Source organism: Argentina silus, assembly GCF_951799395.1.
Source record: "Argentina silus genome assembly, chromosome: 9".
Classification (NCBI taxonomy): domain Eukaryota; kingdom Metazoa; phylum Chordata; class Actinopteri; order Argentiniformes; family Argentinidae; genus Argentina; species Argentina silus.
The window spans coordinates 3,200,029-3,260,028 of record NC_139663.1 but is presented as its reverse complement, the minus strand read 5'-3'; the positions used below and the strand labels follow the sequence as shown (position 1 = coordinate 3,260,028).

The 60,000-nt window shown below is 47.2% G+C and overlaps 4 protein-coding genes across 5 annotated transcripts in view; 1 reads left to right on the top strand and 3 right to left on the bottom strand.

Annotated features, from left to right (window-relative positions):
- Positions 1-494: 494 nt before the first annotated feature.
- Positions 495-4,533, bottom strand: LOC310809664 (small ribosomal subunit protein uS8-like). The gene is made up of 5 exons (XM_083677041.1): positions 4,483-4,533; positions 3,469-3,606; positions 3,198-3,277; positions 2,913-2,998; positions 495-629 (listed from the first exon to the last, which is right to left on the bottom strand). The coding sequence occupies exons 2-5, from the start codon at positions 3,599-3,601 to the stop codon at positions 536-538; spliced, it is 393 nt and encodes a 130-aa protein (XP_083533167.1). The 5' UTR covers positions 3,602-3,606; positions 4,483-4,533; the 3' UTR covers positions 495-535.
- Positions 4,534-8,655: 4,122 nt separating this feature from the next.
- Positions 8,656-17,236, bottom strand: arl6ip1 (ARL6 interacting reticulophagy regulator 1). The gene is made up of 6 exons (XM_083677105.1): positions 17,092-17,236; positions 14,571-14,704; positions 13,810-13,929; positions 12,069-12,186; positions 11,357-11,441; positions 8,656-9,252 (listed from the first exon to the last, which is right to left on the bottom strand). The coding sequence occupies exons 1-6, from the start codon at positions 17,125-17,127 to the stop codon at positions 9,134-9,136; spliced, it is 612 nt and encodes a 203-aa protein (XP_083533231.1). The 5' UTR covers positions 17,128-17,236; the 3' UTR covers positions 8,656-9,133.
- A 750-nt stretch (positions 17,237-17,986) lies between these two features.
- smg1 (SMG1 nonsense mediated mRNA decay associated PI3K related kinase) lies at positions 17,987-48,602 on the bottom strand. Of its 2 annotated transcripts, none has more exons than XM_083677736.1 (64): positions 48,389-48,602; positions 46,765-46,922; positions 45,224-45,376; positions 44,838-44,974; positions 44,326-44,384; positions 43,933-44,146; positions 43,398-43,523; positions 42,956-43,028; positions 42,725-42,822; positions 42,128-42,301; positions 41,760-41,981; positions 41,416-41,517; positions 40,421-40,687; positions 39,843-39,973; positions 39,519-39,680; positions 39,226-39,344; positions 38,883-38,970; positions 38,686-38,787; positions 38,301-38,441; positions 37,966-38,216; positions 37,451-37,647; positions 36,900-37,061; positions 36,583-36,737; positions 36,112-36,257; positions 35,401-35,718; positions 35,174-35,318; positions 34,860-35,010; positions 34,606-34,726; positions 34,188-34,436; positions 33,726-33,877; positions 33,465-33,603; positions 32,946-33,090; positions 32,630-32,768; positions 32,196-32,417; positions 31,793-31,973; positions 31,414-31,575; positions 31,000-31,223; positions 30,638-30,792; positions 30,264-30,486; positions 29,799-30,045; positions 29,247-29,476; positions 28,727-28,978; positions 28,342-28,480; positions 28,087-28,196; positions 27,651-27,869; positions 27,210-27,403; positions 26,922-27,094; positions 26,083-26,362; positions 25,522-25,794; positions 25,182-25,416; positions 24,695-24,921; positions 24,379-24,535; positions 24,065-24,254; positions 23,571-23,863; positions 23,147-23,356; positions 22,863-23,000; positions 22,423-22,575; positions 21,950-22,129; positions 20,965-21,192; positions 20,460-20,671; positions 20,197-20,297; positions 19,845-20,021; positions 19,653-19,759; positions 17,987-19,455 (listed from the first exon to the last, which is right to left on the bottom strand). In XM_083677736.1, the coding sequence occupies exons 1-64, from the start codon at positions 48,463-48,465 to the stop codon at positions 19,378-19,380; spliced, it is 11,043 nt and encodes a 3,680-aa protein (XP_083533862.1). In that variant the 5' UTR covers positions 48,466-48,602; the 3' UTR covers positions 17,987-19,377. The 2 variants fall into 2 exon arrangements, with proteins under 2 accessions (XP_083533862.1, XP_083533863.1); XM_083677737.1 differs by having other exon boundaries at positions 48,469-48,602.
- Positions 48,603-56,365: 7,763 nt separating this feature from the next.
- The window catches only part of clec19a (C-type lectin domain containing 19A), a gene marked incomplete at both ends in the record, with an annotated part of 5,118 nt that continues 1,483 nt past the window's right edge, over positions 56,366-60,000 (top strand). Inside the window, 4 exons of the mRNA XM_083676428.1 lie at positions 56,366-56,453; positions 57,263-57,440; positions 57,938-58,031; positions 58,642-58,774. Of these exons, the coding sequence (XP_083532554.1) occupies positions 56,366-56,453; positions 57,263-57,440; positions 57,938-58,031; positions 58,642-58,774 (493 nt within the window). The remainder of the gene's footprint in view (positions 56,454-57,262; positions 57,441-57,937; positions 58,032-58,641; positions 58,775-60,000) is intronic.

Below are 60,000 nucleotides of genomic sequence, written 5' to 3'. Positions count from 1 at the left end.
GCAACACAACTGCCTCTCACTTTTCAGAATGAGGAAGCTATTACCGGAGATAGCCCTGAAATGACCACAGATAATACAAAACAGCAGTTCTGCAGTGTCATCACCACTCAATAGGTGTGAAGTGGCTCTATGATCACTGAGTGGTGATCGTAGCCTTGGGGTGAATGTGTACCAATACACTGTAGAATAGATCGACCCTCTGAATAGGCAATTTCCTGTACTTTAACCCCATACGCACAAACGCTATAGGTTGTCTTTGTTACATCAGGAGAAGCAGTAACATGTAGCTATAGCCCTGACTCTTGTAAATAGCTGACGCCTGCGGTGCAGACACCCCCCCCACACACACCCTCCAGGACTGAGGAAATCTGACATGCATGAAGACTGCCTGGTAAATCAATATATCTGTGCACAAATGTTTCAAATATTGTATACCCATCAGGCTTCTTTAAACACTAGTTCAAGGAGTCAATAAGGACATTTCAAAAATAGAATCCATTGGAAATAAAGTTTATTTGCTGGCACATGAACAAGGTCAGAAAAAGAACCCAAGGATTTTCCCTCCAGTGTGTTTCCTCCTGGCCTCTTCGTGGTCCATTATACCAGCTGAGGTGGTCATCACTATGTAGCTGCAGAGGTGAGGGAGAGACAAATTGTTAGGTTAGAGAAGATTTTGCTTTAAAGGGATGTTCCACTCTCTTCACATCTTATAGTGGTCTAGCACTAGTATCCAAAGTAGTACACCACCCCTGACGGTTTTATGTGCATTTTGCACATATATTCAGATATCTCAATCTCTGTCGGAATCCAAGTCCAAAACAACTATAACATGTATATAGAATGGAACATCCCTTTAAGATTATGCTTTAAGATTCTAGCCAGTCATCAATTAATCATCTCACCAGTCTATTCAATTTGTGTACTGAAAGGTAAACCACAGCCCACTTCAAAAACTTTACAAATGTGAACTAGGTTTGAGGTAGGATTGGTGAAGGCAGGGTAGAAAGCCCTTGACTGACTTATCCAATAACAGGCTATAGACCAGATATTATTACTGTACATTGGTGAGGGATGGATGCATTTAAAAGCATTTGAACAGGGTCCCACATTTCACAGATATTTAGAATAGTGATATCCTGCTGTCCTCTTCAGAGAGCGGCTAATATCACAAAGCATTAAGTGACTTGTTTAGCAGTAGTGGCAGCAGTTGTGTTGCCCGGAGCCGGAAGAAAATTCTGGTTCCATTTTGAAATGGAAACAGCATTCTGTCTGGCTCCAGGCAAGCAGTAGTGCTGAATGAGACTAATGGCCAGCAGATATACCAGACACTTTTTGGGCAATTGACAATGCTGCCTGCAATAATGGCTGAATAAGCTGTACAAGCAACAATACTTGAGGAATCGCAGCTTACAAATATTTTAACGCTTCCACATGTGTTTGTGAAGCATAATACCTCCATCAGATGCTGTATATAGAACCATTTGAGTTCTGCCTTTGAGAGACACAGCAGTAAAACAAAAAAAAGAAGAAAAAATAAAAAAAGCTGTGAACGGAGCATGCATGTCATGCAAACAGTTCTTTGGTCGTCCAACCATACAAGAACGAAGCCTTTTACAAGTCATCTTCATGCTCATTACCTTCACGGCCATGACTGCAGTAGCAGAAAACCTATGGCCTAACCCAAGTCCCAAACATTTAGGCTGCTAGGTCAATCAAAAATGATGGCGAAAGACAACAAAATGTAACTTTTATGCAGGATATATACACTCACTGAGCACTTTATTAGGAATACTATACTAATACTGGGTAGGGCCTCCCTTTGCTCTCAAAACAAAGTGTGCCAAGAAAACATTCCCCACACCATTACACCACCTCCACCATGAGAAGGTGTACAGGTGTTCCTAATAAAGTCCTCGGTGAGTGTATATATCATTATCCATATCTTTAGATCCTTCCATATTGTTATGATGAACTTTAGCTGGGGTGTAACTCACGTAAGACTTGGTTGAGATAGTGACCGGCTGCATGGGGCCCCTTGCTCCCAGACTTACTGGAGCCATGCCACGGAAGATATAGGAGTAGAGACCTCCCGGACGTTTATCTGACTCTATAAATTAAGAGGAAGCCCCCACTTCGTGGCTCTCTTGTGGAACTGTGCATTGACCATGTATCGTCCATTGTGAGCCCAGATCGATCTGAATTAAACTATCCTGATTCAACTTTTATTCGGCGTATCTACTTTGTTACATCACCGGTGACTGCATTCTTCAGCATCCGAAAATCATCATTACACATATCAAAACCAAGATTTGACTAAACAAAGCAAAGAAACACAACGACATCAAACACTAGCCATTCAATATAGCCAGATGGCAACAAGGGGCAGAAAGTTCTTGTTCTGCACGCACGCAACCCTGAATGGATTATGTACAGTACCATGCTCCCACCAGCACTCTCCACACCCTGAAGTCCACCATCACAACTAAGGCTCCAGAAATGCTCAGCCTCAATAAGACAGTCACTGCCAGAGTTACGTCAGGGTTCAAGAAAGCCAATGTCAACATTTGAGGCAATCAGAACAACCTATTAACCTTCTCTTCTAGGACGGCATTTAAAAAGAGGAGAGAGGCAAATCCTTCCAATAGTATGATTCCAACTGCAGAACCCCTGTGTATCTACAAGCACGTTCAAGTCCCAGAAATACAGTAAGTACCTGGGCTGGGCATGTGAGCTCTAGTTGAGGTTCATCCAACTCTCCAAGATAGCCTGAATCTTCCAAAACAAAGGACCATGGAACACTTTCCATCCGGACATCACCGGGGAGTTCTTGCCTACTGCGACTAGACCATGCATCCAAAGGAGAGGCAAACCCAGAAAACTGAAATACATGAATGAGCTGTGATGTCACTCACCCAAACTGTCTGGAGGGGAGGAGATTGTTCTGCCACTTCTCCAGGTCCTTCAGCTGGAGGTCGAACCGGGGGCTGATGACTCCACACTGTAACACACACGCTCACATTAGGGCCCAGGCACACTGAGATGAATCACACATGCCGAATGAATGTTCTGAAAAGGAGGCTTAATTACAGCAGATGATAATGAGTATAGAGTGCAAAGTGCACAAGTCTAGGTCCAGGGTACACTACTGATTGAATTCCCTATGGACAGGGGTGGAAATAAAGCCTGGATCCACTCACCTTATTGAGTCTGCCTGTGAGGTTGACCACTATTTTTCCAGCTCTGTGATCATCAATGATTTCAAATTCGCCAATGTAGCCTGGATAGAGGAGGAGACATAAGATGCCAATTTTTAAATAATATTTTATGAGGTTATGATTAGGCTATGCCTGGGCACAGGCCTAGTCAGGACAACATTACCTAACATCATTTCTCAAGGACAAATGCATGCATGCGTGTGCGTGCGTGTGAGGGTAATTAGCTGTGTGAAATGTTTCTCCCTGGACTCACCGTGCTTCATCATGACGGTGAGGAAGCGCACGATCACCTTGGAGCACGGCCTGATCAGAACCTGGCGCTTACCGCGCTTCTCTGCATTGTTGATGCTTTTCAGGGCGTCAGCTAGGACGTTCATACGCACCATGATGCCTATGGGGTGAACACAAACAGAGCAATATTACATTTAAAACCAATACTAGGGCTTTGAGCCTTTGTCTGCGTATGGTAAAACAGCAGCAACCTACATTACAAGGCAAGAGCACTACCACCTGTGCTAAAAAGGTCTACACCTCTTGCCAGATGCCACATTGTCCTCAGCTGAGTGTGTAAGTGACAACCTGTATCACACTATATGGAGAAATACAATGCATTTACAATCTTTGCTACACAACTCTCACAAACTGGTAATCGGGGGCATGACAGCAGGTAGTAAATAGTAGGAGCTGAGTAGGGCATCAGGGATTGATGGTGGCATCTAACATGAGCTGGCAGGTAAGAGTATCTTTCCTCAAAACCCATAGCTGGCTGAGTGGTACAGCACTTTAGGTCGTAGAGTTTTGTGTTTGCCAGTTTGTAGGAGTGGGGCTGGAAGGCTGTTATCCAGCAACTAGTACACAGACCCCGAACATGATTGGCAAGCTACAATAGGTAGCTATATCCAGGACATTTATCCTGTCGTTTACCCAAGAACTGCGGTTTCAACACTTGACAGTCACATCATCGTGATTGGTACAATAACCGACAGCAGAATCGGATATGCGGTGTGGACTTAGATATACGCCAATGTTTATGGCAGTAGTAGGACAGCTCACATTCAAGATACGGAGGCAACATAACTTGGACTGGACTGTTGTCAATTTGGGGCATAAAATCTTGGGGAAACAACAAGCTGTATCTGACAGGATTTCACCATTAAATGCCTGTATTATCAGCTCATCGCTCTCGAAGATTGCGCATCTCTGAGTTGGTCGGATGGTTTAGATATCAGAGGGATTTGATAGGAGTAACAACTTTCGCCAGCCTTACCAGTTCTGCAGTATGGCGTAAAGAAGAGGGAACGGAAGTCTACAATGCGACTTGGAGTAAGAAAATTCTCGCGCTATTGGAAGCGGAAATAGACGCAAATAATGGGGAATGTTCAAGTGCAACATGGTTTTGCGCAGCCCTCTGAGGAATTTCTCAACTACTGTCTGTTTGCTGTTGGTAGGGAACTACCACTCAGGTGGTAAAATGACGTAATGCTAAATGGTTCTGTCAGTCCTCTCTTGTAATTCTATATCTATGCTGGACTTGTTTGCCTGTATCCATAACAACAAGCGTTCAACAATGACTAGAACTGCAACTGTTGTGCTGTATGTACAATATTGGCTGTGGTTTGGGTAAGTAGTAAGGAGCCTACACTATGAATAGTAGGCTACTATAAAATATATAATCTTAATTCTCAGTATATGTCAATTCATTTTTTCCCCAAACAATTTCATATAGGATGATATTTTTCTAATTTCCATTTGAATGCAGGTTTTAATTTTTTTATCAGCCATGTGGAGTCCTGTGAAATAATATTAAACAGTTTTAATATCAGTGAATTTCCATTCCAGTCATTCATTTCATCAATGTTTTTGGTTGTGATGCCTTCATCACTGTGCCTTCAAATGGGGTAACCCTGGTTGTTTTACAGTGCCTTGGACACCAACAGTATGTCTAAGGACAAGCGGACAGCTACAGTGACTGTTGGCTTCGGCCAGGGTAGCAAGGTGGACAGTGTGTCCATGGCCAGCGGGAGAGAGATGTCGCACATTCGAGACACTCCGGCTGGGCAGCAGCACCCAGGCAAGGCCCAGGTTTTTGGCCCGAGGCGTGGGTGTGGGCGCCTGATGCACCAGAGCACCCTGACCCTGGGTGATCAGGCTTGTGAGAGCAGTTATACCACCACACATGCTCAGGTCAGGCTTCCACTGGCTATACACGCACACGCACACACACACACACACACACACACACACACACACACACACACACACACACACACACACACACACACACACACACACACACACACAAAGCGCTCCACAATTCAGAGATACCCTAAACTATCTAAAAGGGTAGATAATCAACTTACCTCTACATCTGCTTCCTCAATACTTTGAGATACAACATTAGTCACATTCTGGGATAATTCAGTGTGAGTGATGCCCATCCTCTTCCTAATCCTGGCACTTTTGCAGAGTTACTCCGGCAGGGAAGCCAATGGACAGCCACTCATTTTCTTCCCCAGAGATCCAAGATACCCCTCCCAGCATTCCGGACAGCTGGACCTGAGTAACACACCTACCGAACAATCACAAACACACAGCAGAGACGTCTACTGTCCCAAAGACATCATCCCAGTATGTGACACTGGCATTGTCACACTAACCTATAGGGCTGGTCATAGAAACTGTGTCACTAATTTATTTAGGGTATGTGCTGCTTGATACTGTGTGATGTGCTTTGGTTGGTCATAGATAAAGCCTCCTGATATGTAGCTTTTTTACTACCTCTAGGTCATAGTGGTACAAGATACTGCCAACATACTGTGCTGCCATAAAATATAAAGCCTGTTTGTAACACTCTACCAGAACAGTAGATGGCACTGTGGCCTCATATTTAGAGGTTGCAAAATATCAATGTGCATATTGATTCATGTCCCTTCAAAGTCCTCCATCCACCCCCAAACGTTGCTTAAATCAGCAGGGGATACTGAGTACCATCAGAGCTAAAATACAGAGTGCAGTATCGAGTGACCCCAATATGGGAACATTGCAGACTCAAGGGTTTTGTGTCCTTTCGACTCCATCCCTCCTCCTGTCTCGGTATTCCACTCCCTCCTCTCTCTCATCACCTGCTCATCACTTTCTTCCTATATTTCCTTCCAGTTTTTCAACCATCCAATCTCACATTCTATCTCTGTGTCCCAATGGTCCATCCTTTACCCTAAAAGTGTCCTTGTGCACTACCCCAACTGGACTTGAAAGCAGAGGATTGGTGTGAAAAGAGGCCACATTTACACCAGTCCAATGCTTTTAAATCCATGTGTGCACAAGTATTCACCTCAGTTGAAAGGGTGGAGAATTGGGACGCAGGTCTGTCTCCTTTCCTTTATACAGTATCTCTCTTACATGTCCTTACTCTCTGTACCAAAAACCGACCTTCCAGACTCCGTCCTTCCCCTCTAATTTCTATACCCCTTTTATTTTTCTAGTACAAGGTCCTGCAAAGTCTGGGCCAGAGGAACTGGACTAATAACCGTGAGGGTGTGGCCATGAGAGAGGTCACCAACCCTCCTGAGCCCACCCCTTACTGGACAACCTATAGGAGCGAGCACAACAGCCCTGACCCCGCCCACCCATCAAACAGCCCTACAGGCAGACCTACACTGTGGCATCAGCACGACATTCTCACTGGTAAACACACACATACACTTTTATGAAGACACTGTAACCTTTTATCTTCCTGATTTTTACAGTAAATGGTAAAAATGTCAACAGTATTCATCTTTCTGTACAATTTCCACATTCAATTGTGAACAATCAGATGTGTATGTATAATGTATGTTTGTAGGTTGTTAATGTTCATTGTGAATTACAAACAAAATCTCATTAGTTGAAGAGTTGGCAGTTCCCGAGAACCAAACAAACTTTATCCTTAGGTTATTGGAATGGAGCGTGCACACACATCATTACCCCTGCTGTGTGTCCTATTTCTCAGGTGAGCAAAGGAGTCCAGCAGGCCCGGGGAAGCCCAGGAGACAGTCTGGGGAGAGAGTGCTGTGGGCTGCACAACGCTGGGAGACTGACTGCTGTGCTCTCAGACTCAACTGAAACACACTCACACCACATCTGAACACACTCACTTACTCTCCAACTGAGGCCTGCAAGCCAACTTGACACACATTAACCCCAGCTACTCACTACATTAAGCACCACACAGATACAAACCCCCCTCTCAACTAAACACTTACGGCTAAGAAAACTCCCTCAGCCTCATTGATAAAACTGCCCCCTGAAGCTCAACGGAACATGCAGATCACACACTGGGGGGGGGACTTTCTCTATGAATAAATACTTGCTTCAGAAAGACTGGAAAGTCTTGAGTCTGCTATCATGTTTTATATAACCTCATCCCCAGGCTATTGCACACAGCGCATATATGCCTGGAATAACAACAACTCAAACCTGGTCTGAGTGGGAGTGAATATTTGAGTCACACGGCTGCGAGGTATAGCTCCGAGGGGTACGGAAAGAGTTGATTGATAGATGGTGCATAGCCATTGGCTTCTGTTTGATGCTCTTTCTATTGGCTTAATGAAGGCCAAGTTTAACATGTTGGTCAACCAGACCTTTTGACATTTGGGCACATGGGTCTAGGAACGAGACTGTTTTATAGAACAAATATCATGTGTCTAGCATCTCTAACCACTTGTTTTACTGACAGGATTGGCCCTGAAGGGAAAAGCTAGTGAGAGACAGTTTGAAGCTGCCTAGACAGATTTTTTCTTCTATAAACATTTAAAAACAGAAGGATAGAAAGCTAGGGTTGATGAGTATCAGGAGCTCCTTTTTTTATATTTCTGAACTCAGCAAGTTCTCCTTGCCCTAATTGCAGTCAACACTGAATTCTTGAGCAGACAATGTCATTCGAATTACAAATCCAACCTTGAATGTATGTGAAAGACTACTTTGAACAAGGAAAACAAAATGTCAACATTAATTTAAATCAGACTTTATTAATTCTTTGTAGAGAACTCAGAAAGAATAACAGGTGAAATGAAGGGAGATTTGAAATTAAAGGTCAGGAATAGAGCTTAGGCAAAGGATACAACACAACACAACACATAAAGATAGACTGACAGGGAGTCATATTTACAATAAGAGGCACCCCAGACCAGGAGTTAGAGAGAGAAGGGAGTAGGCGAGAGCTAAAGGACCATAGAGGGTCCAGCTAGCAGCGTTTACAGCAGTGGGTCTAAACCAGTTGCCCCTCACACTAGCACATACAACACCACCAAAAGACAGTCTGTTTTTACTCCAGTTTCTTCTACAGTTTCAGTGCAATATTAAAAAAACAACAGAAGCGGAAAGCTAAAAAAGGTAAACTGTTGTAACATGTCGTTTTCCCCAGCCTTTTTCAAAACATGGAGGCTACTGCCCATTACATGAACAATATCCTCAGAGAGAAACTGAGGACAGTGAGGGTATTTAAATTTCGGTTCAGTAGTTGTCGCTTTCTCTGGCAAAAAAAAAGAGAAGAGAGAATGGCTTAAAAAAAAAAGTATATTTTTTTTTAATACTGACTGGCATCTTAAACGTGTATACATGTGCTAGAGAAACAAAAAGGGCAAGACCTGTGTGTGGAAGTGTTTGTGAGCTTAAACATGGGTGAAATCAAATTTGAACAAATTACCCCCAATGTGGTGATCGCATGCGTAGGGGTTCAGAAAGCCCCCCCCAACCAGGTGAATGGGTTTGGTGAGAGGGTTTGAGAGTCATTCAATTCAGCGTGTGAAACTGGTCTTGCTCTGTGCCGAAACTGAGGAAGCAGGTGACTTTTGTTCTACGTATCGTTTCTTCTTTAAAATCAACTTTTCTTCCGTTCGTCGTCCATCTCGCAGATCCTCCTCTTCTCAACGTCCTTTCTTTTACTCGTTCTTCTTCTCCTTCTGTTTGAGCAGTTTGTTGATCTCCCTCTTGGCCATGCCGGCGTACTTGCTGATGATACCGTGCTGGTTCAGCCCGGGCAGGAGGAGCAGGAAGCTCACTGAGGAGAGACAGGAAACAAGAGTAGTCAGTTACAAAGATAACCATGCTTGAAAGGACAAAATAAGAGGCTGCTGGTTCCACTGAGATGAAGAACGATTAGATGCGTTAGGAACAAAGACTCTTAGGAAGGACATACACACTGGGAGCCAAATGGAACACCCAGAGACCATGTCAATGGTCTTACGTAGCTTCATCTCCTTGATCGGCACTGTGATACAGGCTTGGTGAAAGCCATCAGTGCAGATAGGAGACAGACAAGGAGAGGAAGCCACTATAGACTATTGAGATGCACCCCCAGCAGTGAATGGAACCTTGTGAAACAATTGGCAGTGTGTGGCCTACTTCCTGGCCTCTTCCTCGAGTCCCTCCCTGCCTGTCCTTAATTACATCACTCAAGGGCTATTGGGAAACTACACAAGTCAAAACTCCTCTTCTGCCCCATGTTCAAAAGAATTGACGCTGACAATTAAACAGGTCCAACTGGTGTGTAGTGTGATTCACCACCTGTCACAGTCCCTGGGAATAACGAATAAAGATTAAACTGATTGGCATGGGGTTCATAAGGCATCTTCAAGCTTATGCAAACAATGAATCTACTTCACCACTACGGGAACTGCAACACGCCTAAAGCATTCAGGCTATAGAATAACAAGATGTCATAATAAAGCTAAACTGCCACCTGGGATAAGAGATTAGTGGTATGGCACCTTTACAGTTGAAGGATAACAATGCACAAAGCATGAAAGGTCATCCGTCAATAAAACCAAACGTGCTCTGACCAACCAGCAATTAACCAAATTAAGTCACTACGTCACTAAGTCACTACGCAAAATAAATCATGTACAAACTGGGTGCCATTGTTGGTGAATGTCTTCTGGCGCACTAAATGAAACTACAGAGAACAAGACCTTGTTACTACAACCAAAGCAAAGAGGCTAATACGACATGCTGTTTCTGCAGAGACAGACAGTGGCCTCCTTTCATGGCCTATATACTGAGACCCCTGTTCATAGTGCTGTAGTCGCTATAGAGATGACGCTGTTTGTCTAAAAGGAAGCGGAAAACCCAACAGCAACTTCCTGTGAGATTCTGAGTGTGTTTGACGGCATCAGTTTTGAACGGCTGCTGATCAGTGCCTTTCAATAACTTTCGCGTTAAGGGGATCAAATGTGTCTTCACACAGTTTTTACGTTGTATGAAGCGTCAAGTGCCTTCATTGTGCGAGGCACTTCTCAGGTACACGCGTCTAGAAAACGTTAATGAAATCAGGAAAAGCCCTATATGCCACGCTGTGGAGACTGTGGTAGGATATAAATCATGGTATTTCAGAGATCTATTGCCTGCACATATGTTCAGTTCATGGTTGTGGTACGTGGTGATTATTCAAAGAGAATTCATAGGGTTATTGAAGATTTCACTAGCAGTCATGTTATGATGTGCTGTCAGAATTGCACTTCCTCGTCCAACTTGACACTGCACAGACACACTGCCCTCGTATATTCTCACCCCCGCCTTTTCTCACCTAGTCAGAATTCTGGTCAGGTTAAATGTCAAGTCAAACTAACACATTTGAATGGAAGACTTTACCAATGTGAGTCAGACTTCACTCATATTTGGAAAAGGTCCTAAACAGACTACAGGGTGAGATTCACTTGACTCTCCTTGCTGCCTACTGCTCATCCTTACTGTAGAAACTCAGGAGCTATGACAAAGCTCACATTCACCTCACACTTACTGGCAGGATAAAGCAAAAGTGGTTGTTAAATGTTCCTCCCCCTAAGTCCAGGCAAGTCAAAATCAACACAATTCTGGGAAAACGCATCTCACTTCTACAACAAACAACTGAACGTCAGCAGGGCAGCATGCACATAGCGTACAGTACATGTAGTAAAGGCAAGTAAGTTGTTTGCAGCTAGCAAGAGCGACCACTTTGGGGCTGTGCATACTGTACTACAGGGCCAACCCGTACCCTGCTGGCTCTGATATCATCCCTTCACCCTTCATTGTTCTTTCCAGCAACTACAGTGGATGTATAACCAGACAAAATCTAAACTGGGTTACATACAACATGTGCTGTTCTAAGTCATTATCTTTATACGCACCAATCAGGTAGGTGAGGAACAGGTTGTGGACCTGCTGTCCGACCCAGGCCACTGCCACCAGACTGCTGATCACCGACGCAAAGTACTATGGGAGAGAATGGACAGGGACAAAAGGCATGTTGCATGAGGACGAGGAGAGAGTCAGGAACATTATATACAGAGGGAAATCAATTTGAGTCATTACAGCTTGGCCTTCAATGCAGCCCAGTTTATGGCAGGCTAAATCGAGAAGCTGCGGCAGGGAGAATCAGCTGACAGAGGTCACATCTATATCTGCTGCTGAGAGAAAGGCCCCATTATAACATGAGACAGCGACACTAACGTACTGTACAACTTCAGAGTGTACAGGGCTCCGGGTGTCCGAGTTATGCAATAAATGGCCTTGAAGGGGGCAAAACTAAACCATTATTCTTTCCTTTAAAAGATGTCATGCTTCTTAATCTGTGGCTAGAGACCCCATATGTAATGTACTACATTTAATCAGAGGCTCTCCATTTGTCAGAGGCCCAGTTTGAATACCATTCAAAAGCATTCTCCCTTTCTTGTGGTAACCAACGATCTTGAGATCAGATTTATATATATATAAAAAATAAAAGGGGGCTTTGACTGATCCAACATGGTCAGATCAATGATTACTTCAAGTAACAAAGGTGCGTTTCCCAAGTACTCAAACAGGGACAGAAACCATTTTGGCCTGTGTATGCGTGCGTACCATCTTGGGCTTCTCCTCCTTGAGGGCGAAGAGGCGTTTCCACCAGCCTAGCATCCGGCGCTGGGTCTTCACAAGGTTGCCACAGATCTCATGAAAACGCTGCTGCTGCTCTGTGGTCCTGCAGAGACGGGGACGAGACATTCGTCAAGTTCAGGATGTACAATAATAGCAGGGTTCGGCTTTGAACTACAATTTCAATTAACTTCCTCAGAATTTAAACATAATAGGCCCCCCCCCCCACTTCAAAACATCAATGCACCCTTTCAAAGTTAATTACTAATCTGACATGACTACTGGTGAGAGGAATGCAGTGGAAACCACACATTAACCAACTTATGTTGAATCTCTGCCCTGCATAATGGGAAGAAAGGTATACGCAATGCCAGTGAGAGATTTCACAAGACAAGAGGTATTGCCTAAGCTTGCCTTTTTTTTTTTTTCTTCTTTTTTTTTTTTAAACAAGTGTGCAGTGTTGCATTTCAGAACCATTTGCTCATGAGACCACACAATGGACAAGTGTAGTCAGTCAAGCAGTGTACTAAACTACTAGCAATTGTCAATGTAGTAATGCATCCAGACCAGTCCAATAACATTCCATTACTTGTTAACAGTGAGATTCAAAACACACCCAAAATCTCAACTGACAAGCACACCAGTTGGACAAGGAAGGTGGGGGGGGAGTGTAGAGATGGGGAAGTGAAGTGAAGTGCCCTTCATTTTCTGCTTAGCCACCACTACTTATTTCAGGCCCCAGACCATGACAGGTCTCACTGAGAGAGTGTGAGACGAGGCCTTTGCCAGACACCAAAATAAAATCTCTTGGCTGTGTGTCTGGCCCAGCCTTGGGGGGGTGGTTACTGGCTGTTGCTCTAGTCTAGCTGTCTTGCAGGAGAATAACATGTCCGAGTTTCACATCAAATAAGTCTTGAACAGACCAAATATCCTCTACACGTTCCTGACTTAAAATAGAAACCTTTACGCCGAATTAACCCCATTCACAAAACTCAGGCCAGCATTTAACATTACAGGGGTAGAATCAACCATAGCCATTCCACAATTGTTTTTGAATATGCGAGCATTCTGTATAATTGCACCTCCTTGAACCATTGATAATCTATAAAGGTCTTGAACACGCCCCAGGTTTCCACCATGGTGTGCCTGTGTGCTCCAGTCCACGTGGAAGGTATAGTAGGGCAAAGGGGTAAGGCCTGCTGGTGCTGACAGACAACCTGCTGAGTCAGGCTAAAGGCTACTGACACCAGATACCGAGCAGCGGCAGCAGCAACTGCAGACTGTCACTCAATCCTGCCTTGGATGTCTGGTTCTCATTAAGAGCAAGAGGGCTTCCCACAAGTCACTTCCTGAGAGATGGGAAATGTCAACTGGCTTCACATTCAACAGGTAGAGGGGATAATATACAACTAAACACAGCTAATGAGCCCAAGTCAGTGTCTGAGAACAAAGTACATCTTGGTAGTTGGGTACAGCACAAACCCAGAGCTGTTGATGAAAATTGGCCCAGAGTGACTTTGCATTTTCAGAGCCACCATCATAAATTACCTGATATCAGCAACAAAAAAAGCAACCTTGCCACCAGGCCTGCCACAAAACTGGGTTTGCACAGATGTTGTCAGGGGTAACTGTTCTTACCCAGGACTTGGTAATGCTAACCTCAGATGACACCCCTCACCCAGCCACCCCCACCCATCCCAACACCCCATCTCTCTCTCAATCCCCTCACCACTTGTTGGCGCCGAACACTCGGGGGGCGAGAGTGGGAACCAGGTAGTCGGCCAAGCACAGGATCATGACGGTGCAGGACAGCCCTGTCAGCACAGATGGGTCCAAGTAGTAGATCATCCTGCCAGGATAAAGAGGGGGGAAAGAAAGTCAGGCATCATCTGAGAGTGACTCAGATTGCTCGCTGCTCTTCGAGTCAAAACCATTATTAAAAAATACCTTTATTGATAAGTGAATACAGGAAGGTGGGAGAAATTGACATCTGGTTTGCAAGCAGGGTCAATAATACACAGGCCAATTAATGCAGAGAGAAGATGAACAACATGCATCATAGCACAGATGATGTGGATGAATACACACCCTCTGTTCCCATTTTCTACCAAAACAGGGGTTACGGTTAGCAAGGAAAGCAACACTAGTGGCAAAAACGCCCTGTGAGTTTGTCATGAATAATTAATGCAACACCAATGGCCGGCATTTCCAATATCCTCCTCCCCTCCCTTTCCCCCCCCCATAGTGTGACAGCAGGCTGGCAACATTAAACCAGTGATAGGGACAGAGGGTAAGTCTGGTGGGAAGAGAAATGGTGACATTAGTATCCGCACAGGAGAGGGCTGTACAATGAGATCATGGGAGAGAGGAGCTTGTATAAGACAGAAAGGTGAGTATGTGGGTGTATATATACACATGCATTTGAATGTGTGCGCATGTATGCAAAAGAGAAAAAGACTAATGTATAGTCTACATGTATGTGAGACTCACGTGAAGATCAAGGTGGTAACACCAATCAGGGCACCAGGGAACCATGGCTTCTCCCAGCGCACCACCTGGTCCCCAGCCAGGATCACCTCTCCCCAGCCCTGCAGCTGCTCTTCCAACTGGGCAGTCTCCTGGGCCTGGAGAGAGAGAGAGAAGCCAGGGGTTAGAAAGGGGAACAAGGGGCCAGTCAGAAATGACAGGAAAGCCTGCAAAATTGATCAGACCCCAAAATCTCCCCAAAGAGCAATACAACACATTTTATTTGATTGCCGCCTTTCTGGACAGCCAAGGTCACCTTACAGTAGACTAAAAATACATTAAAAGTGCAATGAAAGTACAATTAAAATCAAGGAGATAACAAGACATGCAACATGTTCAAACATAACAGGACAAAATAGCAACAAGACATGGACAGCAAGAACACAGGGTATAAAAAAAAAGGCGGCAAACAGCAATAGGACAAGTACAGCATAAAAACAGGGAATAGTGAGTGGCAGTTCACAGTAGGGGAATAAGTCGCAGTTTTAGGCCATGGTGAACAGGTGCGTAATATCTTTTGTTGTCACGGTCCTCCCATCTAGCAATCACTGGAAAACGTAACATGGCTAAATGTTCCCACGTGCCTGTTCAGGCTGTATAATAGACATTTGGGGGGAGGTAGTCTACATTTCAAATGTGTACATGATAAAAAGTCATGTCTCCTTCTGGGCTGCCCTATAGAACACAAGTCCCTGGCTGGCGCACAGGGGCACACACGCCCTCACTGCAGTATGAGTTGAACAGGATGACTAAGTACTCTGTGTGAGAGCACACAGACATGTGGCACTCCCTCTGCTAGGGGTGGCGAGATCAGATAAAGCAAGACTGTGCCCGACAGAGATATCAGCCTGCATTAGTGTCAGGGAGGACATCCAAGGCAGGGAGAGACAACGACAGAAATACGATCCACCGGTTAGCTAATTCCTCCAGGCTAATGCCATAAGAACCACTGTGTCTGCCTTTGAACACCATCAGTTAACCTGGTCAGCATTTAACGTTCAAAAAAGGCTTGAGTACAGTTGTGTCATTGTCGATGGCTAGAGTCAGAGGAAGAATCCCGCATTGTACTGGCATGGGCCGTCCCCACGCAGCTAGTTCCTTCCAAGAGCAGCACAATCGGTCAACCAGGGCCTTAACTGTTTATTGAGGACTCCACGACTTTGTTATGCAGCAGCACGTTTCGTTCACAGTCTAACGGTGACTAACAGACTATAGGGTTATATGGCAAGGCAGCAATCAAGTCAACTAAAAATATTATTGACATGGCCTAGTTCCCTAGCAATAGCATACAGAGGCTAGCGTAATACCATCGCATTTCACCCGTGTTTGTCTTGCTATGCAACATCGTGGTTGACAGGGCCATATTCTTGGCTAATCAAATTAATGGACACTACGTATTAAAGAATTTAACACCGAATGACGCGACGTCATGTGTCCTAACGTTATAACTACATTCAGCACACTTTAGTAGCCAGTTAACTAGCAGTCGTTAGCTAATTTTTAAAGAGGTGAAGCACACAGGAGCAGAGCCTTTCAATTAATAAACTACCTGCAATTTACCCAACTAGTACAGAATCCTGTACCTGATGGCATTAGCTATTGATATAGCCACGCTAGCTAACTAGGCCGACAATGAACCATTGCTTACGAACTCTTACTCTGAGTCTAACTATTTTAGGGATCTAATGTTCCGTTAAATGTGCTAATTTAGCAGATGGCCAGATTAGCGCTTTGTTTGTTTCCACTCGCTAATCCTCCGAGCCAGTCCGCGTCAATTAAATGCTAGCTAGCTAATGTACACTCATCGACCACTTTATTAGGAACACTATACTAATACTGGGTAGGGCCTCCCTTTGCTCTCAAAACAGCCTTAATTCTTCGTGGCATTTATTCCACAAGATGTTGGAAACATTCCTTTGAGATTCTGGTCCATGATGACATAATTCCTGCAGATTTTTACGGTGCACTTTCAACCTGTGAATCTCCCGTTCTACCAGGTGTATTGGATTAAGATCCGGTGACTGGGAAGGCCACAGAAAAACACTGAAGTCATTGTCATGTTCATGAAACCAGTTTGAGACAACTTTTGCTTTGTGACATGGTGCATTATCAAGCTGGAAGTAGCCATTAGAAGATGGGTAAATTGTGGCCATGAAGGGATGCACATGGTCAGCAACAATACTCAAATAGGCTGTGGCATTCAAGCAATGATTGTTCGGTATTAACGGGCCCAAAGTGTGCCAAGAAAACATTCCCCACACCATTACACCACCTCCACCATGAGAAGGTGTACAGGTGTTCCTTATAAAGTGTATGTTGTTCGTCATCCAGCGTTGACACGATATAGACTTTAGCTAAATACGTTTGACACGACAGCTGGCTAGTACTAGCGAACACAGAAGGAACAAGGCCTCGCTTCCTCGGCCAGAGGCTGCATAGCATTAGCTAGCTGACATGTTGTACAAGTCGAAAATGTGATACTTACGAGCATGTTCGCACTTTTGTTGTCTCCATCAGCCATAGCTAGCAATTGTGTTAATCTACGAGGTTTTCAGGATTTCGGTGATCTTGAAGGCAATTTTAAAACGGCCCCGGGGTGCAGCAGACGCCTCCCTCTACTCTCTCGCTCTTGCAGTTCACAAACTAACGGACGTTTGGCAGGATGTTTTTATCCCAAATTCTGCGTCATAGGGCAAGGCTTTATTGGAAATGTAGTGCATGTCAGCCTATCCAAAGGCCTCCGAAGATAAAAAACCACTCAGCCAGAGTTGAATGACTCCGCTGACATTAATTGATTAACATATTTTATGATTCAAACATGTGTTACATAAGGGGAAACTCATATCACATGTGAGTGAACAACATGACTCTGGATAGCCAAACCCAATTTAATTTATTGTATTTGATTGTTATTGGATTATCTCCTTACCAGCAAGGATTGGGACCATTACTCAGGCCCTGAATGGGTCACTGTGCTGGATTTCATTTTTTCTTACTGGATATTGACGTCATTCATTTGTCACCAAATAACAAAATCCAGTACAATACCCTTCAAAGAGAGAGCATCTTTGGTGAAAGACAAGCTGGCTGACACAGCAGCCCTAAACTTGCCTCAAGGACTGTAGAAATGCATTCCTGGCTGGTTCAGGCTCTCAAGGAGGAGTGTTAGAGCTACCATAGAAATGTAATAATTATAATATAAATTATAAATGTTCTATGTACATCAATCCATAGAATGTACACAGGTAAAGGCTGAATGCTTAAGAAAAGACCCCCAGTTTATGACCGATTATTTTCCAGTAATTTCTCCTTTTGCTGTCACAATACCCCAAATCCAATGTGCATTTAGAGTCATTTGTCAATAAACAAAACAGACAGAGGACCGTATAAATCCAAGTTTATTTGGCATCAAACAAAATCTAATAAAATCTTTAAGAAATAACAGTTTGCACCATCACCAAAAACATCACTTTTCTTTAACTTTTTTTTTTTTCTCCCACTAAAAATGTAAAACTAGAAAGTCAATATTAGTAAAACGCAAGCTAGAAGGGTGGGGGATTCATATCAGGAAGGATATATATCAGGAAGGTTTTTCACAGGCAAGTCAAAAAAGGCAGCAATCTAAGTCTAAAGTTATTTTCAAAGAAGGGAGAGGGAGAAAAAGCCAACGGTACACAACAGAGATTAAAGATGCACATTTAAGAAAAGGGGTTAGAAATAGATTTTCCCTCCAAGGTCTCATCGCTCAGAGAATTTAAATATTTCCCTACTTTGTCCTCTGTCCATCAACAAATCAACCCAAAAAACTTCAGACAAAAGGATCCATTAACTTGAAGCACATTGTACACAGTGCTAAGACATTCAAAAACCATCTCCACTTGACAATCAATTTTTAATGTGAACTTGTGTGATACACGTTTTAAAGAGGTGTAAAATAAGTAGTTTCATTTTTTTTTTCTTCATTTACGATTAATGTTTAGAGGAGAAAAAAAAAGTCTTGATTACACCGTCTTTTTTTTTCCTGAAATCATTTTTCTCCCAGGCTTCGGATGGAGTCCATTGAGCCTACAAATTCTCCCGCCACCCCACGCCACACCTGCCCAATCACATAGCACGCATATCTGCCACTGGCCAATCAGAATCACTGTACCATCAGGGAGAAGATTTCAAAAAATAGGAGCGGCACCTGGATTTCCGCCCCTCTCCCGACCCCACTAAGAGGTCCAAACCCAACAGCATGCTGGGTAACTCAACTCTCTGCTCTTAAAGGGACAGGATGTAAATGAACCCAGGCGTGCGCCCACATAAGGTCTTTCCATTTCCTGCTGAATTTCCCCCTGTGGCGAACCATCAATCGTGTTTGTCGTTTTTTTGGTCAACAGGGGCGGTGGTAATCGTGGGTGGAGGTTGGTGGTGGATTGTGGGGGTGGGGGGGAAAAGGTTATTCAAAGCAAGGGGGGCCATGTCATCATGCCCCCCTGCTCCCCTCCCCCCTCCCCGTCCCGGACAGCTCCCCCCTAAACACCGTTAAGGAGACGGGTGCAGACCCGTTAGCGTTGTGTTAGCTGGATCGCCGGGGGTGGGTGCAGCTGTGCTACGGGGGTCCCAGGTGGTGCCCCAGGAGTGTGGGGGGGGGGTAGTCTAGGCGTCCGCCCCCCTTCCCCCCTCATGTGCGGCACGGGTGCTGCGCGGCTCCTTCGCCCCAGACCCGGTGGATTCTGGTGGATGTCTAACCCTTCGCTGGACCAAAGAGATCTACCGGAGTCGCCGTTCACACCCAGGCTGTCCAGCCCTCGTACAACTGGGCCAGGTTGTCCATGTTCGTGGCCTCTTTGATGACGTAGTCAACCTGTAGGGGGTATGATAGAGTTCAGGCAAGGAGTAGGAAATGTTTGTACCAAGGGAAAGGCTAAACTGCCTAAATCACCAAGCAGGTAAGCAACCTATTATGGTATAAATGCTCCATCTATTTGGGTTGTCAAGAGATGCCCTAAAACAGCAGATGAGGTTAGATAAGAACAACGTTGGAGGAGCCGTGTCGTGTACCTGCTCTGTGACGCTCATCCGCCTATTGGGGTCCACGTCTCTCCCCTCCAGCTTGGCTTTTACCCGCTTCCACACGCTCACCGCGTACGAGTTCCTCTCCTGGACAGCTGCAACGCAAACACATTATCAGCACGTCAGACTAGCCCATGATGAAAGATCTGTGATGTTGAGTCAAATGCCCGTCTATTGTACCTCGTCCCGTTTTGGGGTCGCGTACGGCCCGTTTGGGGCTGGGGTTCAGGCCTTTGCTGGTCAGCAGCAGCGTGCTGGGCGGGGTGTCCGCGGGGGTGCCCAGGTTACGGGGCAGGGGCTTGCGTGCATTCTGGGACATGGAGTCCGGCTCGGTCTTAACCCCACTGCATCGTACTGCTAGAGGGAGGGAGAGAAAGAATAAGAGGGTAAAACAGAGAGAGAGAGAGAGACAAAAGAAAGATGTGAAGAACAAAAAAAATGAGGGAGATTTCATTCAAAGCAAGTGGCGGTAAAAGACTTCCCAGCCATAACATGCTGCTTTGTAAGAATGCGGCCCTCAAAAGGGACATACCTGCTGCAAAGCTGGTCTGAGCTGTAGAGGTGGGGCTTGCACAGTCACTGCCCCTCTCTGTCACCAGCGGAGATGCAAAGCCCACCAGCCCGTTATACACACTGTGGGTGAGGACAAGAACATAAGATTCCATTAGAGTGTTTGTGTGCAGGTGTGTAATGTGCGTGTACCTCTCAGCTCTGTATACGTAGTTCCTTCATTGATTGTGATGGAGTGAGTGCTCGCGTGTGTGTATGTATGTGCACGAGCGTGTCCATACACACCTCTGGCTCTGAGCGTGCAGCTCCTTCAGCGTGGCAGGGATTTCCTGCAGCAGCTCCACCTGCTCCTGGCTGCGTGGCTGGCCTGTGGCCTGTACCACTGTGAACAGCACAATCTGCACATTGTCTTGCCACGCCTTGTAATCCGACAGGAACTCCCGCACGCTGCCCTCGTAGGTCACTTCCTCCCCCTCCGCCAGCGCATTCTCCTCGTCCTAAGAGTTTGAGAGAGATATTTGTGTTTCATATAACCCATTTGTGCCGGATGCTGCGCGACGCATTTGAACCAATGACAGTGCATTATATGCTGCACTCATGAAAATTACGACAAATCAAAAATGCTGCGCCACGCAGCAACCAGCTGTAGATTCAGAGTTGCGCAACGCAGCAACCGGCGGTAGATGCAATGTTGTGTCGCGCGGCATTCGGCACAAATGGGATAATGTGAGGTGATCTGTGGAGCAGTGTAAATAGTAACAGGTGTGTGTGTTTGTGTCACAGCTCATACCTTGGCCATGGCGCGTAGCAGGTGTTTGACATCAGCCAGCTGGCGGTTGTGGTTGGACAGTATGCCTTTGATGGAGTCCACTAGCAGCTGCAGTGTCTCTGTGGCCGTGTCCAACTGCTGCTCACGCTCCTCCTGCACCGCTCTCTGGGAAGACAGCTCCTGGCTCAGGTTCTTCTGGGCGTACGACAGCCAATCAGGGCTGCCAATGGGCAGGTCCAAAGCTGGGGTCTGGGGACACACACATTTAGGCTGTGTTTGAAATGGAAGACTGTTTAGTAGGCATAGCGAGTCGCCATCTAAAGACCTGTGGTGCAGAACTCGGGTTAAGAGTCATAGTCAGGGCTTAGGCATCTTCTTACATCAGATAGCATGATGGTTGGTCTCGTATCTTGAAAACGCTCATATGGGAAAGATCAAAAGCCTAGCTAAAATGTGCTGTTATATCGTTACCTTGGTTACAAGGCTACTCATAACTGAAACATATAATTTCTGTCAAAATGTGTTCACACCTTTCTCCAGCGAAAGTCTTAGATACATGACCTTGAAATTAGAAATTAAAAAAATCTGTGGCTGAAGATGAACCATATATTTAGTGTGGAAATGTTCATGAAGGCATAAATTATTCAGTGAGGCAATCAACTGAGAGTCACATTTCACATGAAACAAATCAGGTGCTTTTCTCTCAGTTGTGCAAATGTAACAGTTCATATAAATAAATAAATGTTGACAAACAGTAACCAACAATTGATATCATGGTATCATTGGTCTCATGGTTTTGTAACATAAGTAGCAGTCCCATACAAAGTAATGGGAGGGCGCATGAATATCACAAATTAGGATCTAATTCATGGCGGATGCTTTCTAATCTTCAGATCGGTTCCACGTCCTACAAGAGAGGTCGACAGAGGCTCCGAGCCTCACATAGTTGTCATTCCTATCGCAAGACAATGGGGTTTAGGGGACCAAGATGAGGGTGAGACCTCACCAGCCTGTGCAGCAGCTGCAGCTCTAGTGGGGACACAGTGGTGCTGAACTGGGCAGCGTAGGAGCAAGTCTGCTGGCAGCGCTTAAGCAGCTCAAACAGAGCTGTGTCCATGTTGAGCGCGTCAGGGGTCCTCGTGCGCAGACCTTCGAAGTTCAGGATGGTGGAGCACAGGAACGTGACCTGAGAACAGAAAATAACAACAGTGAATAAAAGCTTTTGCTGAATTACAAAGCGTCTACCATGGATTACGTCTCAATAGTCCATGAGTGCTCCTTCCCTTCCCTCGCCTCCTTTCCTTCATCACCTCGGATCTGAATAAACTACAAAATAAGTGAAAGCAGATGTAGGATCAGCTTTCCTGGTCTCAAAATCCTCCTAACTGTAATAATTAGAGGGAAGAATGCAAAATTGGCAGCAACTTCACCCAACTCCTTGGGGTTCCTGCACTGACCATTCATTTGGGAAACACGTACCTGGCTGGTGCGCTGGCTCTCTCTGGCCACAAGGGACCTCCGCTCGCCGATGGTCAACTCAAAGTCCTGCAGCACCGGCGCCAGGGCGGGGTTGGCACCCCCTGCCCACTTCAGACGCTGCTCAATGCTGCCCTCTAGGGACGCCAACTTCTCCTGCAGAAGGGAGAGAGAGCAGATATTACATTTCATGGAGAAATCAAAGCACACAAAACACCACAATTCAAGCTAAGTCAGAAGGACCAATAGTCTAGTGTTCTTATTCAATGCCATTATTAACATTTTATATCAATATTAGAATTTTATCAACACAGAGACGACCCACACTGAAAAAGCTCCAAGAAAGCAATTTTTCATTTTCATGTCAGTTTTAAATGATAAGTTTAGATCGTAACTGCTTTAAAGCGTTTAAAGCCAAGAGAGATGTTTTTTGCGGGACTGACCTGTACAGCAGCGATGGCGGCCTCGTCCTGACTGAGCTTGTAGAGCTTCTTCTTCATGCTGCTGAGGATGATGGAGCGGGGTGGAGGGCTCACGCTCATGGGCTGAGTCCTAGCGCCCAACACGTCCTCATGCTGCCACTGCAAGACACACACCAGGGTCAGGATCTTTCAACCCCCCCACCCACACACACACACACACACACCTCTCTCCCCCGCTTACTTGGAATACAGTGATGTACAGCTGGAATCACACCCACACACACCCCTCCCCACCTCCCTCTCACCTGGAACATGGCGATGTGCAGCTGGGTCCTCTGCAGGCTGACCTTGCAGGCGTCCAGGCTGGCGTCCAGCCGGCGCACCAGGTCCAGCTTCTTCCAGGCTGTGTCGTAGGAGGAGGCCAGCACTGTGGCCCGGTTGAGCAGCAGCTGGGACAGACGGCCCCCAGCGATACCTTGCTCCACCGCCTTCTTACACAGCTCGTCCAGAGACACCTGCAACAAAAGAGAAGACGTTTCGTAAAGGATAAAAATACAGATTGTTATTTTCTTTTGCAAAGCATTTTGTGACGTAGTACTATACTGAACATGAGCCAGGGGGATGAGGTCAATGAACAATTAATCTAGAAAAAGGCTTGGTTTAAAAAAATATTCACATGCTTTGACAGACTTCAAGTAGATTTTTTACTGTGCCCTATCGCCACCCTACCTTGCCCTCAGCCCCAAAGTCCTTGGCCTCCACCTGGGCGATGAGGTCCAGGCCCAGGGCGGAGAGGGCGCTGCAGAGCGCCAGCCCCAGAGCCTGGGTAGGCAGCCCCATCAGCATCTGCCGCACAAACTCTGCCGTGAAGGCCTTGATGGGCCGCGTCATCTGCTCCTCGCTCACCACCGCCACCAGCCCCCCAGCCACTGCCGGGGCGCCCCGGTACAGGGGCTTCGCCAGACCTATAGCCACAGGGCCGTTGGAGGGAGGGGGGTCCTCGCCCGCTGGGGGACACGTACCTGAGGGGAGGGAGAGGAGAGGAAGGGGTTGATAGATCATGCAGATATCTTATGAAAACACTTTATGGTCAGTTGCCATGTTCACATTACATGAGGAAGAGTTTGTAGACAGACAAAGGAGGCATTTGACTCAAAATAAACATTTTCAGTAATATTTCTACATTATGCCCCTTTAACAGTAGTAGGGTCCAGTGGTCTTACCAGAGAGGGTCTGGGCAAAGGAGCCACAGAGTCTGAAGAATTCGCGGATGGTCTGCAGCCTCTTGAGGAAGAAGACCTCCTCCAGGACCTGCCGGTGGGCCGCATTGTCAAAGAAGTGCACCTGCGCCGCTCTCGCCTCCCGGATCACGTCCACCTTCCGCCAGGCTGATGGCACCTCCATGGAACTCAGCTGGATGGGGAGAGAGAAGAGAGAAGGACAGTGCTTGAATTTGATATACTAATCTGTATAGTATTTTGTTGTTGTTGTCACACAGGCGGTAACCGTAGAGAAAAAAGCTCAAGCGTGTGTTCACCTTCTCGGTGAGCTGTCCGAAGGCAGTCTCTAGCTGGGCGAACATGCCGTCGAAGGCCACCAACAACATCTGTCCTGCGGACATCTTTGGCGTTTCCTGCCCTGGGCCGTCCATGCTGCGCGGCTGAATGAGCTCAGAGTATTGAGCGCGCAACATCCTGGGAGACAAAGAAAAAAAGAGTGTTAAAACCTTGACGCATCTCTAAACACTACTACTGCTGAAAGAGAGGGTTGAGCTCTCGGAAGTACAATGAGAATGTCTTTTATAATAATAATAAAAATAAAAAAAATCCACAAATATACCCCTCCCAGCCTACCTGGTGATGTGGAGGCAGTGGGAGCGGGGCTCCTCCTCCAGGCCCATGGCGGCACTGCGGAGGTGGGCATGCAGGGCATCGGCCAGCCCCGTCAGGGAGAGGCCATCAGAGCACTGGTCCACCAGCTGGTCGAGCTCCGCCAACATGGTCTCCAGAGTGGGCTCGCCCTTCAGCATGCAGCGCAGCGCCTCTGGGAAGATGATCTGACGGAAGTTGGTGTTCAGCTCCTGGAGATGGAGGGAGAGAGAGGAGTGAATAATTGCAGACTTTCATCCAGCCTGGAAATTAGACACCAGATTCAACAAGGCTCTGATTTTCAAATACTTATACTTCAAATACACTGAGTTTGCCTAGTGCAATGGGACCAATAGAATAGTCCCAAAGGTACTACTCAGACAGAACTCCAGACAGGCTAAAGCAAATGCTATTTCAACCCAGGTCTCAGACGCACACTTTTGTGTAAAAATACACACACACACAAACACACCTGCAGGCAGGTGTAGACAGCGTTGGACAGGTAGACTGCTTGGGCTGTCTCTGCGGGCGATGGGAGATCCAGGTCGTGGGGGAGGAGCTGGCACTGCTGCAGCAGTTGGCTGAGGGAGGTGACGTTGCCGCTCATGCTGCAGAGCTCTTCCAGGAACCAGGCGCCGTCGCGCGACGTCAGCTCCACCAGCTGCTCGCCAGCGCTGGCCGCTGCCCCCTCCATTACCAGGTTACGTCTGGGGGGGGAGAAAAGGGGATTTAAATACACACATTCTCTGGTGAGAAAGTCACAGGGAGTTTCGTCCACAAGCCTAGGCAGGCAGGCACGCACGCACGCACACCTGGTGAGAGCGCAGAGGGCCGAGGCTATGATCCCGGCCAGACTTGGCGATCCCTGTTCCGGGTTCTCGTGCAGGAACACGCCGATGCAGCGCTCAATCTCCTGAAGCTGCTCCTCACATGCGTGTGTGCTGGTCCCCTCCGCCTTGACGCGCTCCGCCTGCCTCAGCACACGCGTGTTGGTCTCTGCCGCCTGGTGCTGGAGGGCCAGCTCAACACTGGAGAGGAACTGGCATGTGGCTGGGGGAGGCTGGGGCGCAAACAGCACCTCGTACCTGGGATAGAGGGAGCGAGAGAGGAGATAACGGTTAGGATGGTCAACATTTTGTATCAACTAATGACAAAACACAAACATCAATACGTAACATCAACAAAGACATACCTGGAGAAAGAGGGAAGACGACAAAAAAAGGGAGGGGGGGAAAAATGAAAGTAAGGGAGAGAAGGGCAAAGACAAACACCTGGACTCAAAAAGAGGGAACGAGAGCTCTGAAAAGAGAGTGAGAAATTCGCAAAAGACAATCGAGGAGGAAGAAAGAAAACAAAGAAGCTGTGAATCTCACTGTCTGTAGATCTGCTGGCAGTGGTCCACCGTCATGTCGCAAATCAACTCCTCCATCCACTGCTTCCACTGGTGGGCCCTGTGGCGCAGCAGCACAGGCCGCGGGTAGAGCAGAGCCACCGTGGCGTAGCTGTGCAGCTGCTCGAGGCAGCCTCGCAGGGCCCCACGGCGCTGCTGCAGCAGGGCGCCCACTTCTGCCTCCAGGCCCTCGCACTGGCTGATGAGATGGGCCTGGCCGGCGTTCTGAAGGAAGGCTGTGGCTGGGACGTAGCTGGGTGGGCCTGGGGGGGGGGGGGGGGGGGGGCGCAGGAGAGAAGAGGCAGAGGGTCAAGGCACTGGATTTGTTAAAACGGTGGAAAGCATGCACAGCAGATTGAGGCTGCACTCAAACCCAATAGGGCTGCTGCAGTAGGCTGTGCACACACACACAACTAAGGTACTGATCCACATCCAACCCTCCCACCCACAAAACCCTCTGTGAGCGTGTTAAGAATTCATTTCAAACCCTTGTGCCTTGGGTCTCCACGAAACATTTCTCTGGGTCATGAGTCAGTCCCCAAATGGCCTCCAAAACACGAGCTTCTTTTTTTTTATCTACCCCGTGGTAAATTCATTGCCCATCACCCAAAACAACAGATGGTATGCACCAAGAATAAATGTCGACAGAACTTATTGTCCTGCTCTGAAACAGTTAGTGATGCCTTCCGTCTGCGTCCGAGAAAGGTTTGACTCCGGAATCGATTCTGTTTAATAAAAGCCTCAATATTGGATTGTCCAAAACTCTTGAACGTCTCTTCTCTTTTTTCTCGACCACAACAAGTGTGTGTATGTGTGTCCTACCCAGGTCTATTGGGCTACTGATGTCCTGCAGCAGGCTGGCCAGCTGTGTGGCCTCCAGGCTGGAGAAGGCCGCCTGGTACTGGGAGATCCACTGGTCCAGGTCAGCCAGCTTCCCCTGGATGGCCTCCTGCACCGTCCGCTGGCGAGACTGCAGCTGGGTGTGCTCTGAATACCTACATACACAGAGGGGGTTACTCACACACTCAACACATTACTCTTGATAGTTTTCAGAGTGAAAAGAGTGTCAGAAAGCAAACTAGTGTGTGTGTGTGTGTGTGAGCCTCTGACCTGTGCTCCAGGGTGAGTACCAGGTGGTCGGATCGGCTCTCAGCCCCGTCCAGGAAGCCCATCTCCTCGAGCAGTGTGCCTTGCAGCTTCTCCCCCTGGGAGAGCAGCTCCTGCAGGGCCAAGTACTCCTCCACCGCCCCCTCCACCTGGGGCAAGACCCCCAGCATCTCCTCACGGTTCTTAAACCAGTTCACCTGAAACACACAGGAGAAAGCTACATGTTAGAGAAAGCGACACTCAAGAACTTATGTGTCAGAGTGATTTAGCTTGCAACCCCTCCCATCTTTCCCTGCGTCCTTCTCACAAAGCATTGGAGGAGATGCCCCTCAGGTGTTCTCCTCCAATGTTATTTGAAAAGGAGGTGAGAAATCAAGGACACAATTGATTGACAGGTGTCAAGTCCACACAACCCCCGCCCCTCTCCTGTCCCGGCTGCCTCACCTTGATCTCGGCCACGCGGGAGGAGAAGAGGGAGCGTGTGATGTCCCTCTCCATCTCTCTCTTGCTCTGCTTGTTTTCTGCCTGCTGGCCCCCTCCTCCGTAAACGGCCCCAGCGAAGCCCACCTCCCCCCCGGCCGTCCAGTCCACCAGGGGGTCGTAGACGAAAGCCTCCAGCAGGGTCAACAGGGTCTCCCTGCCCCTGCGCATCATCTGCACCACCTGGACCACAGAACAGACGATTTAACTAAGCATTACCCCACGATGATAAGCACATGTTTCATTACATCTTATATTTTTCGCTCAGTTCTTTGGACAGCCTGTTTATACGCTGACATATTCGGCCTGTTTCCCCCTCCACGTTCCTCCAGCTACTAATAAAGCAAACTTAAAAACGTTAACGTAATTTGTCATTTAGAACACTGCAGCAAATACAGACCTGTTCACAGGAGAGCCTGAAGATGCCCTCCACCCCAGTGACGCCCAGGGCCGTCTCAATGTTGTGGGTCATACGGAACGGCACCTTCTCTGGTACCCGCAGGCTCTTTCCTGGACGACAACACACACACAAACATTTACACATCATATGTATTTACACAGACACATTATCATGTCATTATCATACAAACACATGCACACCAAGCAATGACGTAAAATCAACACTGCAGTTGGCGGTCTTAAATCAAACCCTCACCTTTCTCAAAGCAGACATTGTAGTCAATGTGCACCACCTCTCCTGTTGTCATGTCAATCAGCACGTTGTCCAGGTGACGGTCGCCGAGGCCAATGATGTAGCCCACCATTGACATCACAGCAGTGGATCTGGCGTAGGACTGCATAAGCAAAGCCAAGTAGAGTATAGATTAGTCTGAATCAGTACATTCACCACCATCACTACTTCACATTGACTTAGATAGTGACCCATCACAGCCAGAGCCATAAATACAGTATTCTGTACATGGCTCTGACTACAGATACTTTTACTTCTTCCCCCTAACCCCCTCAGCAGTGAGGTGCCCATTTGACATCTGACCCCTAAGCTGTGTGTCCCCTGTGTAACCTTTGAACCCCTAGCTCACCTGCGTGACCCTCCACCACTCGCTGGGTGTGGTACAGGAGCACCACAGCTCCTTGGCCAGCAAGTTGGGGGGCGTGGCCTCCATCAATTCCTTCAGCACATCCCTCATCACGCTGAGCGGCCAATCGCGTCGCGACACATCCAGGCTGAGGCCCACGGCCTTCAGGGCGGGGCTGATCTTACTGTAGTAGAGTTCACTGGGCCGGGGGACCAGGGGTAAGGGCTGGGCCTGCTGCTGGAAGGAGTCCTGGGCCTGGACGAGAGGGAGGGAGGAAAGGCACGCAGGAGAGAGGGGGAGAAAGTGAGTGAAAAATTGGGGAATGAGGCAGGGAGGAGAGGGCGAGAGAGAAACAGAATGAAAGAGGGATGGACAGAGAAAGAAAGACAACAGGAGCGGGGAAGAGAAAAAGAGGGAGGGGGGGTATTAGGTTACTGAAAACCAGTACTCTAACATGACAGCCAGATAGCCAGGCCCATCAAATCTGCTCCTCAGTTTGAAGACAATCGACCGACTACTATACCTTCTGAGCCTGGAGCACTGCCTCCCTCTGCTGCCAGCGCTTGTAGAGGCCGAAGAGGGGTGTGGCGCCATCCACCCATTGGATGAGGCCCGAGCGCGTGCCCAACGGGGTGACGGAGTAGTGGCGGGCGTGGAAGTGAGGCTGCTCCTGCTGGTTGACCTTGGTGAACATTGTGTTGACGATGGACAGGAACTGCATGATGCGTTCGTCCAGGTGGAGGTCCTCTAGGCCTGGGGGGAGGGGGGTTGAAGAATTAAGGAGGGAGGGATGAAGAAATTGGACAATCGAGTTCAGGCTTACAGTACTCAAAACCGTAGTACCTTTCCAGAAATATCTAACTTTCAGGTAGAACATTAACACTCATTGAATCTTCTTCCCACAACATAAACATAACAAATTGTGTACCATGGGGGCATTGCATATCATGTATTCTATCTATTCTCTTGATGGAGAATATGCATATTAGTCAGTATATCTGTTTAAGTACATTTAAAAAGTAGAAGAATCAGTTTATCTAGAGCTCATGGGCAGGCTACAGCATTCGCCTGGTACCTTTGAAGAGGTATGGGTAGTTCCTTCCGTCAGAGCCCAGAAAGTGCAGCTTCTTGGGCTTGGTCTTGGTGGGCAGGATGGTGATGGTGTTGCCCACACTCTGGATGGTCAAGGCGTCTGTGGCAGACACCTCGCCTGGCAGCGCCATCTCGGTGGTGGCCATGGAGGCCAGGCGCGGGCTGATCTCATCCAGGCGGAGCAGGTAGCTGGCCCGCTTCTGGGCCCTCTGCTGGAGGCTTAGCATGATCTGTGATACACGGGGGGGGGGGGGGGGGGGGTTAAATGCATGAATACTGTACACAAGCACCCACACACACACACACCCTCTGCTGGAGACTCAGCATGATCTGATACACGGAAGGGGCGGGGGTGGAGGGAATGCACACTTCTCATGGGCCCTCTGCTGGGAACTCACCACGACATACAGTGTAACAGGGTAAAGGACTGACACGGACATACACACACCTGTTTGAAAGGGACCCAGCTGCTGGCAGGGTTGGCTGGGTTGTGGGGGCTCTTCAGTCTCTCCAAGGCAGACTGCAGGGCCTCTCCGTAGGTCTGCTGGAACCACGTTTCGTGCGGCGTCTCTGCTGGGGCTGCGGTGATGCTGCGCACGTGGTCCAGAGCAAACACCACAGGCCGCATCAGGGCAGAGTGCTTCTCACGCATGATAGCAATCTTCTCATCCCTGGAGAGAGAGGGGAGAGAAACACACCAGTGTTTTAGTAGCATTCTTACCACTCAGGGGCACTGGTTGAAATAGACTCCTTCCTTTCTCCCTTGAAGCAACCATTGTTCTGATATGACTAGATTGGTGACGTTGTGTGTGTAAGACTCACTTGCGCAGTGTGTTATTGTTCTGTACTCTCTTGACCTCGTCCTCGAGCTGCTGTATTCTGCGCAGGACATGCATGTGCTGCTGCTGTAGCACACCCAGCCACAGCTCATCCCACAGCAGGGTCACCCTACGCAGCTCCCCCACCAGCATCTGCACCTGGAACACAAACACACAACATAAACATGTCAGAAATCCCTTTAGATCGATTATTGGCAACAGGGAAAGTTGTTTTGCCATATTCACCTGGAATATCTGTACTGTGGTAAAGCCAAAACTGGTCCGAGGGGAATATTTACATGTAAGATACCTGTGGCACCATGGACACTACTGGTATCCAATGGGGGGACGGACGGCGGAATTTACCTGCAGCACCATGGTGGGGTTGGCAGCAGACAACTTGTCCACTATCTTGCTGTAGCAGTCCTGCATCATGGCCTGGTCCTGGCTGGAGCACAGCACCAGCTCCTCGCCCCGCCCTCCACTCTCCTGAGAGGCGGGGTCACTGTCTGTCTGCTCCTCCCCCTCACACAGTCCCTCCCCCTGCATGTTCCCAAGGAACGTGGGTAGGGCTGACGGAAGCTTGTTGCCTGGAGACAGCAGTGAATTGAAAAGAGTAAATACAGGCTAACAATGCATCACTGTTGCACAACAGTTCTTCTATTAGTTCTTAATAAAAGACAGTTTCATAATTTCATAATTCAGAATTTCATGGCTCAAGGCTCGAGTGTGAAAAGTGTGGCAAGTATCTGAGCAGTGTGTGTGTGTGTGCGCGCACACCTGCATTCTGTGCCTCTCCTCCCAGTGAAAGGGAGCCCACTATGGCGGGGTAGAGGATGAGGTGAGGAGAGTCCTGGGCCACACGGCACAGCAGGCTGCAGATACTCTGTCTGATGTAGGCCTCCGGGTGGTTCAGACGAGAGAACAGCTGGGGTATGATACCTGGTGGTGGTGGTTAGGGTGGAAGAGAGTTATCTAATGGAATTCTCGAGATCCAGACATCAAGAAAATAGGTAGAAATGCGATCCCAAGCTTTAGAATTGCAACTCAAAAGATCAGGAAACACTCAAAGCCCATAAAGCAGAAGCATAGCTTCTACACCCAGCCAAAGCTAGAATGGAGGGGGACACAAACAGGAAAGGGGGAGCCAGGTATTTACCTCTCCAAGGTGCGGTGGGTGTGGAGGCCAGGCCCAGCTCCAGCCCCTCTCTCAGCTCCCCAGCGTGCTTCACCAGCAGCCGGAGCAAGCGCAGCGTGGCCATGACGATCACGTCATCGTTGCTCTGCTTGCTGTTCTGATTGGACAGGAGCAGCTTGGGGTCATCCTCGTCGATGGGCACCTGAGGAATCCGACATGAGATTAAAGATGGATACGAAGAGGGGACGACAATCAGTTCAAAAGAAAATAAGATGAGAAATACAATATTAACCGTGTTTTATTTAGTAACACCTACTTTTAGGCGTGGTCTGAGGTGAAAATAAAATGATTCTCATATTAGTTTAGTATATAATATTCCATATCTATGTGTTCTCATCCAAACAGGTTCAGCGGTGTCTCTTACATGGCCAGCGTTGAGTTTGAGGAAGGTGAAGTAGGCCCTGCAGGAGACCCTGTAGAGGCTGAAGATGCGGTCCACCACTCGCCGCCACACACGGATGAGGCCCTCGGTTACCGCCTCGCCCGCCTCGCCCAGCCAGGGGCAGGAGCTCAGCAGCTGGCGCCAGATCACGTCCACCATGTCGTCCTCTTCGTCCTCCTCCTGCTGCAGCGCCATGTCCTCATCCTGGGGGAGGGAGGAGAGTAATTAGCATCAACTTTCCTGAGGGGAACTTCGTAAGGAGGGGATAGAGTGGCTTTAACTGACGCACAATCATAGGATGATTTGGGGGCTAGCCTAGGAAATGTTGGTGTTTGAGACAGTAGCCATTCAGGGGGACACTTCATAGTCCAACTTATCTTTATTTTTTTAATGCAGCCAGTTGGCAAGCCTCCTACCTGTATACCAGCGGGACGACACATGGCCTGGCCCAGGATACTGAAGATGGTCTCCTTGTCCTCTTCACTGGTGCATGATGGGAGCAGCTCCTCAATTTCCTTTTTCTCACCCGGGAGAAGGGGCACACCTTCCCCTTGGCTGGAGAGGCGGGTGGGAGGAGGGAGAGATTAAGACAGAGGACAGAATGACATGGCTGTTTGTTTTGAGTCTTTACTGCTACCCAACACAGACAACCTTCTCTGCTCAGGTCAGGTCTTCACATAAGAAAGTGTCTCACAAATCAGAACTTCCTGGTTAATGGGGGGGTAAACTGACCTGGCGTTGTCGACCACCTTCCTGCCCCAGCGGTACGCCCAGCTGGCGAGGGCGGCCCAGGACTTGGCCACCTCTGGAGCCTGGGTGGTAGAGAGTTGGTATAGCTGGCCCAGGACGAAGTCCGGCTCCCCAACCCCGACACTCACTGAAGAGACAAGAGATACAGAGCGTTAGGGAAGCTAAGACACTAAATATCATTAAGCATATTTGCCTCTAAAATACATTTAAAAAAACAAAACAAAAACACTAAATGTAATTTAATTTCAGGAGCTCAAAAATAGACTAAGTAATCACATGTGATCTTAGTGGTGTTGTGTAACTCAAATTCTATTAAATACAATATTACTTTATCAATCCTCCATGGGCAATTACAGGGGCATAGTCAGTGCAGGCAGCAGTAATCGACATACACCCAATATTCCACAATCCAACTAAGTCCACATCAACATAGCTACAGAGTGATGGGTTGTGTGTGTGTGTGTGTGTATGTCCTTGCAAACATACATCTCTCTGGCCTACCTGTAGTTTCAGCAGTGATGCGAGGCATGCCCTCGTCCTCGAGAGGCAGCTCCAGCAGGGCGGCGATGTTGCGGCTGAGGGGGGGCAGAGTGCCCGTGGCGGGGGTCGCCGGGTTCACCACCACCGACCTCTTCACCACCTGTAGAAAGCAAAACATCGTCAACGACGAGCTTAGCCATTCTTAGCAGCTCAGCGCCGAGTTGGAGGAAGGTCGCAATTATGGATACTTCAAATCATAAACGGAGTAATCCGATTCCCCACCTGTTTGAGCTGCGGGGTCAGGTCCTTCCAGTCGGCCAGCAGCCACTTGCACAGAGTGAGCACCGAGCGGCAGGCGGCGCGCTCGCACTTGCCAGAGCGGCAGTAAGAGAGGGAGCACGAGCTCAGCATCTCCATGGCTGCCATGGACTGACCTGGAGGAGGGAGGGAAAAAGGATCGGATGGTTATTGGCAAGGCAATAAAAGCTGCATCGTTGACTGATCAGACTAGGTGGAGTATTCACCGTCTTGCTTACGCCTATCTAGTCTTTTCAAATCTACACAAGTGTCTAGGGTGCAGGGACTATGGCCCTGTTCCCTATATAGTGCTCTTAGGACTCTTGGGCAAACTGCACCCTATTGCACTACCAATTGAGACAGAGTGATGGAGAGGTGGCCGTTTGAGACCCATAGATATATAGATTATTGTTAAGACCCCTCTAGGGCTGCAACACCGTGACTCACCTGCTGTGCAGAGTACTTTGGCCTTCTCGATCTGCAGCTCCGGCCCCCACTTCTCTCCCACGGTGCCCTCTAGTGTCAGACGCCTGAACGCGCGGCTCAGCCCCTCCCCCTCATCTCCCTCGTCTCCATCGGCCTCGCCGCATTGGCCAAGCAGACGGGTTGCCAGGGCGATGTTGCCCTGTTTCCGGGCGAACTTTACGGCGGTCAGGCAGAGCTCCATCAGGTGGGCGTCGACTGGAGCCGAGGAGCCTGAAGGAGGGGGGGGGGGGGGGGGGGGGGAGAGGAGAGAGAACGAAGGAGGAAGAGAGGAGAATAAGAAAACAGTCGCACACCTACGCAGCCCCCCCTCTCCCCAGGCAGTCTAAAACAAGCGCACAGAGCTTTCAATTAAACAAACACACACAGAAACAAAACATACCATTGAGTTTGAGCAGGAGTTCTCTCTGGAAGATGGTGTATCGGAGAGCGTGGAGCCAGGGCTGGACATCCTGCTGCTTACAGGTGCTCAGAGCCTCGCTGTACAGAGGAATCAGACAGTCCTGCACAGGAGAGAGAGAGAGAGAGGGAGTTAGGACCTGGTGCCTGTTGACTGTGTGATTTCTCCTAAGCTTGTGCAGTAGAGCAACGTAGCTGCAGGTTGAGAAGTGTGTGTGTGTGTGTGTGTTCATATACCTCCTGTCCAGTGAGTGTGTTCTCCAGTGCTGAGGCACAGTGCAGCTGCAGGGTGGAGAGAGTGGGCAGGGCGTCGGAGAGGGTGAGCGTGGAGAGACGCAGAGGACCCAGAGAGATACGACCCGTCTGCTTCAGGTACCGAACCAGGGTACTGCAGCAGCAAACACAAAAGTCATGTTAAAACACAACTACATAAAACATCATTTCCACGACTGACACCAGCTTTACAGCAACATTCGCGCAAACGAGCCTAACTGTTGGGTTCTGAAGGGTGAGTCCCCAAGAACGTAATGTCTCAAACAAACGCCACTCACTCAGAGGTAGGCGCTGCCTTCTGCTCCTCCTCGTGATTGGCTGTGGTCATGGAGCCCACGGCGCTCCTGAGGAGTTGCACCTCTATGGCCTTCTGTAGCTCAGAGGGGTCTGGGCTCAGCACGGCCGGCAGGAGTCTCTTGAGATCTGAAACACACACACAATAAGATACACGCAACACATACACCACACACACACACACACACACACACTCTCTGAGCTCTCTTACCCAGTTTGTCCTTGGTGGTGGTGGAGTTCAAAAGCCCGTAGTCTTCTCCGGGCAGGAGCTCCAGCTGTGATCGGCATTCCTGGAAGTCGCCGTCCTCGAATCGACTCAATGCCCGGATGTAGTTGAAGTCCGTCTTGAGGTTGACCGTTGCCGGGTTACTGGTGTTCTTCTTGAGGGCATGGACACTGGCCTGCCACTCCTGCACCGAGGTCCAATCGCACAGCGCCACGTAGCACTCGCTGGCCTTGTTGGCCAGGAAGTTGAGCACCTCAGAGGAACACTCGCTGGACTTGAGCAGCACAGTCTTTCTGCCATCTCCTAGAAAAGACAACGATTTTTGTGTGAAAATGAGTGTGTGCTGAGGGTCATTCACTCATTGTTTTTCCAGACATCCACACGATCGTTAGAAAATGGTGGCTTTGGCAATGTATACAATCTCCCCACCCACACACTACCTTCAAGGAAGTTTCAGCACAATATAATGAGATCAACTTTTACTACAGGAGTGCCAAATAAAACTTTTAGAAATAAACTATTAAAGTTTAAATTACACGTTGCAGGACCAACCGAAACCATACTGTATTAGTTTGAAAATATTTTCATATTATCCATTCCAGCACTGTTTCAGCAACTATCATGGAGGCCTAACCAGCCGTGTGAAATGAGTATGACTTTATCCTCCATCTCAGGTGTGTGTGCGCGTGCGCTCACCGTTGCCAGTGTGTTTGGGGCTGGCCGTGCTGCTGTTGGTGGAGCTGGAGAGTTTGAGCAGGGAGCGGTCGAAACCTTTGATGGAGCAGTCCATCCCCGTGACGGCGCACAGATGCTCCTGGTACTCCAGAGCGGCCTTCTCAAACCTGACGAGACACGCAGCAAGCACACCTTCAACAACAGACTTCACACATCAATGTCTTATTTAAAAAAGGAGGTCATCCTTAATTTTTTTTTTTTTTATAAATGTATTTAGGCAGCATGAAAATCACAGAAGGGCGTACAGGTGAAGAGGGAATACAGGAGTAGAAAGTGTGTTGGGGGCAGGGTTAGAACACCGTCCGTACTATAAGCTGCCCCACACTACGGCACATTAACAGCATCTTAACCATCAATACCAGGGCCAGGCTCTAGCCCATGTTAGGTAGATGGGCCCCCCCCCCACACACACACAAACAGATGTCTCCTTACCGTCCCTCGGCCTGTAGAGCCACAGAGCCCACCCAGGCCAGGCTCTTGCCTGTGTTGGAGAGGCTCCAGGCAGCCAGGCCCTGGATGGCCTCAGGGCAGCGCAGCTCACACAGAGCCTCCACCAGCATCATCAGAGGAACCTCCAACTCCGGCCCCTACACACAAACAGGGTGAAAGAGGACGTCATACCGCATTCACTTAACCATCTGGGATGTGATGTATGCTGAACATAGTACGTTGTATGCGATTCCAAACAGAGCCTAAGTGTGTTGAGCCTGCTAGCGCTTGAGCGAATGCAGCAGCATTGAGGCCTGTACCTGAGAGCTGCTGTTCTTGATCTCAGTGAGCAGGTCGAAGCCGTGGCGGACGGTGACAGCCGGTTGGCCAGAGAGAAGCCCCACCCTCATCAGTGCCAGGCGGATACGCGTCAGCCAATCCTGACACGTCTGCCGGTTGGTGTAGAAGAATGTCCTGATGCCCTGGGAGAAGGGAAGGGAATGGGAATTTAGCACAAAACTTCACCGGACCGGCACTGAATGAAACCTTACAGGTGTCAACATTGGATTTTATTTTATTTGGGGTTGAAAATGACATACATCAACAGATGTATATGATCCCAGACGATGACACAAACATTAATAAAAAACAATTATTTCCAACATTGATGGTCCACACTCATCACAAATCATTGGAGAGACTTGATGGTGCTTATATCAATCTGTACGTCCTGCAAAGCCCCTGCAGGCGTTGTACATCAGCCTCACCAGGTGTGTGTGTGTGTGTGCGCGTGTGCGGGTGCGTGCACCATAGGAAGAGCGGTTAGCTCAAGCCCTGGCAGGCATTGTACTTCAAGTGTGCGTGTGTTTACCTTAGGAGGAGCAGTCAGCGCGTTAGCACAGCCCTCGTAGGCGTTGTACATCAGCTTCTCAAGGTTCTCCAGGAACTGCAGCAGCAGCGCCAGCCGCAGCTGGTTGGCATGGTGACCGTCGTCCGTGTCGCCGCCGCTCCATTGGCTGAGCTCCTGCTCAGTGTTCACACTGTGGGCCGCCAGGCTGCGGATCATACCTGGAGAAAGGAGAGAGAGAGATGGAACAAAAAAAACAACGACGAATTAATATGAGAACACAAAGCCAACCTTATGTGAATTCTTTAATTCGCAACTACAAGATGAAAGTGAAAGTGCTCCATGAAAGTGAAGAGTTGTAAAATGACGCATTCGCTTCTTGGAGTGTTTGGTGCCATTCATAATGCAAATGTCAAGGAGTTTACCATCCATGGCCAGCTTACCCTAAATGGTGTGTGGAAGGTGTCAGGTTTGTGTGTGTGTGTGTTCTCAACAATCTGGTAGGTGTCCAGACATGTAATATACGTGTCAGCCCTTACCCTCAATGGTCTGGAAGGTGTCCTGTGCCCGCCCCAGCGGGGTGCGGAGTTTCGACAGCACCGTGAACTGGGCCGCCTCCCACACGGCCCACTGCCACATCACCGCCTCAGTCTTCAGCAAGGCCCGCGGCACGCACGCGCCTCCACCGTCACGGCCCCCCGCACCCCCGTCACGAGATGACACCCCCCCACCGTCTCGCTTCTCCAGGCGCTGGCAGCTGTGGTACAGACGCTCCAGCCACGGCTCTTTACTGTTGATGCACACACACACAGACATGAAACACACACACACGACACACAGACATCTCTACATCAATGTGGAAATAGAGACCTACCCGCCGCGGTGCAGGGCTCCGTAGAGGATGAAGCTGATGACGTCACTGAAGTCTTGCGGGTGGAAGGTGCTGCTGGGGGCTCTGCCCATGTGACGCCTGATGGCCAGAGAGATCTCGCCGATCTCTGGGTGGCTGTGGTTACTGAGAGAAGGACACACACACACAAACGCACCTTTAGAAATACCGTATGTGGTAACTGGGGGTGGGGGGGGGGGGGTCATTAAAAGCACAAGTTTAAGCAAGTTTACAAGGCTCTTAAAAACATTTCCAGGTAGCGCAGTGTGAACCCTGCTCATGTCTTGGATATGGATATATTGCCACATCTTAAACATCGGTAAACAACACACTGACTGTCACAGAGGCAGACTTGGGTTGTTAGGCTTACCTGAGAGCCACGTCCAGAGGGATTGTCCTGAGCAGCTTGCCGTAGGCCTGCCTCACTCTCACCGCAGAGTGCACCAGCTGTACCCGGCACACATCAACACACCTGAGAGGCAAGGGAGAAGATGTTACACACACCGCTTATCAACACACGCACATTTATAAGACTACTGTGTGTGTGTGTGTGTGTGTGTGTCTTACCTCTGCAGCAACTCCGTAGACAAGGAGGAGGAGAGGACCTGGAGGCTGTTGCAGGTCTGGAGGCAGACGGCTGGGTCTTCATTCAGTGCTATGGAAAGAGAAGAGCAGTGTAACGTTACACTCCATTCACTTCATCGCCCATGCTCAAGCAATACCACCGGCATACAAAAAAAGAAAAGAAAAAAAAGAAATAAGACACTTTAATATACCCCAAAAGCGATGGGTGTGAGTGGCATGACAAAGTTGATACTGATTTGCTGTGAATTTCCATCATGGTTGATGATACCATCCACTCACCCACACACACACACACACAATGCATCACACACACAAAGCATCTCACCGTTGGCTAGCAGGCCTTTGCAGAACTTGTGGAAGGAGGGCAGGGAGAAGAGGGGGGAGTAGGTGTCAGACTTCTTCATCATCAGAGACACCTCTAGAGCCCAAGTCAGCAGTAGCTTTCTGCACAGGAGCAAACCAGACAAAACACCACATTGATGAGAAAAAAAAAAAAAAAAAAAAAAGACCTCTTGATATCCATCTATAGCCTTGGCTTATGGTGATAATAAGGTAGACAGAGAGGGCACCTCGAGGCTGACTGTGTGTGTGTGTGTGTGTGTGTGCGTGTCTGTGTACCTGGCCTCGGGATAGAGGTGCTCCTTGCTCAGCAGCGATCCCAGTAGGCTTAGCAGCGTGCTGAAGTGTTTCTTGGTTGCCGTGGTGACTGTGCTGATCACGGCACCGTCAAACAGAGAGGGAGAGGACGACGAGAGGCTGGAGGAGATGAAGTGGTCATGTCTGCATGGGGGGGGGGGGGGGGGGGCAAGAGAGGGATCAGAGTCAGATCAACTATAATGATCTACAAACGCATTTGGATTGAGTAAAGCAATACTAAGCATAGTATAAGAGCTGTGTACACATGAACATTGGTACCATGTCCTCTCCTCACAGTGTACTTACCTGGTACAGTGAGAGTAGAGTGTGTAAAGGACAGCGTACTGCACTGCAGGGTGGTAGACGGCCATCTCAGAGTGGACCACCAGCAGGTTGTGACTGAGCAACGCAAACACTGTGGGAGACAGGGCCCACATCTACCACAAAGAGGGAGAGAGAGCATTGGTCCAAGTACAACCACGTGACCACAACACACAGTCAACCGCTAAAAATGTGCATCCATGAACATCAAATCTACATAAACCACAATACAATAGCACTCTTGGAAAAGCTCAGACAATTCAGTGCTGCCTACCCCCGACAACACGCAATACAAAGCTGACTCAGACGACTACAAAAGCCTTCAAAACACAATAGACGTAGCCTTGTCCTACTTCATCAAAACATGACTGTACCACTTTACCACCAAGTCTAAACAACCACAAAAAGGTAAAAACACCCACATTTCATCGCATAATCATACGTCACCAAACCTTTATTTTACCAGATTAGTCTCATTAAAGATTAAGAATCTCTTTCTTTTAGCCAAGAGAGACCTGGCCCGAAAACGTACACACGCCGCTCGTAAAACAAGGTGAACATACCCCTATGAGGGAGTTCTTGGTGTTGCCGATGGTGGTGAGGGCGGTGAGGTTGAAGATGAGGGTGAACTCGGCCCTCTCGGGGTCGAGGGTGAGAGAGGCGAAGACCGGGTGCTGGATGTGGGGGCAGGCGGCGGTGCCCAGGGGCGCCAGGAGACTAGCCAGGGCACAGCCCATCTCGCCCAGCACCAGCTTGTAGGCCGCCTCCAGGATGGGGATGTTCTTGAGGCTGAGGACGGCCTGGTAGACGCCATGGGCCGCCGCCATCACCTGGGGGAGGAGGGGGGGGAGACACGCACGGACACACACATATTTGTTCATGTGCAGAAGAGACACACAGAAGTGCATGCATGAACGCACAGAATAGCCACGCATACACATGGACTGAGAAGCCAACACACACACACACACACACACGCATGTAAATGTTCAGGAGACACAAACCAACACATAGATGCGCAGGATAATTAGTCCCCCTCACACAGAAGCACATACGCTCAAAGAGAACAAAAGCACAGCGGGTCGTACCAACACTAAGTCCGAAAACATATAGGCACGGTCTTGACTTTCTAGGGATCAGAGCTCCAAGTATGCAATAAGCCGCCTAGCCAGTAAAATGGACTGTCTGCATTCTCTGTCACGTCAACACCTCATCACTCCGCCAAGGAGGAATCCTGTAACAGTCTCACCTGAATAAAATGTATAAATGTTTTCTATTCAACTTTCTTGTATGATATGCATCCCAGTCAAACTGAGAGACAGCTAGAGGCAGAAACACACCCACACTGTTCTACTCTTGATTTAGCAAACTCATGTTGGCGCACACACACACACACCTCTCCCCATTCCAATTAGGTGCTGTGTTACACCTCTCCTACTGTAAACCTGGTTTTGGTGTCTTGTCACCCTCCCACACACTTCTCTTGCCCGGTGTAAATGGGTTTAACGATAACCTTGCGCACATGCGTGCGCACACACACACACACACACACACACACCTCTTTCTCCCTGTGGAAACGTAGCTCCAGTAGCTGAGAGTTTGGTGCCAGCAGCTTCTCCACAAACGAAGCAGGCAACTTGGTGTTGATCTGGTCCACAATCTGAAACACAGACAGGGGGAATGGTATCAACAGATTTCTTTTTTTGCCAGTATGTCAACACGTTATAACTGGTTTGATGTGGTCCTTACCACTGTGTGTAGAAATTACCAGTGAGAACAGGTGACACTTAGGGCCAGGGGTTTTTCATGCCCATGACCAGTGTGAACAGGCTCGTAACTGGTTTGGTACTGTTCCTACCAGTGTGTGAACAGGCTCTAGACTGGTTTGGGTGCGTTTCTTACCAGTGTGACGAGGCTGAGCACGGCCAGGCTGTACTCAGGCCCGCAGGCCTTGCAGCAGTCCAGCTGGTCCAGGCCGTAGGCGATGACTGCCTCCGTCAGCTGGGCTGACGGGTCCAGGCTCACCAGCAGAACACTCACACACTCGTTCCCTGCCGTCAGAACCGCCTCTGAGAATAGCACTTGCTTTGCCGTGGTCACACACGCCAGGACACGATTCAGAACCTGACCGGTGGAGAGAGAGAGAGAGAGAGAGATAGATGAGAGGAAGAAGGAGGGGAGAGGGGTGTGGGAGAGGAGGGAAAGATGGGGTTGATACAGCTGTGCTGATGGCAACACGTTTCCCTCTGTGTGTGAGTGTGTTTCCTTACATCAGTGACGTAGGCCTCAGTGATGGGGGGACCCCTGATGGGGTTGAAGCGTTGTCCAATGCTGCGGACAACCGTACTGAACACTCTGAGCAGAGCCGCCAGCTTGGGGAGAGACACCGTGGGCGGGGGGATGTCCTCGTCCACTGCCTCCCCTGACCCAACGTGACCCAGATCCTAAAAGATGATTGGACAGGAGATAAGTCTGATTTGAGGAAAACACTTTTTTTTGTTTTAGATGATTTTTCCAAATTGTGGAGGTGCTATTGAGCAGACACTTTTATCGGAAGCAACTTACAATAGAGTAATATAATATATGCCATTTAGCTGACGCTTTTATCCAAAGCGACTTACATTGCAGTGAGTGCATACATTTCAGCATATATGGTCCCAGCGGGAATCAAACCCACAACCTAAGCGTTGTTAGCACCATGCTCTACCAACTGAGCCACAGAGGACCACAGTGAGTGCTTACATTTGTTTGTACATCGTTTTCTGCAGGTATAAAACCCACAATCTAAGCACTGCTAGCACCGTGCTCTACCAACTGCCACGAATAAATGTTCTATCAAACTGCGAGGAAATGTGGTGATGCCCTACCTCTGCATAGGCCTCCATATCCTCAAGAAACTGGCCCAACAGGGTGGTAGAGAAGGTCAGGTCAGCCACCCAGAACTGCTCCAAGCTCTGCAGCCAGCCTGGACACACGTAAACAAAAGCAAAGGTTACACCTCACTCACACACACACACACACACACACACACACACATACTCAAGATGGTCCGTCTCACATCAACAGGAAAAGATGAAAATCGTTTAAATTCCACTCACCTGAGACCTGGAGAGTGAGTGACTGCTTCTGTGTATGGTCAATGTGCCAGCCGACGAGGATATCCACTGTGTCCTACAAGATCAGAGGAATGGTCAGTGAAAAATACACACACACACACTTCTCACCTGAGACCATCGGGAGGTCATTTCTAAGATCGGTTGGTAGAGAAAGCGAGAGACAGAAAGAGAAAGTAAAAAAGGGAGATGGAGAGAAACAGAACCTCAGAGACAGAAAGCATGGGCATGTGTGAGAAGGAGAGAGGGGGTAGAGGCAGGAGGAGAAGAGGGAAAAACACAGGCAGATGTTCAAGCTCTATTGTGTGTACCCGAGTGTATCGCTTTTAATCTGTAGTTGTTGCTGAACATATGAGCGAGTGGGTGTCCTAGTCACACTAAAGTTGGTGATGAGGAGCGAGTGAGCGAGCATGTGCGACGCACTCACTCTGAAGTTGGTGCTGAAGACGTGAGGGTAGCAGCGAGCCACCTGCAGGATGCACTTGACGCTCTGACACAGCAGCTCCGGCGTGTCCAGGTTCTCCAGGATGGACTGTAGACTGCTCATCACCAGCTGGCAAAAACGGCGACCGCATAAAGTCAGTTTCCAGACTCTTCTACAGACAATTGAAATACTCAACCTGCACCAAAACTGCTGTCGACATGAAGTCGTTTACCAGGCTATTCTGCGGTCTTTAGAAGACAATGTACTCATTCGGCATCTCTCCGCCACTGAAAGTCAAGCATCGTCATCAAAACAAAGGGACTGATGCTTCAATGTGGCCAGGTCCGCTTAAAAAAAAAAAAAAAAAAAAAAAAAAAAAGTTCCTACGGACAACATAAACCTACCTGCCTACAACTGACCTAATGGAATATAACAACATCTCACCATTTGCATTTGTACTTCAACATCTTGGTACTATCGCTTCTAGAAATTTATCTTTGATACCGATTCAGACCCATGGTTTTGCATGATGGCCTACCTGCATGACAGGCGAGAAGGCCTTCCTCTCTCCGGCCGCCTCCAGGGCGCGGTAGGCCGCCACCAGGTAGAGCAGCTTGACCTCGTCCCGGCCGCACGAGCTGAACTTGAGGAACATCCACTTGAAAATGCGCTCCGCCTCGTAGCTCAGCGAAGTACACAGCAGGCCAAGGCACGCCGCCGCCTCCTGGCGCAGCTCTGACAGCAGCTTGCTGCTATAGAGGGGGAGGGGAGGGGGGGGGGGGGGGGAGTCAGGAAGTATGCATGTTTATCTGCTCTTCAAATGATTGGGTCATGAACAGCATTTCATTTCTGTGGACGGGGAGGGCATTGGTGCTGACACCAAAGCCTCGGTAAAGCGAGGGAGGGAGGGACATTGAAAACTTCCTCTCACCTTTCATTTAAAATATCATTCAGGGTACTCAGGATTGTATCCAACTGTTTCACCAGGGCCTGCGAGAGGAAAACATTAATTGTCAGTGAACACAATCCAACAGGACGCCTCAAGAGGCAGCTGCACTTAAAACTGTGTTCCATCGCAACACCTCATAAATATAACCGTGCGACACAAGTCTAAAAACAGACATGGGTTATCTATGGCTCGACTGACAGGCGACAACAATACTGGGGGCCTGGCAGAAAGCCATGCTATAGCCCTCGAGTCCCTGACCACTGCTATGGCACAGTTCCTCATCTACACACAGGCCTCGATTGGTTGGTAGATAAAGCGAGACACAGAAAGAGAAAGTAAAGCGGTGAAGCCACCTGAGGGCTGTCCCAAACACGCCAACCAAAAAAACCTGATCTGAGACGAATGCATTTGTAAAAAGAAAAATCACGATACCAATAACATTGGATTGATTAATTTACTGATAGACTGACTGATTTATGGAGCGAATGACTGACCACTTTGTTTTCGGAGTGGGTGATGAACTCCTTCAGCTGTTTGAGGGTGGCCAGCCGGCGGTCCCTGTCGTCCTCCCGGGACACACGGCGCAGGAGGTTGGCCAGCCGAGACTCATCCGAGTGTGCCATCCCTCTGTCTGCAGCAGGAGGAGGAGGGTCATGATTACATTGGAAACAAAAAGGTTTTGCTTCTCGTTCAATAGCATGGATTTATAAATCGGCATTGCAATTTTGCTAGCGTACATTACAGTACAATACTTTTAGGTATTAAAAAAAAAATATATATATATATTATCATAATTATTAAAGACATGGAGATGAATAGATGCTGTTCAGATTGGCACAAGCCTAGAAGCCAACCCTGCATAGGTGTCCAACACCCTTACCCTGTGATTTCCTCATGTCCTTTGAACTTAAAGCACGGTTTCCATGCTGAAAAGTGGTCAAGTCAGTGGTCACATCATTGGTCCTCAACTCTTGCCCCAGCGACTTCCAACCAAAAGTATTTTCACAGAGACCTCCGTCAGCTTCGTATCCACCTGGGAGGGGTCAGAGGGAGAGAGAGAAGTTAGGCTAGGTAACACTGAGCTAAATGTTATTGTAGTTCAAAAGTTTAGTCAAGGCATATTCAGCAGGACAAGCCCAACCTAACCATAATTATGGCTGTAATGCTGTTGAGACATTTGCCTTCTTTTCATTGTCCAGCTCGTGTCACATGTGGATGGGCGCAATTAATCTCTCAACCATTTTAGCAAGACCTGTCTCTGGGCAACAAATGTCCGGAGGCAGGTAATTCCCTCTGAGTTATTGTAACTATACATGGATAGATCTACCAACTAGATCAGAGACATGACTGGACCAAGAAAAACTCCCTGGGTTCTGGCCCTGCAACTTATGTGTTAATGTGTTTTACCTGTATGGTCAAAGTAGACAAAATGTTCTGTAAGGCAAAATGCTAAAGCTGTCATTCCATTTTAAAGTATACAAGCTGCAAGCTTCCTTTTTTTGGCACCCACTACAGTACTTTTCTCTAAACAGTGGCTAGTAGACCACAGACACAGAAAGGGAAATGTGCACAACATTCACCATTGTATTCAAAGAAATTAAGTAAACCAGTACTACCCCGTCTTTGTGACTAATGAGGAAGAGCTGGGATGTAGAGGTCTTCCCGGCTCCAAAAATGTGGACCTGTTCTTAAATGGATTTCCTAGCCGACCGGATTAATTAAAAAAAGACCAAAACCTGAACGGACACATGAATAATCAGACTCAAAACTACACTGGTCCGGTTGGAGCCCAATCTGATTAGGAGGTGGGAAGATACAGGGCTTTCCTGATTCTGTTGAAACTGTTTTAAACTGAAACTGACTTTCTCTTTCACTTCGTCACCAGAAATGTAGCTGCCCTGAGACTCAATGCTGAGGAAGAGAGAGGAACTGTCAGGGTGGCCAGCACATAGGGCCGACAACTCCCCTTACACCATACGCCACAATAGTAACTCATTTAATGACACCTTTTACAAAACCGTACCCAGAGGTTTTCTTTCTGAAGGGCAAGCAACTATTCATGGTGAAAAAGTAAATGCATGTATCGGGTGTGCAAACAGGGTCAAAGGCTGTAACCCTGTTCGAATATGTTTTATGGCATATTCCTCTTATTTGAAACAATCACTCAGCATTGTAGCAGAACTCGTGCTTTCACTTATCCAAAAAAGTGAGAGAAGTTAGCCAAGAGAAAAGGACTTCAGACACGATAGACTACCATAAGCCTGCAATTATTTCAAGGAATAGGGGATACAGAGGTATGCTTTTTTTTTTTTTTAACATATACACAAACAGGATCAAAGTCTCACTGGTCCCATTGACAGACTAATCTTGCTCTTTTCAGAATAGTCCAACAGTGCCTCTGAGAACAAATAGTGCACCCACCCCCTTCATCGAGTGTGTCGGCGGCTGTGAAGGCATCGTTGTGCAGTGGTGGGGAGCCAGGCCGGTCCGAGGGCGCCGAGTCGTAGATAGCTGCTGGACCGAGGTCTCGGGAGGCGCTGCACTTCACACCGTCCTGGCTAGCTGACACACTATCGCCTCTGGAGCACAAACACACAGTCAGTGAAATCCACTACACGTTGAAGACACAGCAGCCACATATGCTCAATCATTCAAAAGGACAGTTTCAGTTTGATTCATAGCCCAGAAGCCTACTACTTCAATGTCATACTTAGCAATCTCCTAATTTGCAAAACCACATTTGCACAGGTCCAGGCTACAGACTTCAAATAGGTCTACATCCTTCAGAATTTGACAATTGGTAGCAAGAAAAGGTAAAGTTGTAGCACTTCACCCGGTCAACATTCCTCTCTCAACAGAAACGCATAAACTGAACTGTATGTTCTGAAAGCACCTTCACCGAGAGCTGTCAATTTTGTCTTGATGTGTAAATCAATACAACTTTATTCTGTCCAGAATGCACTTGCACGTTAAACTTGATTGATATGCAATTCGAGACATGCAGATGCACGTCAATCGCTGACAGCAAATCAAATTCGTTACTTAACTACACTAGCTAGCCGTAAGCTAACGTTAGCTCGGTAGCCAACTTGGTAGCTAGCAGTCATAAAAAGGGTGGTGCCGCGCGTAGCAAATGAGTCAGTTAATTAGATAAATACACCTAACTAACTAGCTGGTTAACGTGAAGTATCTAACGATACCAGATGGCAACCTGGTTGATAAAATGAGATTGGATCGTGACTCTCAAACGATACTGTTTACCAACAGTTGCTAGCTAATGTCAGCTACCTGGCTAAGCATTGTTTTTGCTAACTCAGATAAGCTAGCGGCACTGCACGGTATGGCAAACAAACACTGCCCACACTAGTGAACGTGACTTAATAATGTATGTCACTGCTGCCAAACCTGTCCACACACCATCCTCGTTGCAAGCCCAATCACACAACAGCCAACAAGCAAATCTGCGCGGAGGACAAAGGTGAGCTAGAGAACTAGCTAAATAGCTGACGTTAGCTAGTTAATAACATGGGTGCCACGACGCGCCATGACACAACCAGTTAGCTGTCGTTATCTTGGATAGCGAAATGCAGTTGTTAGACTTGCCTTGTCTATGTGGCTAGGCACTAATATTCATAACTCTACGTTAGCTTGTGGCGACAGGGCCAGTGCGTTATATATTAATAGCTAGCTAAATTGCTAACTGGAAAGAGACACCTGGCGTTAGCTAGCTAGCTTATCAGCATTTCGTAGCAAGTTAGCTAGATAGCAACTGGCTAACTAGCTTGCTACGTGTAAATGAACAAGAGGAATGCAAATCAAAAAAATCAGAGAATGGGACACATACAAGCTAGTTAGATACCATAGGCAGCTACGGTGTGTTATTGTTATTGGCTTGTTACACAAGGGCAACAAATAATCGCTAACGCTACTACAAAGCAAATTCCCCTCACGTGTGCCACCAGAGTGGCTAAATAAAGAAGCTGAGGTTAGGCCCAGCGAATCCCCGTTCTATTTTAGACTGATGCGCCCGTGGCGCGATACCAACCTGGGCTGCCAATCATTCCAGTTTCGCTGCAGTTTGTGGGCGCTGCTAAGCCGAGACCCAATGGATTTACGGCTCATTACCTTTGCGAGAACAGCATGACCCGCTCTCAACGGGAATACAAATCCGTGTACAAGTGTACTTTCCCGTGTGTTTTTATTTTACGTCCATTAATGGATCCGCCACTGCTATCAGTGAGCGTTATGTTTTGTGTCGGGTCGGCCTCCTTTCTTTTTTCATACTCCCACTCCTTCTTCGATTCCTGTTGATAGTGTGGTCTTTCCCCCTGGTCTTTATATCAGCGCCATCTGTCGGAAAACGAACGCCCAGCAGCTAATCAACTCTTGGTAAATGACAAATTACTGCAACCAGAAAAGGTTTGTTGAAAGGAGATCTAACGCAAGCAACTGACCCTCAATCAACCATTGAAATGGTTTCAACGGACATGATGCTTCCACAATTCTCTATTTGCCCACTGCTAGCTAGTTTAGTGTGAGCAGGTCGTTTTTCATTTTTGCACATCGCTTGGAATATGAGGTTGCTTAGCGACAGCATCACGAGTGTAGGAGTGTGAGGGGCGAGCAGCCACGGTAGGGGTGGAATGGGATGATGCGAATGCACATCAAGCGATGCTTCATCTGTCCCTAGCGTATTCGTTTGAGGGGTGGTGGTGGTGCACCACACACACACACACACACACACACACACACACACACACACACACACACACACAGACAGTTCCATGTGTTCACACAAAAAAGAGCATTAGACATCAAAGGTCATCAGGGTTGACTGTTTACTTGAACGTCTTTGAGACACATTGCAGGAGACTTCTCTGAAGCCAGAGACACAAATTGACAGTTTAGGAAAATGCATCCTCCTCCACAGCGCAGAAAATGTGTGTAATTAACACAATTAACAAATTAGGGGTGTGTACATGCCAACTGTGCTGCACTCCTACATAACAGATGGAAATTGCAGTCAGTCAAATTATCCACTGGTAGGCTACTGAGAAATAGTATTCCTTTAACAGTTGAGTTGTATTCACACACTGTATATTTTGTATATTTGGGAAGGCACACCATACTAATCCAATTAAACTAACTCCATCCAAACCGAGTAAGTAGACCCCAATACCCCAGCCAGGCAATGTTATGTAACCATCTGCATTAGTAGTCCTGTAACCAGGGGGTAAGGAGTTAGTCCATGCTAGTTAGTCCATGCTAGTCCATGTTAGTCCATGCAGCTAGTCCATGATGACATCTGTGTAAAATAGACTCTAGTGTCTCCACTCCTCTAGCGACTCGTCTCTGCTTTTCTCATCCTGTCTACCTCATCTGTCTTCCCTCTGTTTCTAAAACTGTCTAAAAAGCATTACATTATGAAAAGAGGGTGCAAATCCCACCATCTACAGCAGTGCAACCAATTTCCCTTCATCCAATTGGAGACACATGCCACACCCATGAGGCCCAGCTGATGTGTTATCAAATCATTTCACAAGATGGCAGCATGGAGCAAAGATTGATCTTGAGGCATATAAATTATGATATTTCACAATACAGTTAATTTTTGCATTTCATTATCATGAAATAGAGGAAAGCATTATGGGCTCATATTTGCTGAACTGTCCACGTCTCCTTCTCTTGATTATGACTTATTCAAACGAAAAACTTGGACAGGTCCTTGCTGCTGTCCTATCTAGCTATGTAATGAGAAAGTGAATTGGTCCTATTTGCTTAACTGTCTATCACTCTCACTGTCTACCTCTCTCTCTGTCTCTGCCCACTCTTTTCCCTCTCGCTTTGTGTGTGTGTGTGTGTGTGTGTGTGTGTGTGTGTGTGTGTGTGTGTGTCTGTCTGTCTGTCTCTGTCTCTCTCTCTCTCTTCATTTATATTCCCTATATCCATGGTCTCTACTTTACCCACTCAGACGCATTGTGTTGCTAGGTAACAAATGCAGAACAATAAACAGTGTAGAAGTCATGGGTATTTTCTGATGGGGTGGGGGTGGGAGGGGGGGTTACTCCTGTGTGTTTACTCTTGCATACACATTTATCTGAATCTTGTATATCAACTAAAATGTGTCAAAGTTGAGTGGCCATTCTCTTTTGCACAAGTCTACCTTACCAACACTTCTTTTACAAAGCATAATCAGCTCCTGCATTGATTCAGAAAAAAATAGACAGCAGCATTATATCTTCTCTCAGGCCTAGAGATTACTGCTTGATAACGGTCACTCATAAGAGGACAGAACAAGCTTGGAGCAGGACCAAGTGCCTATTAACTGCTAATTCCAAACAGAACTCTATTACAAAAGGACCTGGTCATTTGTCAATGAGCATCAATTAGCGGGTGGTGTAATCGGTGAAAACAATGGCCCTATTCCCAGCTTTGATGCTCTGCTATTCTGCTCTACAGGACTGGGCTGTGTAGGGCTTGATGATGTTCTAATTGTGAGTGGATGGATTCTTAATGGGGGGGGGGGGGGGGGGGTACACTGGAAGTACACTGGAAGAGTGTACACTGGAAGGGCGACATACACAGCTGTCCCCTCCCCTGAGGCAGATCTTGCACAGATCTCGGCTCAGTTTACCATCAAGAGGGGAAATGCAAAGCTCATCTTGGATCAACGCCTCCAGGCAGCTTGACATCTATGGTGCTGCAGTCAGAAAGGACTAGATTTGTGGCAGCAGACAAAAACACAAGAAGGCAGGAGAGCGAGAGAATGAGGGAAGAAGCGGAAGAAGAAAGCCACATTTCAAGAGTGTATGGATGTGACCCGTAGCTTCTGTAAGACACACACTAAGGTCTCAATCTCTTTTTACTCCATACATCTGAGGTCTACTGCACACCATGCATCCCGCCCTTCAGGGAATCTAACCTTTTAGCACTAACATATGGTTCATGGTATTTTAACAAGGTAGGGAGCCCAGTCTGGTCCAATCGAAGTAGAATCATAAATTCAACCTTCCATCCTTCCACCAGTGTACTGCATCAGCTGACCCGTGATTCTTAGATTTGACTGAAAATCGATCCCTGCAGTGAATTGGTTATATTTAGAAGCCTCACGTGTTTGAGAACATTATCTGCACATGGATGGATGGTGGATACACCCAGTGATGTAGTTGCTGGAAAGTCCACACACAATGATTCTATGTTGGCTGCGGTTTAGAATGAAGGAGAGAGAGACAGAGAGAGAAAGAGAAACAGAGGTCATTGAGTAGAAAAACTTGGAGAGATTCAACATCAATAGGCACTGAAGAACAGAATTTACCCACTGAAGTAGAAATACATCATCACAGACAGTTAATTAGCTGGGGGAGGACATGTAGAAGTGTTGTAATAGATCAGCTCTGTCAGCCCTATAGGCTGAGTCAGAAGGGATTGGAAGCATAAATCTAGTGTGTCCCAAGTGGGCGCTGAATGTTTAAGCCCCCTCCCAAACACACGCAGAGAACACAGTCAGTTCATTAACCGTGTGTGTGTGTGTGTGTGTGTGTGTGTGTGTGTGTGTGTGTGTGTGTGTGTGTGTGTGTGTGTGTGTGTGTGTGTGTGTGTGTGTGTGCGCGCGCTAATACGTGAGGTAATACTTTAATTCACAGATGTACACAGTGGCTCACAATGGTACCAAACAGTTTAATAAACAATGTCAGACGACAGAACAGCAGAGACACATTTAAACACCACAGCGTACTTGAGACTTGGAGATAAAACCAACAGACCATCCACTACACAGGACTGTCTGAGATTAGCTATTTACAGACAGGGCAGAGAGACAACACAGAGTAGGTGACATGAGATGCACCTATGCTGAGGACAAGGCAAAGAGGGGGTCATCTCTTTGATAAAGATGGGCAGTTTGACATCAGTAGTTATGATTATTATGATTATTATGATTATTATTATGATTATGATTATGATTATATTATATATTTTTCATCTGGGCACAAAATACTGAGGCTGAGTGACAACTTAATCAGGTGAAAGCTTTTGTTGATATCACCAATTATCACTGACATGAAGAGTGATGAGGAATTGCCCAGCACACAGCAAATTACATTATCCCACATGAATCATTATTTCTCAGTACACTCACAGCTTTTTGGGTCAGGGGGATACGCCATTTGTCTTCCCCAGCCTTGACCCCATCAGATGGAGACAGAGGCAGGAATGTGCCCCCTCTGGCTCCAGACACCCATGCTCTCAGGACCAGGCGGCAGTTTGGGAAGAGGGCAGTAGATACACACAGGGGGGAATGTGTGTGTGTATGTGTGTGTGTGCGTGTGTGTGTGTGTGTGTGTGTAAGATCAAAAGGGGCAGATAGGTGGATTCCCTCAGCATCAATGAGGGTGAGAGGTGAGGGGTCAAGGGTTAGATCCTTCGAAGAGAGTGTCCTAGAAAGAGACAGAGGGGCAGCCATGGTCATTCTAAGAACACCCTTTTATCAAGTGTTCATGCCAAATCGGTTGGGTAATGTGCTTGTAACTGATGTTGACAGTGTGAAAAAGACAAACACATTAGGGTTTACATATCCCAGGGCTACCCATCACAAGAGTGTGATTCCAAAAGACCTCCTCTACATTTAGAAGCTAATTACAGAGGAGAATAGAATAGAATAGCAATGCTGGCTAGTGGCTGAAAAAGAGCAGTGAAAAAGATAGACATCTGTGTCCACAGATGTGCTCTTATGGGGGAGTCTAGTTGGCTTCCTATTCCTATCCGTAAACACCACTTCATACACCTCAAAGTCAAAACAGCAGAGGCCTGCAGAGTTTTAATCAGTCTAAAACAGAGAGGGGAAGAAAGAGAGAGAGAGAGAGAGAGAGAGAGAGAGAGACAGGAAAGTGGGAGAAGGGGGTAGAAGGAGAGAGACAGAGAGGGAGAAGCAGAGAGAGAGAGAGAGAGAGAGAGGACTGACTGAATGATAGACAGAGACAAAAGGACTGACTGAATGATAGACAGACAGGCAGACAGATAGACAGACACACTCACACACACACACACACACACACACACACACACACACACACACACAACAGTAGGGGGGGGGGGTGAGAAAGGAAGAGGTTCACAGTCAGGCAAACAAAGATAGAAAAGGAAAGTCCTCATCTCTCCCGAAAGATCTCTCCATCCAGACAGTGACCTTTCCCTGCCTTCCAAAGCTTGCTGTATTTACGTAGTAATGATTCACTGGCCTTCTCCATTCCTCTCTGCTAATTCTCATTCCTCTTGGGACCCAAGTGTGCTGGGACAGGAGTCAGAAGTTTCCGGAACATCGAACCCTGTCCGCTGTGTCATTCCCAGATGAGCCCAGATTGAAGGGTGGAGTTGGATAATGGGGATGACTTTAGATGGGTTTACAACTTCACTGTGACGGACACTGTGGTTATGCAAAGGCAGGGTGTGGTGTACACACACACACACACACACACAAACAAACACGCACGCACACACACACACACACACACACACACACACACACACACACACACACACACACACACACACAAAAGGGGGTGACCTCTGCAAGGAGAGACAAATTGACTTCTGATTGAGAGAGTTATTAGAGGGAGTTATTAGCTTCTCCACATGACGTTATTAGCTTGTTTATGGAATTAGAAATGTGGTCATGCAAAAGTGGTTTCCTGCTCAAACAAAAGACAGACGCACATTGGTGTTTCCCTGATGTCATGCAGAAGGCCACGCTGCACAGTGGGTTTGTAAGCACAATCACCACGACGATAGCCTCACTTCCATTGCTGTCTCTACTTTAGCATTTAGCAATCACAGAGTTAGCTTGCTAAAGCAGAAACAGAATGACAACTAGGCAATCCCAAGGGTGCAACTTACTTTTTTATTCCAACTTCCATTTTCCTTTAAAGGGACAGTTCACTCCAAAATCAAACCTTTTTTCAGAAATCTTCAGATCTCAGAAGGGGTTTAATGAGAGGTGAGTTCATGCCCCATGCCATCTATTGATACAGCAATATATATACATCAACCCCCAATAAATGGAGGAGGTGAGCACTAAATAAAACTAGGAATTTAGGTGGTGCTTATCTTTTCCATTGACGAGGGGTCCTGGCATATAGCTGGATCTACAGATGGTGTGAGACAAGGACTCATCTCAACAATAGACAACTTATGAGGTCTGAACACATCTGACAAACTTTTTTGAGTGAACTGTCCCTTAAATAGTGTCAGAATACCTTTTGTACATTGGACTGCGAGGAATACTTTGTAGAGGCATTAGCATGGCTTCGAAACCCCTGTGGAGCTTAAAATGAAGACCACTGTGGATGGGTTGGTCAATCTCTGTTGCTAACTGTGATCTTTGACACTGTCGAGGTCATCGTCAGGGTAACCCTAATAGTTCAGTGGCTGTTTCCAATCAGGTCCATTTTCAATGACAAATTGAGGAATTTGTGTCGAAAGACATGAGAGCCTGACATTCTCAAAGACATTGCCTTATATGGAGTTGGAGACCCATGTGTAATGTGTACAGTATGTACTTTAAGACGCTTGTGAAACCAAGTAGAGGTGACTCCTGATAAATGTCTGAGACTGTTGTGAATGTGACACTACACTGAAGCAGACATGAGGAGCCAATATTAATAGTGTATTCTTGAATATTAAAGCCAAAATGACAAAATCACATATTTGGTTCCTTCCCCTGAAAGAAGTCTATAGACAAAGACAGACTTCAATCCACCCTTTGGTTCTGTTTATCTGGGCACTGTCACTAACTGCTAACTGTTAGCATTTCTAACCAAAAACCAATGAAAGTCAATGGAACCTAAATGAACATGTTTGAAATTTCATGCCCAAATCATCCCAAATTTTGTGAAAGGACTCAATGGCTTGATTTTAATGACTTTGAGATGATACAGGCATACAATTTCAGACATACTATTTCAGACATGCTAATTTATGGCTATGATTCACTTACTTAAATGTATTTGTTGTAAGTCGCTTTGGATAAAGGCATCTGCTAAATATCAAAAATGTAAATGTAAATATAATGGATTGAAGTCTGTCCTTGTCCATAGACTCCTTTGGTAAGGAACCATATATGTGATTTTGGAATTTGGGTGAACTATCCCTTTAAGTCAACTAGGACTTTTGGACACTAGAGATGCATGGGAATATGCACATACCCATGTGCACTTGATAGAAGTTTCAAGCGATTCAAGTAATTTCAAGTGCTAGTCTTCCCCTTTTCAGTGCTGGGATTAATTTGACCTCCTAAAAGTTAAATGCCTTCTAATGAAAAAACATCACAAATGTATCACTACTCTGAATGAAAGGAGGTTGATGTAAGGGATGGTGGTTTAAATCGACATCTGGATGTTGAAACCAGGGCAGCAACAGCTATGTTGTGATGATGAGAGAATACTTTTGGCAAGTTTTCCACTTCAGTTGTCCTGTATGTGTTTTTAGATAATGTGTTTGTATTCAGTATAAATGTTCATCTTCTCTTTCATTAAACTCATGCCTGTGGAGAATTGGGCATGTGGATATGGGTGTGGGTCTCTCTCTCCTCCTTTCTCTCTCTCTCTCTGTTTATCTGTCTCTCTCTGTCTCTCTCTCTTAACTGTGGAGCAAGTCTGATCGAGGGGGAAGAGTCCGGCAAAATAAGGGGCTGAACAATAACTCTCTCTTTTCCTCTCTCTCTCCTTCTCTCTCTCTCTCTCTCTCTCTCTCTCACACACACACACACAGACACAGACACACACCACACACTCACACACATACACATACACACAGACACACCATCTAATCTCTCTGAGCTGCAATCACACACACACACACACACACACACACACACACACACACACACACACACACACACACACACACACACACACACACACACACACACACACACAGTCACACTCCTTTCCCCACACACTCACGCACACACACACACCCAGGCTGTGGATCTCTCTCTCTCTCTCCGTGTCTCTCTCTGTGGTAGAAGATGCTCTGTTGGGAGTTGAGCTTGGCCCTGGTTCTCTGGGCTCTCCCAGTGAGGAGTATACCATCCACCAACATCAAGATTACACACGGTGAGTCAAAGATACTACTGGTCAATTGTTTTTACTTCTTAGCTTAGCTCACTTCTTCAAGGCATTTTTTGGGGGGACTTATTTTGGTGAAAGAGTAGGAATTTGGCTGGCTGCATTTTGAAGGATTGTCGTTTCTAATTCAGGTGGAAGTTTTGTAGGGAAAATCTGGAGTGCATTAGAAAGCTACTGGGCTTGATTCTTTGCATTTTTACGATAATGCTCTGCTCTAGCAGTTTCAGACATGCGGTGCATCTTTTAGGGTTTTAGGGTTTTTAAGGAGAGTATGGCTCGAGTTAAGAGATGTGAGAAAAGTGTAGCCACTTTTAAGACTTCTGTGAGTTTGGAGAAATTAGACACATAGACAGTCTGCTTTGCATTATGAAAAAAATTATGAAATATTCAGAATACACCAAATGCTGAATAGTAGTTACAGAATATTAGTTAGAGTGACTTTAGCAACCTGCCAAGGTCCTTAATCATAACTGATCAAGAGCAAACTGTACATTTGTATATATTAAAGCTACAGTATAATGATTAAACCTCTGTGCTATTGAATATGATTTTGTTAAACTGATAGTTTGTGCAATAGCTCAATATCCCTTCATTGTCTGCTTTTCCACTTCATCTCCTCTTTTCATTCTCCCTCTGACCGATTTCCTTCTTAACCCTCTTAACTCTCTTTTCCTAACCTTTTCTCCCATTTCCCTCTTTCCCCTTTCCCCTTTTTTCCTATTTAACGCATGTCCCCCCCCTCCCCCCCCACCACCACCACTCTCCCCCTCTCTCCTTCTCACCCTATCACTCCTCAGCTCTCCCCCTGCAGCTCCCTGACCAAGCTCCCCCTGCGTCCTGCCCCCTGTTCTGGACAGAGTTTGAGGGCCACTGCTACCGCTTCTTTCCCCTGAACCGCACCTGGGCCGAGGCTGACCTGTACTGCGCTGAGTTCTCCAACGGCCTCAAGTCAGCAAAACTCACCTCCATACACAGGTAAGACACGTAGACACAGACACACATACACACATACACACACACACACACACACACACACACACACACACACACACACACACAGTCACACATCTCCCACTCCACTCAGCTCTTATGTTACATAATTACATATTACATATTACTGCATGCATGACTCTACTTGCTGGTTTTGGTTTCTAACTGCCACTTAAATGATCAACTGATCATGTTACTGACATACTTGAGAGTACCCACACCTGGTTTCCCAGGTAGAAGTCAATCCCTTAGTTCAAAGGCAAGGACAAAATATCAGCCTGTACTTGAAAGGCATAGATGTCCCTTAAAGCAGAACTAGCCCCTTATCATGCTTTAAAAGCCTACTGAGACTGTGTGTCTGTGTGTCTGTGTGTGTGTGTGTGTGTGTGTGTGCGCGTGTGTGTGCGTGTGTGTGCGTGTGTGTGTGTGTGTGTGTGTGTGTGTGTGTGTGTGTGTGTGTGTGCGTGATATGTCATCCTCAGCTGGGAGGAGAATGTGTTTGTGTATGACCTGGTCAACAGTCGCATCCCAGGGATCCCCACCGACATATGGATAGGCCTTCACGACAGGAGACAGGTAAGCACACACACACACACACACACACACACACACACACACACACACACACACACACACACACACACACGCACACACTGAAATCCAAAGTCGATAATGACTACTCTTTCCTCATATGAATCACACACAGGCTGGTAAAGTCATCCTAAAGGCCTCCCAGGCCCAATAAAACATCTCTGTAGAGAGGTCAGGTAACAGCCATGTGGACTCTGAGGCTAAGGCTTAATTAAGACCAACCCTGCTTAAGTAAGTTACAGCTCTGGAGCGATGGAGACTCTTTGTAGTTTTTTTTGTCATCTTTGTAGTGGATTTATGAGGGGTTCTTCAAGTAGCCTTTAAGATCTAGATGATAGAGATATCTATGTTGGCCTTATCTCAATAGGCAAGAGCTCAGCAGACAGGGGCCTCTTTTCTCCACTGGTGTCCGTTAGCATAGATATAGAATGAGTAGAGCTGACATCATTGCATGGTTGTTGATGAGCCAGATAGGTAGGGGGGTCAAATGTGAAGAAGTGTTCTACTATACTGTAGAGATATATTTAGATTATGATTCAAATTATTGCAGGTTGCAGGTTGTTATTGCAGGTTGCACAACTATGTTTGTCCACAGGAGGGCAGTCTAGAGTGGACGGATGGGAGTCACTATGAATACAGCTACTGGGACGGCAACCAACCAGATGACGGCATCCACCGTATCCCTGAAGAGGAGGACTGTGTGGAGATCTGGTACAGACAGAACAGCGGTGAGATAGACACACACATTTAATATTGCAAGTATTCATCAAATATCTTGTTTTTGATTACCACAAATCATTATTTTCATGTTTCCTTTCTTACTTTATGAACAAAAATAGTTTTGTATTACTACATCAAGTTTACACACATGGGTAAAAAATGACCCATGAATGCAAGTGTGATTTAAAAAAAAATAAAGACATACTATAATAATAATTTTGTTAAAATAATTATTTTAGCAGTGATTTGGACCAAACAATAATACATTTAATATTTGAAATATGTTTATTTGTCACTTTGTCACACAGAACATACACATATCACTCATAACCAATAACACTGATATTGAACTGTAGTGTAACTGTGGTGAACTGTAGTGAACTCTGGTGAATGTGACCATTTAAAAAAAATAAATAAAAAAAAAGTGACTAAAAATGTGTAAATGTGACCAAATAAAAAGAAAAGAAAACTGATTAAATAAAATCACATGGGTACTGCGCAAATTGCCATCTCAGTGCTTACATGCCTCACAAATGTCACAAATGACAACTACAGGAACACCAGCTGCTGACTTTTTTGCTTATAAATAAATAAATTTCTCACAACGGTAATTAAAAATAAAATACACACTATGAAAGATTGGAAAAATGATCTAGGTATTGCGCTAGAACTTCAAGAGTATATTCACTTCTGTATTCTATATTCACCTGTCTGTCTGATTCCACTGCACAACTGACGATATATTCTCCAAGGTTCCTCTGAACCTCCTCTCCTGGCTGTCTCCCTGTGTAGACCATTCTGTCTATCGCATAAGGGACCCTCGCATCGCACATCCAGAAGATTTTTATTCCGTATTTTGCTGGGCATGTATTGCAAGAGCTTGCACCTGCCCCGGAATGCCACAAGCTGCTCATCTATGGTGTCACAGTCACTGGGGATGAACCGTCTTCTGCAATTGGCCAGGAAACAGTCCCACACTTACCTGAATGTCGCCATGTGGTCTGTTTCTAGTCGCAAAGCCCTGGTCCTCTTGTCATCAATCCGTATGAAGCTGCGGATATCCTTATATCTCCTGAGCCCCATGGTAGCCTGATCCAGAAACAGCTCCCGCAAGGCCACATCCCAGCTCTTGTCCCCCCCTGCAAGGAAGGTCAAACCAGTAAAAGCTATGAATTCCTCTTTGTCGATGCTCCTCCACTCTTTCCCCTTTTCTGCTGCTGCTCTTCGTCCCTCT

Excerpts from the sequence above, each read along its gene's own strand:
- LOC310809664 (XM_083677041.1), bottom strand. The coding sequence starts at position 3,601 with ATGGTGCGTATGAACGTCCTAGCTGACGCCCTGAAAAGCATCAACAAT. Across the intron at positions 2,999-3,197 it reads TCACAGGCAGACTCAATAAG|TGTGGAGTCATCAGCCCCCG; the intron begins GTGAGTGGATCC and ends TGTGTGTTACAG. Across the intron at positions 630-2,912 it reads CTCCCCTCCAGACAGTTTGG|CTACATAGTGATGACCACCT; the intron begins GTGAGTGACATC and ends TCACCTCTGCAG.
- arl6ip1 (XM_083677105.1), bottom strand. The coding sequence starts at position 17,127 with ATGGCTGATGGAGACAACAAAAGTGCGAACATGCTC. Across the intron at positions 13,930-14,570 it reads GTTACCACCTTGATCTTCAC|GATGATCTACTACTTGGACC; the intron begins GTGAGTCTCACA and ends TTATCCTGGCAG. Across the intron at positions 11,442-12,068 it reads AGGAGGAGAAGCCCAAGATG|TACTTTGCGTCGGTGATCAG; the intron begins GTACGCACGCAT and ends TCTCTCCCATAG.
- smg1 (XM_083677736.1), bottom strand. The coding sequence starts at position 48,465 with ATGAGCCGTAAATCCATTGGGTCTCGGCTTAGCAGCGCCCACAAACTG. Across the intron at positions 41,982-42,127 it reads CTGAGGCCTACGTCACTGAT|GTTCTGAATCGTGTCCTGGC; the intron begins GTAAGGAAACAC and ends TCCACCGGTCAG. Across the intron at positions 39,974-40,420 it reads CCAAGAACTCCCTCATAGGG|ATGTGGGCCCTGTCTCCCAC; the intron begins GTATGTTCACCT and ends TCTTTGTGGTAG.